This window comes from Ixodes scapularis, unplaced genomic scaffold (assembly GCF_016920785.2).
Source record: "Ixodes scapularis isolate PalLabHiFi unplaced genomic scaffold, ASM1692078v2 PGA_scaffold2__306_contigs__length_199485367, whole genome shotgun sequence".
NCBI lineage: Eukaryota > Metazoa > Arthropoda > Arachnida > Ixodida > Ixodidae > Ixodes > Ixodes scapularis.
In genome coordinates, this window is record NW_024609857.1 from 161221015 (window position 1) to 161293103 (window position 72089).

Genomic DNA, 72089 nt, shown 5'->3' on the forward strand with positions numbered 1-72089 from the left:
AAGACGGACACACACTGCTTTGCTACGTAATGCAAGTCGGAGCACCCGGACAACAAGGGCAGCCGGAGCACAAACTATCGTAAGCCGTTGCTGTTTCGTATGCCAAAGGAGTGTCGCGCAGACTACAGTGGGAACAAAATCTTAAACGAGAAGATAAACACCTCGCCGAGACATCAGCGGTGTGCGAGAGACATTTTGAACCGCGCCTTATCCTTCGGGACTATGTGCACATCGTCAATGGCGAAGAATTAAGGATTCTATGCCGCAATATATTATGGCTATTTTCAATTTGTTGTCTTTTTGCGTAGTATGTTGCTGGGTATCTGTCATGTACTTGGTGTGTATGTCGATGAAGTGTATTACCACTTTTGAAACTTCATAAACCAGTATGCTGAGAATAATTTTTTTTTTCATATTAGGTGTTGTTGAAGTTTGTGTTCACTGTGCATTTTAATGCTTCATATACTCCCAATCGAAGTATTTTTTTTTCATAGACTCCCTTCTACAAAATACTATTTGCTATATGTTCGCCAGTTGCAATAGCACCTTGGCTGTTCCCAAACGCGCTTGGCCCTCCACCTTCCACAACACTGGTCGCCTCATCAGCAACACGATGACAAAAAACAATACGCCGTTTAAAGTTCCGCTCACCACTGAAAAAGTGCGAGATTTATTGGGATTTATTAGTCTATTTTCCTTGCTATATTAGTATCGCGTGGTTTTTTTCGCAGCTCTTAAGCCTGCAGCCCAAGTGATAGCGTTGCTGAACGATGTGTCACTAATGGGGCGGGGGCGGGGTCAATATAATTAAATAATCTCCATGAAAACACGCGAATATTTCAAGTAGAGGATAGCACACGCTCTAGAGGCATTAATTAGTCCGAAGGCATAACTACAATGTTTCACATTCGGAATTGTTTCGCGCCGCGAAAAGCTCCAGTCGAACCACAGTAGTACGCGCCGAATAGCGCTGACGATGGGACTGATGGGAGCGCGCTCCTAGGGCACAGAACAGCAGCGCCACGGTGTCATCTACACGCAAAATCTTCACAAAGCGGCCGCCGCTCTTGCCACTATAACTCTCTAGAACACTGTAACCCAGCTCTGGGTAACGGTCTTTTTTATTCTTAATTACTAAGCACGGGATTTTGAGGATAAGTAGGCCACTTCACTATGCTTTGTTTCCTGGGTACATTCTTTTTGAAACACCGGAGACTACGTCCGGGTATTAAAAGTGACCTTATCCAGCCTTGTGTGAGTAACGTACTGTAAAACTCTTTATTTTCGCGGCCCCTATTTTTCGCGAATCGGTCACAGATGACATAATCGCGACCACTAAATTTCGCGAATTCCACACGCCTGCGTTGAAAATCTTTAGAACCGAAATTTTCGCGCGCCCTTAAATTTCGCGAATTCTTCAATTCGTGAAATTCGCGAAAATTGAGGGCTCGCGAACATTAAGGGTTTTACAGTATTTAAAAGCGTTCTTTTTCTTTTTTTTTTCTTTTTTCATGGGAGGGATTGGGTGTGTTGGGCGTCACTCACTCAGCTTTAAGCAAAAACGGTCAAGGCTTCCTTTCCTTTCTTTTTTTTTTCGGAACAATTGCGCGCGAGATTCCAAGAATTATGCTACCGTAATAAAAAAAAGTTGAATGAAAAGTAACGTGGGAAGTAATCGATTACTTTAGAGTAATTTTTCGATTACTTTTTTGAGGTTGTAATTGTAGTTGTAATCGGTTACTTTTTATAGTGAAGTAGTTGTAATTGTAATCGGTTACTTTTTTTGTCGTGACAGCAGCCATTGAGAAATCCATCAGCCCCAACGCTGATGATGACACACGATGGTTTAAGAATTTATTACATGTGAACGAAATGGTAATTGTAGTATAGTTCGGTAGTGCACCCCTTTTCTTGATGTGCTTTGTTGCCGATCGTCCTAAAGACATGCAAACACAGCTTGCTTCGTGTGATTTAAAGAAAAAAAACAACAACAACAACAAATGCGGCGGTCTTATATTAGGTGAAAAGTGTGACCATTGACGTAAAGAAATACCTATTTTCCTTTTCAAACCTACGAGAAATATGGAGAGTCTGCTCACCGGCAGTGCATTTTTTGGAAAACCAATCATCCCAATCCACCACATCAGTTGGGCGAATTAAGGAGCTAGTAATGTGCACAAACCTAAAGAAAAAGAAAGAAAGAACGTATGCCCTAGGGCACTGAGAATGACGTTTCGACGCACTCTGTCGAAGCGGAGACCGTTACTGGGTGTCTAAACATATTGTCGCAGAAGGAAACTGAAGGCGCTTGGTGACAGAAGTGGGATCGGAGTCAGAATGCCCCCCAAACGACAGAAAACCCAATCGAAGTCAGGTTGAGCCCCGAACAAAACAAAGCCGGGAAAACTTCGCCCACGCCTGTGGAAGCATCAGCTTCTAGTATTTCGCCCCGCACAAGTACCTTCCTGTGGGGATACCTCATTCGCTGCGTTTTTCTCGTCGCCGTCGTCGAAAAAGTGTCGCCTACTTCTACAGTTTTCGTCACACAATAGCAATGTCGGATGCGCTCAAGTAAAAGTGCCCTATGACTTAAACGCATGCGGTGAGGGATACGTTGTAACCATACCTGCAGAGTCTGCTTCATCGGAATGTCTGACGACAAATGACCATAAAGCTAACTGTGAAGCTCTTTACGATTCGTGGCTCTGTGATAAATCATGGAAAGAACTAGCTTCGCCTCGGACACTTGTTTTTTTGTACTAAAGCAGAATTTTATGCACTCGTTATCCACTTGGGTACTAACGACATAACTCTTAATCTGGGGAAGCGGGTTGGGATGCTCCAATCGTTGGCGAAAGACGAGACCTCGATATTTGCGAGTGTTTCTCTGGGTTCAGATAACAAGTGCCATTCTTACATTTCGAAGAATTCTTTACCATGGGAACAATTTCACTTTGGGCCGAACTTGTGTAGTGAACAAGAAACTGAAATCAAAAGGGTATTAATCTCACATCGACATTGCATTTTACTCAGCCCGGACAAACTTGGATGCAGAGGGTGAAAGACGCAGAGGGTGAAAACCTTGTGGGAGCAGAAGGTGAAAGACGAGGCAGAGGACACGTGACAGGCGGTCGGCGGAGAAATCACGAGCTGGCGCGAGACAGTGGCAAGCTGAGCGAGGCTGAAGCTGGACAGGAACGTCAGAGCCGAGCTGCCTGGCCTGGCCCATGGCGAACCCCGGAGCGGTCCACCAGCGAGGTTTGAAGTCCGGACCGGTGGAAACGGCGAGCCCTGGCCATATGACCTGGGCTATGACGATCCCGGGGTGGTTCCGCAGCGAGACTCGGGCAGTGATAGCCCGGGACAGCCAGCCTACGCAGCGCTGGCGTGGGAAAGGCGATCCGCAGGCCTGGACACGGACTCTGACTCTGAGCTCTGATCGACAGGTGACAACAAGGGTCGGCGTGCCTGGACTTCCGGTTCTTGACGACGGGCAACCGGGAGGTACAGTAAACCTATTCGTTGTCTTCTCGTTGCAGTGTGTAACTTCCTGGGTGACGGGCGGAGCGCATACCGATCGGGCGGCGATTATTAGTAGAGGGATCTCCGTAAAGAACCCCACAACCTTACCATCTCGCTAGCTGACTAATACATCAACCATTAGCCGCCTAGTCCCACCGAAGCGTGAAACCATCAAACGGCAAGTGACTGAGATGCTCGAGAACGGCGTGGTGAGACCATCAACGAACCCATGGTCGTCCCCAGTGGTGCTAGCACGAAGAAAAGACGGCACTGTGCGGTTTTGCGTAACTCAGTAGTGTAACAAAGCTTGATGCTTACCCTCTTCCAAGTCTTGATGACAGCCTTGACCGCCTCCAGAGAGCAGAATACTTCTCAACACTAGCTTTCATATCTGGATACTGTCAAGTGCCACTCGACAAAAAGGACGCTGAAAAGTCAGCCAGATGGTCTCTACCAATTTAACCATCTCCTCTTTGGCCATTGCAAGATTTCAGACTCATGAAAAAAGCGTTGGGCAATCTGAAATAGAAAATGACGCTAGTGTATAGAAGACATTGCTATCTACGCAAACACGTTTGAAGAACGTCTACGAAGGCTGGTACTTGTACTTGATGCCCTTAAAGATGCTAACCGTCGCGTGAAGCCCCAGAAGTGTTTTTTTCAGCTTCAAAGTGATCACATACCTGGGACATATCGTGAACAAGAACGGTATAAAGACTGATTCTTCGAAGCTTGAGTCGTTATTTGAATATCCAACGCCAACGACTATGAAAGACATAAGAAGTTTCTTAGGGTTTGCATAACATTTTCGCCACTTTATCCCCAATTTCGCTACAGTGCTGCCCAGTTGTATTGCCTCAGGAAGAACGTGCCATGGCGTTGGGGCAGCGGTAAACAGTCGTCGTTCTAATACGTAAGGACGGTCCTTCTAAATATTCCCGTGCTTGCTCACTTCGACCCATCTTTGTCGAAGACAGTTTTTCACACGGATGCCAGCGGACGACAGCTTGGCGCTGTGCTACTCCAAAAAGTTCCAGACGGTACTCAAAGAGTAATTTCGTATGCAAGCCGCCGGCCTACACAACAAGAATAGACATACCATTCATTCGAATTGGAATGTTTGGCCCTTGTCTGGTCGGCCCAGAAATGTCGCCCTTACCTTTATAATGGCCATTTCATTGTTGTGACAGATAGCAGGGTTGGGCAGAAATACTCAAAAATGTATTTTGAAATACAAATACTGGGATACATTAAAACAGTAGCTAAAATACTGATACTAAAATACACCTGTAAAAATATAGCGCGATACGTATCGGAAGTACATTTTTGAATAGGGGCAAAAAGTATTTGGAAATACAAATACAGGAATACATATTAGAGAGGGCAGAAATACAAATACAGAAGTACTGATACTGCAATAGATTTTTCAAATTTGTTTGAGATGCCAACTGAGATGAAGCTCGAAGTTTGAAGTGGAAGTTTTTGTTTTATCCCGAAATTGCTTTCCCGTAGGCTTGGCACTTAGCCTTGAAGGTAGTGGTTTCGGACGGCGAGGAATCTTCAATGGGCAAAAAACAAAAACAAAAAAAACAACGTTCCATCAAGGACTGACCGCGGTCCCTTCCCTGACATCCTGTCTGTCTGAAGAGGGATTCGAAAAGACTTCGACCACTAAATAAATTATATTTCATCCTAAATTCCATCAAAACGCCACCACGCCCCTGTCCAATAAGGACACCCCTGTCAACATTGATCACATGGCGTCGCGGTGGAATGAACTGGTATTCTTCATCTGTAGGTGTTGACATACCATACACTTCGTTTGCTTTAAACACGTCACAACAAGCGAGTACCGCGACGACCCCTTTTACGCTGGTGTATGGTAGAACTCCGGTTCTTCCACAGGAATCGACGTTATTCACCACGTGGACCCAGAGAAGGAAAGAAATAGGTGCCCATTGGGAGAACCGACTCGGCGAGGCCCGACGCCGTGCTCGCATCGCCATAACCAGACCCCAGCAGCGGATGCTAACCAAACACCAACAGGACGGTTGAATGTCTCCCATTGTACCGGGCGACCTTGTACTCGTACGCCGTCCGGTCAGAAGGAAAGGAAGAGCAACAAAGCTGCTTCCAATATACAAGGGACCCCGTGAAGTGCTTCGACAGACAGACCCCGTGAGCTACCAGCTACGAGACATCAACGCGTCTTGAGAAGTATCCCAGACTTTCCCGGCTCACCGTAGTCAACTAAAGTTTTACGTGTCGAGACACACACTCAATCAAGACTAGAACGTGATACAGACTACCGAGGACGGGCAGTCAGCCAGGAGGGGGAAAGTCTAACGGCAGGAAATGGAAGGCGCTATTAGCCTTCCATTTGAGCAGGTGTGGGACTAGAAGAAGAGGAAAAAGAACATAGATGAATGGCACGAGGTCGAAAAAACTGGAACAACGAAAAAACGATCTGTAACAATATGATCAGACTTGTCATTCGCCGAGCGCCCTCCGCAGATTGCAGCGATTGCCCCTCACAAGTGCTATGCGGGTGACCAGAGGCTCCAGACTTCTAGAGTGTATCCGCCAAGCGCGGGTGCGCACCACTATGTAGAAGTGTGAAGGGTTAGACTTTAGTCACTGACAGAACGAGAACGGCAGGGCTTGTCTTTCGAACGCTCAATGCCGTGCTTTTAATATTGAAATAAAAAATAATAAAGAAAGACGTTTACAAATTATAATGCAATTAAATATAAAGGTGCAAGCCAGCTGGACAAGAATGACGAAAATATTCCCTGGAGAAGGGATTATTGTTCCCCTTCTCCAGGGATTATTTTCGTCATTCTTGTCCAGCTCGCTTACACCGTTGCATTTAGTTGCATTATAATTATAACCTTAAATTTACAAGCTTCACCCTCGTTGGTGTTAAACGGGTGGCGGCTGACAAAACCCGTTTGCTCTACTGACGTCTAACCCCTGGTTAGCTTAGTTGGTAGAGCGCTCCACCTGTAATGGAGAGGTCCCGGGTTCCATACCCGGACCAGGCGGATTTTTTCGGTCGCTCACCAGTCACCACTAGCTGTGTTTGGAGATTTATGTTTCGTCCTTTGTGCCTCTTGTTCCCCTTCTCCAAGTATTATTTTCGTCATTCTTGTCCAGCTCGCTTGCACCTTTGCATTTGATTGCGTTATAATTATATCCGTAAATTTACAAGCTTCACCCTCATTGGCGTTAGACTGGTGGCGGCTGATAAAGCCCGTTTGCTCTACTGACGTCTAACCCCTGGTTAGCTCAGTTGGTAGAGCGCTCCACCTCTAATGGAGAGGTCCCGGGTTCGATACCCGGACCAGGCGGATTTTTTCGGTCGCTCAGCAGTCACCTAGCTGTGTTTGGAGATTTATGTTTGTCCATTGTCCCTCTTGTTCCCCTTCTCCAGGGATTATTTTCGACGTTTACAAACCTCTGTAATGCGAAATTAGAGCGCACCTCTTAAGGAGGAGGAGGCGAGGATACAGAGGGAAGGTTATGCCTCTCCTCATTCTCCGTGCCCTCTCCTCCTCCCCTCCGCCTCCTGTTATCCCCACCTCCTTTACTCCTCCTCCTGCTCCGTACCCTCCCCTCTTCCTCCTCGCTAAATTTAGTGGGAAAATTGACGTCTTGTAACCTCAACACCAATTCAGTTCCCCCGCTAAATTTAGCGGGGAGCGTGACGTCACATGACTTGGTGTCACGTCACCTATGAATAAATTCACTTTCTCCGGTAGATTTAGCGGGAAAATTGACGTCACGTGACCTCAACGCCAATTCAATTCCCCGCTAAACTTATCGGAGAATTGAATTGAGGTTGAGGTTCCATGACGTCCATTTTCCCGCTAAATCTAGCGGAGAAACTGAATTTGTCCACTAAATCTAGCAGAGAAACCAATTTCCCCGCTAAATTTAGCGAGGAATTGAATTTGTGCTGAGGTCACGTGACGTCGATTTTCCCGCTAAATCTAGCGGAGAAACTGAATTTGTCCACTAAATCTAGGAGAGAAACCAATTTCCCCGCGAAATTTAGCGGGGAATTGAATTTGTGTTGAGACCCCGTGACGTAAATTTTCCCACGAAATTTAGCGTGGTTACACCGACGCCGACGCCACGAAACCCGGAAACGGGCGCCTAAGAGTTTTCACTCTAAAAAAAAAAAAAAGATATCTTGCGTGGACTACACCATGGACTCGCTTCACCACTGTGCACTCCTGCTTCAGGGAAAGCGCTTTGGTGATAGAGCGAAACGGCTGGCGTACCGTGTCCTGAGTTGCCAGTTTAATCCGGGGAGGTCTGTGGCCGGGTGTCTCAACGCATCGCAGCTCGGAGCACGTGGAGCGAAAGGTCACGCTGCTGCAGAACCCAGAGATACCGGGTTCAATCCCCACCCCTGCCAGCTTAGATCTGGATGAGCGCCGTACCGGTGTCAGTTCGTGTACTACTACTCCATGGTGCACGTTAAAGATGCCAGCAGTGGTAGTGCACTGGCTAAATTTTTCATCTAAAGCGGAAACACCAGGTGCCCAGTGTTGCTGACTAGATTTCCGCTGTGTGCAAACGAACAAACAACACAGTCATAGTTCAATCCAATGCGTTGTTGTCGGGAAAACAGTATTGTATTAATGTGAAAATATCGTGTTTTCCGGGCGGTACCGCTGCTCTGATTCTCACATTTTGTCACCGAAACGTAATTTCTTTCCTATAGCATTATGTTCACTCGAAGTTTGTGGAGATCTTTCTAATATCTAATTATTTACGAATGTGGCCAAATATTTACCTTCCGGTACTGCTTACGGTGTGGGGCGCATACATATATATACATCTGCCATATTCTTCCCCTCTCGTGCTTCGTCACTACTCGATATCTTTGCTCAGTGTTTTATTAACAGTGCCAAGAGCCTCACACGTTGTTGGCGAATCTCCGCAGTGCTATTTGAAATGTAATTTGTTTAGTATTTGATTAGAAAACCATTAGTATAATTAAATGTACTACGTTGCTGCATTCCAAAGGAAATATAATTCGCCGGCTTAGCATCTGCAGTACTTGTCGCCCCGGTGGAACTCTTATTTTCTTACTACAGTGCATTATTTTGCTTGCATCCAACGGCGTTTTACGAGTTTTGAAGTAGAGTATCGATATCCGATTTATACCTAATAGAACGCGTTAACACTCTCTGAGTGATAGCCTAAGAAAATCGGGGCATGACAAGCCCAGATATTCTTATAATCGCTTCGCAACCATAAAACGAGAGTGGGAAATTGGAAAGGTTTAGTAACACGTTTATAAGAAGAAACGCAAGCGCTGCAGTAGCGTTGCTTGCTCCACGCTGCGCTTGCGCGTCATCGCCACAAGCCAATCCAAGATCGCAGTTCGGGCTCCGAGCACGCACGGTGTGAACCACGGAGTGCTAAAACATACGCACAGTGCCCTAGCCTCCTATATACTTACAAAGCCTTGCAGATCGCCATGAGAAGGGGCTGCCGAAATGGAAAAGGTGGAGCGACAGACAACGGATGAGAGGAGAGCCACGTGACTGGCGCCCCGCTGCGGCGAGACACCGAAACACACTTCTCCCGAGCGAACAAGTGTGTTTCGGGTCCTCACCACTGCAAAAGCTGTGTGCTGACGTCCAGGTTCCCCGAGAAATAGCTCTTTAATGCTCTGTGCTACCAGATCCTCGCGCTCCAGATCCGCGACCGGGCACTCTATGGCTCCGTCGTCGAACTGCCAGGCTTTGTGAGTATAAAGGAGGCTATGACAATGTTTGCGTTCGTTCGGATAGGCAATACTAAAACTCACCATTTAGCCACTAGAAACGCAGAAGAAACGAAACACGAAGCAAGAATATAAAAAATGCACCGCCCTGTATTTCTTGAGCTGTCCGTGACTGGAGAAAACAAGGCGGCAAGAGAGGAAGACTGAGTCGTCGCGCTGAATGCGTGCCAGAGTCGCTTTTATTTTCGAGACTGCGACAAAAATTGGTGAAACATTTACATGAAAGAAGCGCGGCACGCATCGCCTATGGTTTTCCTACAGGAAATGATCGATGACGTGGATGACTCCGTTGGACGCCACGTTATCGGGGTTGTTGACGTTTACACCGTTGACTGTGATGCATTCTGCGGATTCGAAGGGAAAGAAACAACAGACGACAATCAGTGGTGCTTAGACTTTGCTCTTGATGTTTTACGCAACGTTCCGTTCTCCTTCGTTATTTTTTTTTTTAAAGACGGGAATAAACATGCCGCCTTCTCGTTAAGGAAAACTCTTACTTTTTTACTGTTCACTAGAGTGATCTCGTGGTCGGTGCTTTACAAATGATTTATCCCAATATTTTAGAATCATACTGAAATATGACTAATATTTGTTTTAACTATCCGAGAATTATAAGCTGTAACTGTGACTGCCAGATTTTGTTTCTGGCATTAGATAATTATATGTATGTTGAAAAACATCGTAATGATATAAAAAATTTAATAGCTAATAATTAAATATTAAAGTGAGTTCCTTAAGTTGGCGACCTTATATGCTTAATAAATTAGTGACATTCAGCCGAGATCAATTAATATGACTTTAGGCAAAATAATAACCCGGAGTAGTGAAAGCGTGAGGAAAGTGAATCATAATTACCAGGGATGATTCTCATTGTGAGGTCCAGTCCTCCAACCGTCTTAAGAACTTGGTTTTCTTGAACACCGGCGCTGTACACGGTGCCGAGGACGATATGACGGAGCAGCAGGGCTGAAACAGTTGCATAATCGGTCAGTCTAAGTACTCACATTTAAGTCGGGCTTTTGAAAGTAATCTCGATAGAGATTCTCAAAACGCAGTTTGAACTGTCCGTTACTTTGTTTTCAGTATATTATCACCAGCATGTTTAGATATTGTTTAGGTGCATGACTGAAGTGGACGAAAGGCGGATGGCTGTCTCTATCCGACGAGGCTTTCCAAAAACCGGCAAATGTAGCTCATAGCTTTGCAAGTTTACCGTCAAAGATATAAAGCAACCTTTGTCGCTCCTTTCTTGTCTCAGTAGTTTTCGTTTTACCACCGTCCTGGTAAAAGTCGGCGTACCTTTTAGGGCTTCCCTGTCGCGAAGAACATTCTCCATTCCCACGGCGTTCTTGAAGGCCTTGTCACTGGGCGCGAAGAGGGTGTACGGACCGGCTCCTGCAAGTCACCAAAGCGGGGAAAATTGTTTACGTTTGCATTGCCACTAAACATCTACTCTACGTTCCTCACCGAGTGGTTATGTCAGACCAAAATACAAATACCAAATTGTATGAGTACCCAATTCGCGCGATTATTATCTCCCGTACTAGTTAGGGGTTGTACAATCCTAATTGACGCTAACAACGCACATCGAAGTCCTACGGGGAGTAGTTTTACTTGAAAAGGCCATTTCCATAAACTCCAGTACGACAGACCTTTGGGAAAGTGACATTTTCGAAGGAAACAACTGCCACTTACGGGCCTTTGTTTTTTAACGGGCTCAGATGAAAGATGGACTCTTACATTGGCCGTCAGTTTAATAGATTTAACGGTAGGAATTACGGCGCAGTACTCATTTGGCGTACCGGAGAGGTATTCCTCGAGTCCAGCGAACTTGATTGCCTCGTCCAACTTGGGCAGGAGGATGGACTGGTGGACGACGTCAAGGATGCTTCCTCCAGGGCGGTGAAGAACTCGGTCGACAGTGTAGAAGACAAAGTTGCCTTGTTGCTTCCTTGTGCCGATAACTCCACCGGAGGCAGTGACGACCTGCACAGTATTTTGGAAGATGTTAGTTCAGACATCGGTGTGTCTTACAGCAAACGTATAGGCGCCATTTGAAGAGCGTTATTAGTCATCATGTTATTATAGCGCAAACGTTCCTTCAGGTGGGAGTGTTATATGGGACGCTTTGTACATTTCTTTAGAGATTTGATTTGTGTTTTATTATCGTGGATACCAATATATGCAAATGGAAACACTTATGTACATCGCAACTGCTATTGCCTTGAAATGATACAAACTGTTGAAATGTGGTAACCTATGTGCCAAAAATAACTGCGATCTCAGGCCACGTAGAGCTAGGGTATCACAACAGCTTTCGAGCGCAGTCGTCGTGTTAGAAGATAATAGTAGATTACGTTACTCAGTCCGACAGGCCAGAAAAAGTATTTTATCCACACCGGTTCGTGTCTCCAGTAGCATATATTATGGTCATTTTTGCGGTCTGTTGAATCCGAAGCATTAAATAAACGCTCGCCTTTGAAGCGTTCATGACTTCAAGATAACACTTTGCAAACGTAGTTGCGCGTTGATGGGAAATATCCAAAACTACACTTTGACGTGAACGTAAATTGATGTCATGCCGCGTTTAGCATTGCCAATGTTTACATTAAAATAAATTCTGGGGCAGGTTGTCCACATATTTACCTTTCCATTGAAGTACTTATTGAAGCGCAATCCAGAGCCCTCGTCTAATGTTGGGTAGACACTGTCGTTGTCGATCGAGACGTCTCCGACCACGATGTGGTACAGAACCAGTTGCCTCAGCAACACGGTGTCTCTCTCGAGCTTAGAAAGGAGTTGGCCAGAAATCTGCCCGATGGCTTCGTCACTTGGCACAAAAATGGTGTAGAATCCTGTAACAAAAAAAGAGTAGCCGTACTTCCTCAAGATACTTGCGCATAATATTGAGCGATCACTAAACTGCAACACAAATTAACAAAATAAAATAGTCATGAAAAAGGATTAAGAAACCCAGAGAAGGTGGACCCAGAATTCACTTCCGTTGATAATAATCATTTCAAATAAAAACATGATAAGGAGAAAACTGCTCTATGGTCAAAGAGCTCCAGCAGAAACCTGCATCCTATTTTGACACTTCTCCTTTGTACTCTCTTTTAGAATCATTATGTTTGCAACCTTAAAGCCTCAACGTATTGTTTGAGGATAAACAGCAGAACAGTTGTCTTTTGTTACATATTATAACATATTGCATTTGGTACTTGGTTACCTTTCGCAGCTTTTTTGCCCTTAAGTACAAAGAATAATCTTAAATGAATCCGCATGTTCGTCGTTCCTTTTACTCAATTTACGAACATTTTTTTATCTACTATGTTTTAGTTCGCCTTGGTTTTTCTCTTTACTTGCGTTTATGAATTGTTTTTTCTTAATTTTCCCTGAGGGATTTAAAGATATCAAGCAAAACTAAAATCAAAACGTCCTCAATTTGTCCTTAAAAAATGTCCGCAGTTCCGCACTGGGTTTTAATAGGAATCAGTAAGCACTTGTCCAAAAGCTGGACAGGGGCTGTCAGAATCTTTAATAAAGATTTAAAAAAAAACTGCTTACACACGAAAGAGGGGAAGAGAAAAAGTGATAAAAAGAACGAGGCAGAGAAAGAGAGAGAGAGAAAGCTAGAATTGGTATGAGGTACTATTTCAATACATTAATAGAGACAAATAAACTGTCATGTGACTAACGTGGACAAAGCTTTAAAATATTTTGAGAATCTCAAATAGGCAAAAGGTCGAATAAATAATATTACTTAATAAAAACTACGAGCCTCAACCTTCAAATGTATAAACAATTTCGGCAGTTTAGAAACGTTCCAATGATGGGACGATGATCGGTATATGAAGGGTTATTTATATAAAAAACAAAAAACAACATGCGGGATGTTTCCTTTCGTGCTCGAAATAGAAAAAATAGCTTTTTTCATTAATTTTAGATCAACACGTTTAGGAGTTACGTTTCGCTGTTTATCAGCAAAAACTATTTTGCTCTGAACTCCACAATATTCAAAGAATAAACTCACCTCCATCGTTGATATACTGGAGTGCTCCTGACTTCTGAAGCCAGGAAAGGTACCTGGTCGCCTTTAGTTCTTTCAAGACAAGTGTGAAGTCAAGTGGTTTCCCTTGTGGCTGTCCAGGCGTTTTAGCCGGTGAAGTATACTGCACACCAGGTCCCGTAAGTCCGATCACAGTCGATGGAATTCCACCAGTCTTTATGGTCGCACCGCCAACAGTGTGGGTAACAAACTGCAGGGATGGCCCCAGAACAGTAGTCTTAGCAGGTCCAACGCTTGTGAATCCAAAGGTTCGCTGCACTCCAGGAACGACGCCTACAACCGTAGTGGTAGGAGGAACAAACACTCCCGTAGCCTTTCCGAAGGTAAATTGAGCTCCTGGTAGTGCCAGACCAGATTGCGGCCCTGCTGGTCTTGGGACGGGCAATACAACTCCTAGAGGCTTTCCGCCGAATGGAGCGCCCGGGGCGCGAGGCGCGCCTGGTCCGCCTGGTCCACCTGGTCCTCTAGGTCCGCCCGGTCCACTAGGTCCGAAAGGTCCACCTAAAACAATAATTTTTAGTTACTAAGTATTTCTGCAACCTGAATCATCCACTGGGGCAATCGGGACCTCCTGGCTTACCTGGTCCAGATGGTCCACTAGGTCCCTTAGGTCCGCCAGGGCCACCTGGTCCGAATGGTCCGCTTGGTCCCCTTGGTCCGCTTGGGCCGCCAGGACCACCTGGTCCGAATGGTCCGCTTGGTCCCCTTGGTCCGCTTGGGCCGCCAGGACCCCCTGGCCCAAACGGTCCGCTTGGTCCCCTTGGTCCGCTTGGGCCGCCAGGGCCACCTGGTCCGAATGGTCCGCTTGGTCCCCTTGGTCCGAATGGTCCGCTTGGTCCCCTTGGTCCGCTTGGGCCGCTAGGACCACCTGGTCCGCTTGGTCCCCTCGGTCCGCCTGGTCCACCAGGTCCAAATGGCCCACTTGGTCCTCTCGGTCCGCTTGGGCCACCTGGGCCGCTTGGTCCACTTGGGAAGGGTCCGCTTGGGCCACTTGGTCCGCTTGGGAAGGGACCACTTGGTCCACTTGGTCCACTTGGGTAGCGCGCTGGAGCTTGAATTAGATAGGAACAACATTCCAGTTGAACCGGATTTGCAATATAAAACTATTTGTGTAATAAAGCTAATAAAACAAGAGCCTACTAATCTACAATATCGAAATATTCTAGAAGAATATGGGTAGAACGCGACAGATTAGTACGCGTTAAGACAACAAACCACCAATGCACTGTCGAAACGACGCACGTTCAAATAGCTGGACTTGTGCTCAACGTTGACAAAACAGCCCTTACAAGGCAGCGCGCGTCAAAACAACATGCCACCAAGAAGAGTGTGCTTCAATCTTACAGCGACTGACAAGTGTTACATAAATGATGTGGCAAATTGATCACACTGCCCTAACGGATTAGTTTTATTCTGCAGGAAAGAAGTTCTCCAATCGTAAATATGCTTTAATTTTATTTTGCCAATAATGATGACTGATATAGTAGCAAGCAAAATAAGTGAACTGAGTATTCGACAAGTCATTATGTTTACGTATTTCACAACTTTGGCAATAAGTTTAGTTATGTAGCTGCTGGTCGCTTCTCTCGCCCTTGTTCGAAGTGTTGTCTTTTTTTCTCGCTATGTTTACTTAACTGGCCAGGCAGTTCATTTTGGTATATTGGCTGACTACTGTTTGATACCGAATATGGTTTATAGCGTTTAAAAACTAATTTATACTAAATTTACGCACGCGATTTTGCAAGACTTCAGCTCTCATGGTGAACATCATTCTGTTTGTTCTTGTTAAATTTGTTTGGTCCCATTCTTATGTCAGTTTCATATTGTGCAGACACAAAATCTTTTTGATTATTAATATATAAAAACATTTATGTATATATATTCCAGCACATATAAAAACCGTAGAGGCGCAGACAAAGTCACGCAAAGCATTTGCACAAAACAAATTTAAAAGATACATTTTGTAAGATGTTATATTTATGTAATTAAAAAAAGTCATTCGCTCACTAAGTTTACAAACGTTATAGCAAAAATGAGTATCATTTTAGAGTATTTTGTTACTCAAAATATGTTTTATTTTTAGTAAATTAACGAGGTTTTGTTAACTTACAAATGATTTTGCCTTAGGGCAACACGAATCTCAAAATTATATAAAAAAAGATGATTTTATTTTAACAGCTGCTTTCTTTAAACAAATTACGTGCCATAAGACTTCCGAGCATTTGCTTTACTTCCTTAATTAACACATTTTCTTTGTTATCTTAGTTTTGCTTGGAAATCACGCTTTTAAGGTGAAGTGATCATGACAATTGAACCAAAAAAAAATGACTAGGTAAATGATGGAGTAGTCGCAACATATCTATAGTAATGCGCAGTAAATATGCCACCACTTTCTGATTTTGAGCAAGTTAGGCCGACGTCAGTGGCTAATTAGTTCGTCATAAGTATGTAACAATATAAAATATTTTAGTTCATATAGACATATTAATAAAACAAGTGAGTATTGTTTTTTAAACATCCTTACATTGCATCTCCTCCTTAGTGGTTATAACACGTGATACAATGAGCAATGTATTTCAGCAGAAAGGTAGAAATCATATGAATTTACATAACGCAGCATAACTATGTCGCCACTGAAGCAGTACCCGTAAATACAAAAAAACATGACATTGTGAACTTTCGTTTCGAAATAACCAAAAATAACGCAGCATAACTATGTCGCCACTGAAGCAGTACCCGTAAATACAAAAAAACATGACATTGTGAACTTTCGTTTCGAAATAACCAAAAATGCACAAAGGCTGTGACTTTAGAAATATAAAAATGGTCTTCTCCAGCTTTGTGCAACTATTGCGAGATGCATCGCAGAGCCTCCTGTACAGTTATAGTAGGATAAAACTCGTATGACATAATTTGCGTGTTCCATTTAAGTTTAAGTTAATCACTTTATATAAAATGCATTTATTTGAATTACATGGAGCTCCCGGTCCTCTTGGTCCTCCTGGGCCACCAGGTCCTAATGGTCCGCCTGGTCCTCTCGGTCCTCCTGGGCCACCAAGGCCGAATGGTCCGGTAGGTCCCCTTGGTCCGCTTGGTCCAGCTGGCCCCCTTGGGCCACCAGGGCCGAAGGGACCACTTGGTCCGCTTGGTCCAGTTGGGAACGGTCCGCTTGGGCCACTTGGACCGCTAGGGTAGCGGGCTGGAGCTTAAATGGTAAAGAAACCAGACACACCAGAGTTAATGCGGCATTTATTAAGCCTTTAATACAAAATAATTTAATAAAAATAGCCCACAAGGCTGTGAAACTGATTGAAGTTGAACATAAATATTAAGTAGTTCAGCCGCGCGCACGATGCTTTTCCTTCAGGTGATCACGAAATGTTCGGTCATTTCTTATGATAATATAAAAATATTTCGATGCATAATTAACTAAACAACGTCGTAAATATAAGTCTAAGGCGCTATTCTGGCCTACCTGGGGCGCCCGGTCCTCTTGGTCCACTTGGTCCTCTTGGCCCACTTGGGCCTCCGGGGCCACCTGGTCCGAATGGTCCACTCGGTCCCCTAGGTCCGCTGGGACCACCTGGTCCGCTTGGTCCACCAGGCCCGAATGGCCCACTTGGTCCTCTCGGTCCACTTGGGCCACGGGGGCCACCTGGTCCACTTGGGAAAGGTCCGCTTGGGCCACTTGGTCCACTTGGGAAAGGACCGCTCGGGCCACTTGGGCCACTTGGATATCGTGCTGGAGCTAAATTAAGAAAGTAGAAAAAGTGCGAATAATTCTCTAAGCTCCCCCCTATTATGGGCCACGTTTTTCCAAATGCCTAATAAATATATTCTAAAGATAATAACTGAGTACTCTAGGAAATCTACAAAACATCAATTCTGATGATTACCCGGCGCGCCAGGTCCCCTAGGCCCACTTGGTCCTCTTGGTCCGCTCGGGCCTCCAGGGCCGAATGGGCCACCTGGACCTCTTGGTCCTCCCGGGCCTCCTGGTCCGAATGGCCCTCCTGGCCCTCTAGGTCCGCTAGGACCACCTAATCCACTTGGTCCACCAGGGCCGAATGGACCACTTGGTCCTCTTGGTCCACTTGGGCCACGAGGCCCGCCTGGTCCACTTGGGAAGGGTCCGCTTGGGCCACTCGGTCCACTTGGGCCGCTTGGAATTCGTGCTGGTGCTTAACATGTAAAACAGAAGCATGCGATAAATATTTTTGTCAGAATGTGAATCTTTCATTCTTAATCAATACCTTAATAAAGAATAATTATCATATCGAAAAAATTAGGAAATGTGTTCAAAACTTAATTCCACTAGATCACCTGGAGCGCCAGGTCCCCTTGGTCCCCCTGGTCCTCTTGGTCCACCTGGCCCTAATGGACCACTTGGTCCTCTTGGGCCGCTTGGGCCACCTGGGCCGCTTGGTCCACTTGGGAAGGGTCCGCTTGGGCCACTTGGTCCACTTGGGAAAGGTCCGCTTGGGCCACTGGGGCCGCTTGGGTAGCGTGAAGGAGCTTAAAGGAAAACGAAACGTGAAAAAAGTTGTTAGAAATATACCTTTTTATTTCCCAGTTACTATTACTGTTTTCTATAAACACAAAAGCAGATTTAAATCAATGTTTTCCTAAATGTGAACAAAGTCAATAGCAAAAAGTTCGTAAATCTATTGGTCTCCTTTGTAAGAATCGGGATGTCTTTCCAACAGGTGTTAAATTACTTTTATATTATTCTTTGATTTACACTCACTACGTGTATTGTCATTTAGTTTGGGGCCAAACAACGATACAAAATATAACAAAACTACTGCTAACCCAAAAGATGGTTCTTCGAATTATCGCAAATGTACCCTTCTTGCACCCTTCTCGGGAGCTTTTTCTTAAATATAACGTCATTCCTATTGACCACTTGTACCAATTTCGCCTGCTGGTGATATATAATATGGCATTAAAACATAATATTTCTTTCCTTTTCGCACTGTCGGGCTTAGCAAAACTAGACCATAAATATGTCACACGTCATGGCGGAATTTGGAGCGTTTCAATACCTCGTACGAATTACGGCTTTACATCATTAAAATAGTAATTACCATCTTTACTTAATAAACTCGAAGCCAATGGTATCAGCATCTATGGGACATCAAATCGGATGTTGGCAAAAATCATATTACAGACAGCATAATTTTTACCTTTTGTGCCTGGAGTTTTTGTATCTGTGGTGAAACTTTATTCAACTTTAAAAATATTTGTTTTGATGCATTCAAGGTGAGTGCAACAATGTGAATAGTCGTTATTGTGTTTTAGTGTCCATTTTTGTGTTTTCGTTGTGTTTCCAATGCTGCTTTCCCGCCAAAGTGTGTTAGGGCGCCAGGACCTCGTAAAGCTGCAACCGCAGCTTTTTGTTCTGACGTCCTCCCTTTTTGTACCAACCAGAATGGGAAATAAAATACATTATTATTATTATTATTATAATAGATCACCTGAAGCACCAGGACCCCTTGGGCCGCTTGGTCCTCTAGGTCCGCTTGGGCCTCTGGGGCCAAATGGACCGCCTGGGCCCCTTGGTCCGCCTGGGCCTCCTGGTCCGAATGGTCCGCTTGGTCCTCTTGGTCCGCTAGGACCACCCGGTCCGCTTGGCCCACCAGGCCCGAATGGCCCACTTGGTCCTCTTGGTCCACCTGGGCCACTTGGTCCACTTGGGAAGGGTCCGCTTGGGCCACTTGGTCCGCTTGGGAAAGGTCCACTTGGGCCACTGGGGCCACTTGGATAGCGTGCAGGAGCTTAAAAAACGAAGCACAAATATGTTATGTAAGAAATAGTGCTTTTTAATGTATAATTACTGTTACTGTAGTCAATAACAAATAGGTTTAAAAATATTCTCCAAATGTAAACAAATTCAATGCACTAGATCACCTGGAGCGCCAGGACCTCTTGGCCCGCTTGGTCCTCTAGGTCCGCTTGGGCCTCCGGGGCCGAATGGGCCACCTGGGCCTCTTGGTCCGCCTGGGCCTCCTGGCCCGAACGGTCCAGTTGGTCCTCTTGGTCCGCTTGGTCCACCAGGCCCGAATGGCCCAATTGGTCCACTTGGGCCACTTGGTCCACTTGGGAAGGGTCCGCTCGGGCCACTTGGCCCGCTTGGGAAAGGTCCGCTTGGGCCACTTGGACCGCTTGGGTATCGTGCTGGAGCTAAAAATGGAGAAAGCACATCAATTCATTTCTTCGTCCTAATATGATGCTTTTATTACGAGTTCTTATACTGATATCATATAAATAATGGGTTAATAAATATTAAAAAATGTACACAAAATAAAGGCCCTTTATTACCTGGGGCACCTGGTCCCCTTGGTCCACTTGGCCCTCTTGGTCCGCTTGGGCCACTTGGTCCTCCTGGGCCTCTTGGTCCTCCTGGGCCTCCTGGTCCGAATGGTCCACTAGGTCCTCTCGGTCCACTTGGGCCACTTGGTCCTCCTGGGCCTCTTGGTCCTCCTGGGCCTCCTGGTCCGAATGGTCCACTAGGTCCTCTCGGTCCACTTGGGCCACTTGGGAATGGTCCACTTGGACCACTTGGTCCGCTTGGGAACGGTCCGCTCGGGCCACTTGGTCCACTTGGGTATCGTGCTGGAGCTAAACGCGAGAACAAAGTGGAAGAATAATTTTGTTGGTCTGGATATAGCACTTATATTACCAATTAATATGCTGGAAATAAACGCAAACGAAAAGAAAGGAAATATTTTAGGAAACCTACACAAGATAAATGCATTTTCTTTACCTGGGGCGCCTGGTCCCCTTGGTCCACTTGGTCCTCTTGGTCCGCTTGGGCCACCCGGGCCGAATGGACCACCTGGGCCTCTTGGTCCTCCTGGGCCTCCTGGTCCGAATGGTCCACTAGGTCCTCTTGGTCCGCTTGGGCCACTTGGTCCACTTGGGAATGGTCCACTTGGACCACTTGGTCCGCTTGGGAACGGTCCGCTCGGGCCACTTGGTCCGCTTGGGTATCGTGCTGGAGCTAAACGCGAGAACAAAGTGGAAGAATAATTTTGTTGGTCTATATATAGCAGTTTTATTACCATTTAATATACTGGAAATAAATGAAAACGAAAAGAAAGTAAATATCTTAGGAAATGTACACAAGATAACTGCATATTCTTTACCTGGGGCACCTGGTCCCCTTGGTCCACTTGGTCCGCTTGGGCCACCTGGGCCGAATGGACCACCTGGGCCTCTTGGTCCTCCTGGTCCGAATGGTCCACTAGGTCCTCTTGGTCCGCTTGGGCCACTTGGTCCTCTTGGTCCGCTTGGGCCACCGGGGCCGAATGGACCACTTGGGCCTCTTGGTCCTCCTGGGCCTCCTGGTCCGAATGGTCCACTAGGTCCTCTTGGTCCGCTTGGGCCACTTGGTCCACTTGGGAATGGTCCGCTTGGGCCACTTGGTCCGCTTGGGAAGGGACCGCTTGGGCCACTTGGTCCACTTGGGTATCGTGCTGGAGCTAAACGCGAGAACAAAGTGGAAGAATAATTTTGTTAGTCTGGATATAGCACTTTTATTAGCAATTAATATACTGGCAATAAATGAAAACGAAAAGAAATGAAATATATTAGGAAATCTACACAAGATTAATGCATTTTCATTACCTGGGGCACCTGGTCCCCTTGGTCCACTTGGTCCTCTTGGTCCGCTTGGGCCACTGGGGCCGAATGGACCACCTGGGCCTCTTGGTCCTCCTGGGCCTCCTGGTCCGAATGGTCCACTAGGTCCTCTTGGTCCGCTTGGGCCACTTGGTCCACTTGGGAATGGTCCGCTTGGGCCACTTGGTCCGCTTGGGAAGGGACCGCTTGGGCCACTTGGTCCACTTGGGTATCGTGCTGGAGCTAAACGCGAGAACAGTGGAAGAATAATTTTGTTAGTCTGGATATAGCACTTTTATTAGCAATTAATACACTGGAAAGAAATGAAAACGAAAAGAAAGGAAATATTTTAGGAAATCTACACGAGATTAATGCAGTTTCATTACCTGGGGCACCTGGTCCCCTTGGTCCACTTGGTCCTCTTGGTCCGCTTGGGCCACCGGGGCCGAATGGACCACCTGGGCCTCTTGGTCCTCCTGGGCCTCCTGGTCCAAATGGTCCACTAGGTCCTCTTGGTCCGCTTGGGCCACTTGGTCCACTTGGGAATGGTCCGCTTGGGCCACTTGGTCCGCTTGGGAAGGGGCCACTTGGGCCACTTGGTCCACTTGGGTATCGTGCTGGAGCGAAAAGCGAGAATAAAGTGGAAGAATAGTTTTGTTGGTCTGGATATAGCACTTTTATTACCAATTAACATACTGGAAATAAGTGAAAATGAAAAGTAAGGAAATATTTTAGGAAATGTACACAAGATTAATGCATTTTCATTACCTGGGGCACCTGGTCCCCTGGGTCCACTTGGTCCTCTTGGTCCGCTTGGGCCACCGGGGCCGAATGGTCCCCCTGGGCCTCTTGGCCCTCCTGGGCCTCCTGGTCCAAATGGTCCACTAGGTCCTCTTGGTCCACTTAGGCCACTTGGTCCACTTGGGAATGGTCCGCTTGGGCCACTTGGTCCGCTTGGGAAGGGGCCACTTGGGCCACTTGGTCCACTTGGGTATCGCGCTGGAGCTAAACGCGAAAACAAAGTGGAAGAATAATTTTGTTGGTCTGGATGTCTGTCACTTTTGTTGGTCTGGGTCTGTCACTTTTATTACCAGTTAATATACTGAAAATAAATGAAAATGAAAAGTAAGTAGATATTTTAGGAAATGTACACAAGATTAATGCATTTTATTTACCTGGGGCACCTGGTCCCCTTGGTCCACTTGGTCCTCTTGGTCCGCTTGGGCCACCGGGGCCGAATGGACCACCTGGACCTCTTGGTCCTCCTGGGCCTCCTGGTCCTGATGGACCGCCTGGGCCTCTTGGTCCTCCTGGGCCTCCGGGTCCGAATGGTCCACTAGGTCCTCTAGGTCCGCTTGGGCCACTTGGTCCACTTGGGAATGGTCCGCTTGGGCCACTTGGTCCACTTGGGAAGGGACCACTTGGCCCACTTGGTCCACTTGGGTATCGCGCTGGAGCTAAACGCGAGAACAAAGTGGAAGAATAATTGTGTTAGTCTGGATATAGCACTTTTATTACCAATTAATATACTGGAAATAAATGAAAATGAAAAGTAAGAAAATATTTTAGGAAATGTACACAAGATTAATGCATTTTCATTACCTGGGGCACCTGGTCCCCTTAGTCCACTTGGTCCGCTTGGGCCACCGGGACCGAATGGACCGCCTGGGCCTCTTGGTCCTCCTGGGCCTCCTGGTCCTAATGGACCACCTGGGCCTCTTGGTCCTGCTGGGCCTCCTGGTCCGAAAGGCCCACTAGGTCCTCTTGGTCCGCTTGGGCCAGTTGGTCCACTTGGGAAGGGTCCGCTTGGGCCGCTAGGGCCGCTTGGGTATCGTGATGGAGCTAGAATGAGAACAAAGCGCGCGAATAATCTTGTTGGTCGGAACAGACTACATTCATTACCAGTTAACATGCTTGAAATAAATGAAAACGATAGATCAATTAACATTAGCGATTGTACACAAGGTGAACGCCATAAACTTACTTGGGGCGCCTGGTCCCCTTGGTCCACTTGGTCCTCTTGGTCCGCTTGGGCCACCGGGGCCGAATGGACCACCTGGGCCTCTTGGTCCTCCTGTTCCGAACGGACCACCTGGGCCTCTTGGTCCTCCTAGGCCTCCCGGTCCACTTGGTCCTCTTGGTCCGCCTGGTCCGCTTGGTCCACTTGGGAAGGGTCCGCTTGGGCCACTTGGTCCGCTTGGGAAGGGTCCGCTTGGGCCACTAGGACCGCTTGGGTATCGTGCTGGAGCTAAAAGGAAGAACAAAGCTGAAATAAGTTTGTTGGTCCGAATAGGGCCCTTTTATTACTAATTAAATATGCAAAATGAACGAAAACGATAAGAAATAAATATCACATGATACTTTGTTGGTATCGTGTCACATAAATTGTACGAGTGCAATGACTGCGTTACAAACAAACGCTACACGGTTGATAAACTCGTTCAATTCTAGCTTTATGAAAGTAAACACACATAAAACAAAACTTGTGTGTTTCTGTAGTCTCCTTAAACACAAGGCTCTTGATACTCCTTTTCTTCTGCACTCATCGAGCTGTCTTGATTGTAGATGTGTACTCATAAACCATGTTAGTACAACCAAGTATTTCGGAATACTCTTTGATAGTGATCTCTCCGGGAATTCCCATCTTTGTCATATTGCTAAAAAACTATGTAGTGATTCATGTTTGTTTTATTCAACAAAAATATTTTTGCCTTTCACAGCCCGAAAAATGATAGCAAATGCTCTGGCTTATGGTGTGCTGCGCTACGGTATTACTCTGCATGCTAACTGTTCCTTGGGTTGGCAAAACAAAATTGACAGTATTCTAAAAGGAATTTTGAAATCTGTAGCATACGGTACCAACATCCCATCTGACAATCTCTTCCTTTTTTTACATCTCCCTCGTTTTGCAGCACTCTTCGAGAGATGTGTCAGAGAAAAGCATTACTGAAATAGTCCTTTCAAAATTTCACGTACAACTCAGCGTTCACTAAGGGACAGGGAACATTTTGCGATCCCCAGAGTATACACTAAATATGGAAAAAGAGAGCGGTCATTTTATGTTGCTGATATATTTAACAAATTGACAGCACTACTTCGTAATATAAACTCAAAACGAGAGTTAAAAAATTTCTGAGTACAAAGTGTTAGTCATCGTTACTGTGCTACCTCATTTTATTGTATTGGCTCTTTTCTGCTGCGTTGTCAGTATTAGAAATGTTTACATTTTGTTTTCGTGCATTCGATGTGTGTTGTAGTTTCTTTTGTCGTTGTTGTGATGTATGTTTACATTCCGATTTCCTGTGTTGTTTTTCTTTTACGCCGTTGCCGGGTCACGTCCCACAATCTATTAAGGCCTGGACGGACCTGTTACCACTGATTTGTATTTCAAGACTATCAATAAAAATTAATATTATTATTATTATTGTTATTATTATTATTATTATTATTATTATTACATAAAATCTACACAAGATGAATGCCACTAGATTACCTGGGGCACCTGGTCCTCTTGGTCCACTTGGGCCACCAGGACCGAATAAACCACCTGGGCCCCTTGGTCCTCCTGGGCCTCCTGCTCCTAATGGTCCACTTGGTCCTCTTGGTCCGCTTGGACCACTTGGTCCGCTTGGGTAAGGTCCGCTTGGGCCGCTTGGTCCGCTAGGGAAGGGTCCGCTTGGCCCACTAGGACCACTTGGGTATCGTGCAGGAGCTAAAAGAAAACACCAAGCGCTCAAAAAATTATTGGTCACAATCTGATACTTTTATCGGGCAATTTGAATAAAATTGATGTAAGCCATATATAAATCAAAATTCTAGGAAACGTAAACGAAATGAACGTCAATAGGTCACCTGGAGCGCCAGGTCCCCTAGGTCCGCTTGGTCCTCCTGGTCCGCTTGGGCCACCGGGGCCGAATGGACCACTTGGGCCTCTTGGTCCCCCTGGGCCTCCTGGTCCGAATGCACCACCTGGGCCTCTTGGTCCTCCTGGTCCAAATGGCCCGCTTGGTCCTCTTGGTCCACTGGGGCCACCTGGGCCGCTTGGTCCACTGGGGCCACCTGGGCCGCTTGGTCCACTTGGGAAGGGTCCGCTTGGGCCGCTCGGTCCGCTTGGGAAGGGACCACTTGGGCCACTTGGTCCACTTGGGTAGCGTGCTGGAGCTTTAAGAGAGAGTCAAAACGCAGCTGTATAAGACGTGATTGGAGAGAATCTAGAGTTGTTTTTTTCTCATCCAAAATATAGTAACAAAATGTGGCGCATGGGCACGGCATCTTCGCATCTTCAAGTATGTAGTATCATATTTCTAAGGTCAATGTTGTAAAACCAAACGACAGCTCGATTTTAAGAAGCTGAAAATGTTTTTGTAGTCGGAAAAAGAGTGAAAGTTTGTGGGTCCCTTAACTCCATGTGTGTAAAATCAGTCTGAAGTGCACCGTAATCCCGGTCATTGCTGCGTGCCTAGCGAAGGGAGCAGGAGAGTTAAAAAATAAAAGTGGCGGAAATGACGTCATCGGAGGAATAAGATGACTCTTGCTTCCCACGCTGGCTCAGAAGTGCCTACAATGTCGTCTCGACCTCTAGGGCAGATAGCAGGCAGCATCAAGCCTCGCCAAGAGGCCTTGCGGCTTGCGGCGAGCCTCGCCCTATAAAAATAAACGCAGTTTACATTTACATTTGCCAAATATATCTGCTGTAATCAAATTCATGAGACAAAAAACACTACAAAAGGTTGCTGGCGACTCACTTTTTTCTAAAATTGCTTCAGGTTCTCGTTAACTGTTCCATTTCATTGAACCACCTCACTAGCATTGTGAATGTCTAGCAGTCGATCTGTTGGTGTACGTTTTTTTAGACACAGTGGCAACCAATGGGTTATTCTTATTGTAAACTTATTTTTGCGCGAAGCAAACGCGTTCAACCTCAATCCCCACAAACACAAGTTTGGTTGCCATTTTCCTTAAGCGCAAGTCATTTTGCGATGTGATTCGCACTCCTCACCCCTGGAACACTCCACACTTATTTCATCGCGGAATAAAAACAAAAAAAAAAAACATACTATTACGGTGCTGATGATATTTTAATTGACGAAATGGCCATTTTACATTTGATTCTAAACTCATAAGTAAAAAATCGCTTCGCAGGTATGGAGTCTCAAACATAGCCTTAGAAATATGCAGAATGGTCGAAAATAATCCCCAGAGAATAGGAACAAGAAGGACAAAGGACAAACACAAATCTCCGAACACAGCTAGATGACTGGTGCGCGACCGAAAAAATCCGCCTAGTCCGGTTTCGGTCGCGCACCAGTCACCTGCCTGTCTTTGGAGATTTGTGTTTGTCCTTTGTCCCTCTTGCTCTCCTTCTCTAGGGATTATTTACGTCATTCTTGTTCAGCTCGCTTGCACCTCTGCATATAATTGCATTATAATAATCCAGAAGTTTGTTCTCTTTACATAGCCGCTATAAAATTCGCTATTTGCGGCAGTCTTCCTTGTGACTGAAATTCAGGAAAGAGAGTTCCGATACCAAAAACGGGAGAAGGAACAAAAATATAAAACAATCGTCCAGTCTCACTCAGAAGTACCAGTTGTACGTAAAATTTTTGACCACGTCATCTCGAAACACAGTATAACATTTTTTGAGGAAAATAATCTTATAGGAAATAATCAGTATGATTTTAGGCGAGGTCGCCCAACAGTTACACAACTAATTGATGAATTCTACGACCTAAGTTCATGGGTCAACAAGAGCGAAAGAATAAATGTTATGCTCTCGGATTTTGCCAAGGCATTTTATCGCTTTTATCTCCCAAAGCTACTTCATAAACTCAAATATATTCTTAACAGTCATAAAATTATGACCTGGCTTGGAGCTTATCTGGTTGGTAGAGAGCAGTTCGAGCAATTGAATAGTGTCAGGCAACTTATTTGTGATATCAGGAGTGCCTTGGGGTCTGTTCCTGGACCGCTTATATTAATCCTATATATCAGTAATATGAACCGAGAATTTCAAGATGGTGTAAAAATTGAACATCTGCCGATAATACAATTACTGTATATATTTTGAAATACAAACATCTAAATAAAAAGAAATTAAGTGAGCATTTATAGAAATTGCCAAGCTGGAAGAAAGAAGGGAAAATGCAAATAAATAAAAACGAAAGCATATACTTGAACACAGCTCGAAACAAAGTAGCAGCACAGTTCAGGTATGGCGTTGGAGCCATGCCTTTGAAATGTGTACAGGAGTACAAATATCTGTGCTCTTTTGAAATCGAGTCTGAACTGGAATACACATAAAACTGCTTCCAATAAAGCGCTAAAAATTAGGAGGCTTAGTCGGAACTTTGAATTTGGCTGTCCAGTGCTTTCAATAACGTCATTTAAGTCACTGATATTACCAAAAATTGAATATGCTAGCCCAATTTGGAAACCATACACGCAGCCAAAAGTAGAAAAAAAATAGAATTAAGACGAAGTAAAGTTGTCAGATTTATTTCCAATCGCTATCGATCCACAGACCGTCTCTCTACTGAAGTCCGATGCGAACCTTCTGCCCATAAGTACCAGTCCGATGTTGACTTGAATGAAATTAATTTTGAAATTGTTACATGGTCATTACATTATTGATATTCCGAACAAATGTTACATATGCGAACTTTGATAACGCAACTAGAACGAAACATAACAAATTTATCATGGCTATTTAAGACAAACTCTTTGGGAAACTTTTTTTAATGTATCGACGAATGCCTATTCACGAACACCGTTAATAATGATAACGTGCGTTTTTTATAACATTATAATACTTCAGTGTGCTTCTACTTTAAAATGCCAACCAACCTGCTTTGGCCTCATGACTGGCAGTATGTTAAGATAATAAAATTGAAAATAACTTGTTTTGTAGATACGAAACACTTCAAGCACCATTCTGTAAACGAAATTGACAAACTTAGTTTACCTGGAGCTCTTGGCCCACTTGGGCCTCTTGGTCCGCTTGGGCCACCAGGTCCACTTGGTCCACCAGGTCCGAATGGTCCGCTCGGTCCTCGTGGGCCACTAGGTCCTCCTGGTCCGCTTGGACCACGTGGTCCACCTGGGCCGCCAGGACCGAATGGTCCGCTCGGGCCACCCGGCCCACTAGGTCCGAATGTTCCGCTTGGTCCCCTTGGCCCGCCTGGACCACCAGGTCCGAATGGTCCGCTTGGTCCTCTTGGTCCACTTGGGAAGGGTCCGCTTGGTCCGCTTGGTCCGCTTGGATACTTTGCGGGTGCTTGAGAAATAGAAGGATTACGCTCATTAGGGTCGTTGGTGACCTTCGTATGTGCACAGAAAGCGTTTTTATAACCTTAAAGAAGGGAATAACATACTTAGGTCACAACAGCGGGTGTTATAATACGCACAGATTTACGATGTTTCGCAAAACTCAAGCTTATCCAAATTTTTCATTTGTTTTTCGCCTTTACAAAAATTTACACGCGAAAACCTAAGCAATGCTAGAATGGAACGCATGAAAGAATCCTTTCATGCGCGGGCGTATCTAATATAAAGGGAACTACAATTGCATGCATACTAATGACAAATATCTACATTCTTCCTCAAAACAATTTTTAAACAGTTGTTTTTTTGCCGAATCATTCCATGGAGCCAGCAACGTGGAAAGCATTTAAAAACTTTGGGCGCTCGCCGCCTATTATCAACGTAGGATAACAAAGAAGGCGAACAAATGCGCTGTGAGAACATAACTAATAGTATTATCAATAAATAAACACGATCTAATTGATATCTACAATTAACACTTCAGCATGTTACATTTACTCGAAAAGCGAAAATAAGCTGTAAGGTGGGGTGGGGTGCGGAATCTGAAATAAAAAAAAAGACATGTCTTATAATGAAATTAATAATATAGTGAGCACTAAGTATTATCCCTACTTTCTACTTGTAAAAGTTCTGAGCCGAAAAAAAAATGTGTTTGAACTGGCTTCTAAACGCTGGACGTCATGAAGTGAATATGCGGTGAAGAAGCGACGAACTTCATGGGGCGGCACGCTCGCATTGGGCGCGGAGCAACATACACTGTTTGATGGTACCCGCGGAGCGAACGCCGTGGGACGAAATTCGTCGCTTGTTCTCAGCGTACTCTCTCTGTGGAATCCAGCCTTTGTGAGGGGTAATGTGAATCATAATTGTTCACTACAAGAGAGTTTTCTTTCGTTTCAGAGTACCTTTCATGCTTATTATTAGGTATGAGCATGCAAGTCATAATACAGTGTTGAGTAAAGCAGGGCGAATAACTGTTTATCCGTGAATGACGAAACTTTCCTCACAATCGTATTAACTTGGCATGAAAAATGCAATACTTGTGATTCGTTTCACCGAGTTGCAACAAAAAAGGTAAAAATTTAAACTAAAACTTGAGCTGGTTGGTGGAACCTGATCCCTTTCCTTCTTCCTCATTTCTCTGATAGAAGAAAGAGCCATGAATCTTCAATTGTTTTTTTGGTTCTAGTTTCGAAAGCAGGCGACTGAAACACGAAAATTGATGGATGACATTTCTAAAACTTTGTAAATTTATGTGCTTTCTAATCCTAAACTTGTCAATACCCAATTTTCGTCAATTTTCGTTACTTTAAGTAGTGACTCAAATTCCGTTAATTTAAATAGTTAACTAATTTTAGTTAATCAGTCAACTTACCATACCGGTTATTTTCTCATCTAGTTCCCACTGAGCCTGCTCAATTAATTGTGAATGCGGCACCCGTGTAACGTTTATAATTGTTTTTAATCTCTTGAAAATCAATTCAAATAACTTGTATGGATTGTGTATTAGTTTTAACTTGATACTACAGGTTTACTGCGCTCCAAATTACACCATAATGAACAGAATGAAGCAACTCGAAGCGACTTCATTAGGTGCCGCATTCTTGCACCTTTCACTTGGTACGCATAGGCTAAGGCTTCACTTCGAATTTTATATTTTCCTCTCAAGACGTCGTTTGGATACCAGTTTTAGTTCTCTTAAATGAACAGCCGCATTGATCAGTGCTTTATATAAGACTAGATATAAAAATCGTCATAAGAAGTTCCCATTTTAATATATATATATATATATATATATATATATATATATATATATATATTGAACCGAGAAGAAAAAACCCTTGGTGAAAACAGCAACGGACGATTTATAGATGAATAAATCGTCCGTTGTTGCTGTTTTCACCAAGCGATTTTTCTTCTCAGTTATATACCCACGCCTTCGGCCTCCCGCCACCATGCGCGTTATATATATATATATATATATATATATATATATATATATATATATATATATTATCAGTATAAGGGTAAGCTAAACATATTTCCATCAATCTAAGGTTATGCTTAATATTATAATAGATTACCTGGGGCACCTGGCCCACGTGGACCACTGGGGCCGCCGGGTCCACCTGGTCCTCTTGGTCCGCCGAGACCACTTGGTCCAAAAGGTCCCCCTAACAAGTTTAGAGTTCACCAACATTTAAAAATAATGCAAAAAGGAACAAAAACAGCTCAATTGGTAGGCGTCAAAGAAGAAAGGTTGTAATCAAATCAGAAAGGAATGATTGCCTGAAATGCAACGTCGTCTATTGGTTTTATTTAAAAAAGAAAATTAATTGTAGTGTATTGATGTTGTCAATTATCATCACGCTGTAACAATTAGTCTCTTCAACCATTCCAATTTGTCGTTTCCTTGTAGCAGAATAAACAAGAACTGCCGTCCACAAAAAACGCAAGTAAAAATGTAGGAGTGTAAAAGTACCTGGTCCTTTTGTTCCACTTGGAAGACTTGGTAGGCGTGGTGCTGTGGGGAGCTTCAACCCTGGCGCTAGTGGCCCACCGAGCTGAGAAACTCCGAACTGCAGTGTGACGGGGCTGACGCTTGTGATTCCACTAGGAGGAATGAGGAAAGTCGATGGGCCGCCAAAGCCACGGACGCCGGAGACGACTGGAAGACGTGGACCCCCTAGCGAAATGGTCAGTCCAGGGCCACCTGGTCCACTCGGGAGTCGAGGGAATCCAAGAGTGGCTGGTCCTCTTGGAGCGCCGGGACCACTAGGGAAACGTGGCACGCCCAGAGCACTTGGTCCACCTGGGCCGACTGGAAGACGTGGGGCTCCGGTAACTCCTGAAGCTCCAGGCAGTGTAGGCACGCGTGTTACAGTTGGGAAGGCAGGAACTCCTGGCACCGCGCCAGGAAGAGGAAGGTAGCTGGGTGGTTTTCTAGCAGGCTTCGGGCCGCTTGGGCCTCGTGGGCCACCTGGCCCACTTGGTCCGCTTGGGCCACCAGGTCCGAATGGTCCCCCTGGACCACCTGGGCCACTTGGGCCTCCTGGTCCTCTCGGTGCGCTTGGTCCTCGTGGACCGCTTGGCCCACTTGGCCCACTTGGGAATGGTCCGCTTGGCCCACTTGGTCCACTGGGGAACGGTCCGCTTGGACCGCTTGGTCCACTTGGGTAACGTGATGGAGCTTGGAAGAAATGGCGAACGTAATTTGTAATAAACATAAGTGTATAACCCCATTTAATTCTGTCTTAAGGTTTTTCAGCAAGTCGAATATCACAATATATTAGTTTTCTATTCAGAAAGAGTTTTAATAGTGAAAATAATAATATTTTTAGTTGTAAACAAGAAAGGTACAGAATCAGGCCTGCCAAAGCCACATCGGGCTTCTCTGGCAGAGCCTGGCAGTTAGTGAGACAAAACCGCACAGATATAGTCAGCAAATATAAGACACACAAACAAAAACATAACATGGATTAAAAAAAAATTATAAACCAATACTTCTCTAGGCTTCTTTAAGCTTTTACTTTGTTTTATATTATGAACTGCAAAAGGAAGTTTGTTGAAGATTACTGGCACATAATACTTGCGAATTCGTTTTCCAAAGTTTTTTTAACATCGAGGTGTACAATCAGGGTCTTTGGGTCTAAGATAACCAGTCTTGGGCAGTAACGCGTTGCTAGTAACGCGTTACAGTAACTTCGTTACTTTTTTGGTAACTTGTAACTGTAACGAGTTACTTTAAAAAATGTAACTTGTAACTGTAGTTCTATTACTTTTTCTCAGGTAAGGATGAAAGTAACGACGTTTCTTTTGTCGTTACTTCCCAGTTTTTTACGAATAATATATTATTGAACGAGTACAATGTAGCTAAACCCCTTGAACTTTCCAAATCGCCTGTTCCGACATTATGAGTATCAAGTTGACCTTGCAAAAACTTGTAAGTACGTTCTTTCTCGCGAGTCACGACCTGAGTATAGTCACGTGTAGATGTGATGAGATCTTCACGCACGCGCTTATACCTTGTGAGTGAACACTTACATTTTAGTATCTGAAGCACTTTCTATGTTGAGGTTGTTCTTTTTTCTGCGCAAACGCACTTTAATCGGGTGGATCGACCGTGAAGCAACAATACACACGGACGCCACTGCGAATATTTCGTATTTTGATTTCCGCCACTACTCCGGCGTGGTGTCAACAGTCGAGGCAAAATTTTCTGTTGTTTGCGCGGGGTTTGCTTGTTGCCCTGGTTGCGCGGGTTCTGTTCAACAAAAGCAGGGACGTGTTCGCCATCAAACGAGGGAAACTTTCAGACTCTAATTTGGAGAAGCAACTGCTGCTAAGTTACAATATGAAGTAAAAAATCATACTTTTTAATTTTATGCTATAAAACTTGTTGAGAGGCGTTTTCTAAAGTTTCCTATATTTTTTGTGCTATAGAAATGTAACTGAAAAAAGACGTTGTTACTTTTTAAAAGTAACTTTAACTGTAACGAGTTACTCTTTTGTCGCAGTAACAGTAACGGTAACTTCGCTACTTTTATGTGAAAGTAACTAACTGAAACGAATTACTTTTTGAAAGTAGCTTACCCAAGACTGTAGATATCGCACGGAATATACGCGGTTTAAAAATTGCCTAGCCCAATAGTGCCTGTGGACAATACTTCACAGGCACTATTGGCATAGGCACTATTTCTTCGACCTTAACCTCACATGGAACGTTAAATTGTCACAATTCAATAATATTGCAGTTGAAACAGTCAAAACTGATCAAAATGCATGTAAATGAAGTACCTGGGGCACCTGGTCCCCTGGGACCGCTTGGGCCTCCTGGCCCAAACGGTCCGCTCGGTCCTCTTGGTCCGCCTGGTCCGCTTGGTCCACCAGGTCCGCTTGGACCACCAGGTCCGAATGGTCCGCTTGGTCCTCGCGGACCACTTGGGCCAGCAGGCCCGAATGGTCCACTCGGTCCTCTCGGCCCGCCAAGACCACTTGGCCCGCTTGGGAATGGTCCGCTTGGGCCACTTGGTCCACTTGGGAATGGTCCACTTGGTCCCCGTGGACCGCTCGGGCCTCGTGGCCCACCTGGACCACTAGGTCCCCTCGGCCCGCCCGGTCCACCAGGCCCGCTTGGTCCCCGTGGGCCACTTGGGCCGCCGGGTCCGAATGGTCCGCCTGGTCCCCTTGGCCCGCCAGGACCACTTGGTCCACTTGGGAATGGTCCGCTTGGGCCACTTGGTCCACTTGGGAATGGTCCGCTTGGTCCCCGTGGGCCGCTGGGGCCTCCTGGCCCACCTGGACCACTAGGTCCCCTTGGTCCACCTGGTCCACCAGGTCCGAATGGTCCGCTTGGGCCTCTCGGTCCACCTGGTCCACCAGGTCCGCTTGGTCCCCGTGGGCCACTTGGGCCGCCGGGTCCGAATGGTCCGCTTGGACCACTTGGTCCACTAGGTCCGAATGGTCCGCTTGGTCCGCGTGGACCACTTGGGCCACCAGGTCCGAATGGCCCACTTGGTCCTCTTGGTCCGCCAGGTCCACTTGGTCCGCTTGGGAATGGTCCACTTGGACCACTTGGTCCACTTGGGAATGGTCCACTTGGACCGCTTGGTCCGCTTGGGTAACGAGCGGGAGCTTGAAGGGGAACATGACAATTGGGATATGTAATTATCAAAATTGTATAATGTAATTTAATCCTGTTGTGCAATTCAGATATTATGACAATAATGTTTTTCATCGAGGAACAGTTCACTTATCTTCACCTTCATAATAAAGATTTACCTGTCTTATTTTCGGAATTGCGTGGTTAATACAATCAAAGCGCTGGCAAAATCAAAAAATACCTGGAGCACCTGGTCCCCGAGGTCCGCTTGGGCCGCCTGGTCCGAATGGTCCGCTTGGTCCTCTTGGTCCGCCCAGTCCACTAGGTCCGAGAGGTCCACTTGGTCCCCGCGGGCCACTTGGACCGCCGGGTCCGAAGGGTCCGCTGGGCCCCCGTGGGCCACTGGGACCACCAGGTCCGAGTGGTCCTCCAGGTCCTCTTGGTCCGCCGGGAGCACTTGGTCCACTTGGACCGCGTGGTCCACTTGGGTAACTTGCGAGAGCTTGGAGGGAATGAATGGCATGACAATAGTGCTATGCAATTGTCAGAATTGCAAGACCTGATATTACTGTCATGTGTAATTCTAGTAAGTTAGATATTAGTACAATACTAGATTGACATCAAGAAAGTTCGATTTTAACTTACTCTTGATATTTGTCCCACTTTTGAAAAATTTCAGTCAGTACAAATAATATTGTCTACGAAATTCATATGAAGAGTGTACCTGCAGCACCTGGTCCTCTTGGTCCGCCTGGTCCTCCAGGCCCGAATGGTCCGCTTGGTCCTCTTGGCCCGCTTGGTCCACTAGGTCCGAATGGTCCGCTGGGTCCCCGTGGACCGCTAGGACCACTTGGGCCACTAGGTCCTCTTGGTCCGCCTGGTCCACCAGGCCCGAATGGTCCGCTAGGTCCTCTTGGTCCGCCAGGTCCACTTGGCCCACTTGGGAATGGTCCGCCAGGACCTCTTGGTCCACTCGGGAATGGTCCGCTTGGGCCGCTTGGGCCGCTTGGTCCACTTGGGTAACGTGCAGCAGCTTGGAGGGAACACATTATAATTGTGATACGTAACATTCAGAGTTAATTTCCCTAAGTTAATCTTGTCTGGTTTAATAAGAGTGACTCAAATATTACAATATTTCGATTCCATCGAGAAATAGTCAAGTTTTACATGATCTTTACATTGCTGCTTTCTCTGTTCTATTTCTGAAAATTATCAGTTGGCATAATCAAGACTGGGGTTAAGATTCTTGTAAATAAAGTACCTGGAGCACCTAGTCCTCTAGGTCCGCTTGGTCCCCGTGGACCACTTGGGCCTCCGGGGCCAAATGGTCCACTTGGACCTCGTGGTCCACCTGGACCACCAGGTCCAAATGGTCCGCTTGGTCCCCGTGGACCGCTTGGACCGCCTGGTCCGCTTGGTCCTCTTGGTCCACCTGGTCCACTTGGGCCTCCGGGGCCGAATGGACCGCTTGGACCACGTGGTCCACTTGGGCCACCTGGCGCACTTGGTCCTCTTGGTCCACCTGGACCGCTAGGTCCGAAAGGTCCGCTTGGTCCTCTTGGTCCACCTGGACCACTGGGTCCAAATGGTCCCCTTGGTCCACTTGGGTAAAGTGCTGGAGCTTGAAGAAAAGAAAAAAATCTGTACTTATTCAGTGTTGTGTCAGCATTGTAACAGGTTTACTAAAGTTAATTGTGCATTTTCATACCAACACGATGAGTCAAACCTTGCCACAAGAATGATGTTTCTCTGGAGAGATACACTACTTAGCACTTAAAGTAAATGTTTTACACACTCCAGGTTTTATATGCCAAAACCACATCAACAAGGTATACATATTAAGTACCTGGTGCGCCTGGTCCTCTGGGCCCACTTGGGCCACCTGGTCCACCTGGGCCGCCCGGACCAAACGGTCCACTTGGTCCTCTTGGCCCACCAGGTCCGCTTGGTCCTCTTGGTCCACCAGGTCCACTTGGGCCACCTGGTCCGAAGGGTCCGCTTGGTCCTCTTTGTCCACCAGGTCCACTTGGGCCACCTGGTCCAAATGGTCCGCTGGGTCCTCTTGGTCCACCAGGTCCACTTGGGCCTCCTGGTCCACTTGGTCCACCCGGTCCGAGTGGTCCGCTGGGTCCTCTTGGTCCACCAGGTCCACTTGGGCCCCCTGGTCCAAATGGTCCACTTGGTCCTCTTGGTCCACCTGGTCCGAATGGTCCGCTTGGTCCGCTTGGTCCCCTTAGTCCACCAGGTCCACTTGGGCCACCTGGTCCACTTGGTCTACTTGGTCCGAATGGTCCGCTTGGTCCTCTTGGTCCACCAGGTCCAAATGGTCCACTTGGGCCAGCAGGACCACTTAGGAAGCCTGAAAAGCAGAAAAGATTGTTACTGTTGGCCAGTCTAAAGCACCAACCATAAAGTAATATAAAATATACGTGTGTATTACCTAACCTAACACGATCAACTGATCTGTGTTCAATAAAAATATAATATTGTTTGCGATATTAATATTTGAACATTATCTGTAAGAGCTGTGCTTGATGTGATCATCTCCTGTACTGACTTGAATAATATATAAACAAACTTGACACACAATAGCAAAGCTGTTTGTTAGAATTGAGTGTTCAATTAACGGAGCTCCTGAAGGGTTCATGCGCTTCATAAGGATGTGTGTACATTATGACATCTATGATACACTGTGCATTAGGATATACACTCTTAAGGGGAAACGTATGTGTACTATTTTAGAATATTTTGAGGCTCAGTAAAGGATTTCAATATTAAATATAAAAGTGATTTCCTTATTGGTCGTTTTTATCAATTATGTTTATAAAATATTCCACAATATCTAGACATTGACTTGTCTGAAATGCGAAGATGTAAAAGTGTTATAACATTCACGTGATGCTTTGTGATTTTTTATACTCTGAGTAGAAATAGACGTTTTGTTTGATAAGCTTTATAATATCACATTTCGCATTTTACTTTCATTAAAGCACTTTTTAGGGTATATTCAGGTGGAACGATGTTTTTAGAATATTAACCATGATACAGGATGAAAGAGCCATGAAAAGAGATTTTAAAAGCAGCATTTAGAATTCACGTATCTAACTCAACCTTTAGCTTCACTTGGAATAGAAAGTGAATGAAATGAAGTATTAAGTAATCTCTCAAGCACAAATTGGTGTCTGACCTCTAGTTTTTCTACATAACATGTTACCATCGCTTTCCAAGAATTGTGATTACAACCTCCTCAGAATTAGCCTTAACCTTGGCAGAAAGACCATGTCGTAAACGATTGATTAGATTTCATTGCAATGTTATGGCTTAAGATTATTTCTCCGCTATTCCTATCTGCACGCTTTTTGTTTCATGTAACTGTTCTCAAATTAAGACTTCAATGAGCTTATTTACACCAATGTTTGTAATTTGTTTATTTCCAAACATTTGAATGATTCATTTTTCTTTCATTACCCTAAAAAAATCACTAACTTGATTGTTTAATTAAAAAAAATGGCTTGTTTCGGTGCTGTTATATCTTGAAAATTTTACCTCTGGTATATGATGGGCATTTTGTCTTAATCAATTTCAAAATATAAGATAAAGGTATATTTATACTTCAATTTCTGGCTGTTTCTTAAACGAGGGAAGGATAGGCCATATGGCAACTTTGCACCATTCATGGTTTGTTTCTTTGTGTACCGTGTATTCGAAGGTTGTGTACTATATAACAATTAAAAGAATTCTGTAAACCAGGAACGCTTGGTAAAGGAGCATGTTCCAAGGATCGAAATAATGTGCAGTAGAAACGTGAAATCCCTTGTGGACGAAAAAGCAGATGTTCAAAAGCGATGCCCAAGAGTTCTTTCCATATCCTTGATGCTTGTCTTTTCCCATGGGAATGACGCCAGTGTAGGAAGGGATGCATACGTATTCCACTTGGCATCCGCTCTTAAGGACCGGAAGCAATAAGATGTTTTGCCTTCATGGACAATCGTTGCATATGGCCGGTGTTTCTTATGAAGATGGAACGATGATAGTTATGGAAACGGGGTGTGCCTTCGTACACGTAGGCGAGTTTGTCAATGGACGTGGTGTGCACAGAGCCCAGATGAACACAACTGATCTTCACCTACGCAGTCTTCGTACAATTTGGCATAAAATAATACTGGAAAGCAATCATTCAACATCCCTGTTTTGTTGCGTACCAGGTTGCGTTCTTGGTCCAAGGACGTTTTGACCGGGAAGATGCGGAGCAAGGCCAGGGCTTGGTGATTGATAAGTTGGTTTTCGCAAACCAAACGGCTGTCCTTGAGTCTTCAGCGAAATGGGTGCAACACCACCAGTTCGTCCGGGAACCAGGAGGCTTACGGGGAGCGTGGGACCACCAATCGGCGTCGAAAGCACTGTCTGCCCCTTGGCCGACGGTTGCCTTCCGGTAGTTTGGGGTGTCTCAGCAAGACGAAGAGGGTGCGTAGGAGGAAGGGCTTGGCGAATCAAGTGATAGAAGGGGTACTCGTCGCAAGGAGGACCCTCGCCAATTTGACTGCCAGGGGGTCTCTTGGGCTTCAGAAGATCATCGGGGAAAAGTTTGGCGGGTGTCGGCCCCGCAGGAGAGACTCCCTTCGATGCTTTCGGAGCAACGTCTTCTTCGGGGGAAGCACCTTCGAGCGTAAAAGACGTCCCAAAAAGTAAAGTCTGCTTCGGTTTTTTGAGGCTACCGGCTTCCAGATAAGGAAGTTTTAAGACGTGAAGAGGAGGAAACACCGTATGGTCGACTTTGGGTATGACTCCCAGACGTTCCCCCGCTGATGCAGAGGACGGGGAAGCGGCACCTGTAAGCGACGGCAATACTTTTCTCTCTTGCTATCTAATGTTAGTAGTACCTATATATTTAACGCGGTCAAACGTGAAAGGAGCAACACCAAACAATAAAATCGAGTTTTTAGCTCGTATAAATGTTTTGTCTATATGAAGAAAAGGGGTTCCCTCCCCACGACGTACTCGCAGTCACTTCCTGGAAGCTAGCCTATCTAGGTGTTCAGGGTTTCCGTTTTTTTTTTTTTTTTTTTTTTTTTGAGCTCGGTTCTAGATTGACGTTATATTGACTAAACCGTAAATGAAACCGCGCTGGAGAAGGGATTTGCATCATAGCGAAACTCAACGAGCGAGGCAGGCGGAATGCTGCATAGGTAACGTTATCAATAGAGTGTAACAGTTGCAAACCTTGAGGTGCTGTCGGGGGCGATGGCTTCCTTCCTCCGAACGCTGGCAATCCTGGTTTTCCGGAAACTAGTGGTGTTGCTCCGAGGAATCCTGGCGCTCCTGGCAATGGTACTTTGCCGGTCGAAAAGATGCCGAAGGGTTGCTGAAGGGAGACTACTCCGCCAGGAGAGATGACGCGAGTGGTGAGGCCAGACACCGTGGAAACTGTCCCCGGGAGCAGAACATGTTGCTGTGTAATGCCAGGCAGCTGCTGGCCGACGAGCGTGGGCCCTTGGATGGTTAGCTTTTGACCGATGAGCGAGACGTCGTCCTTTGAGGCAAAGCAGCCACAGTCTTCAATGACGCTCTTGGGCATAAGTACCCTGTTGACGAGGTGAATGACTCCGTTGGTGGCACCTTCGTCGTAGTTAACAAACGGGACACCGTCAATGAAGATTTGACCTGTAACGAGACAAGCGATTTATAAGTGCATGTGGAGACTACATGCAGTGAGCGCTTAATCACAGCGTTTGTTTTCTTGTTTCCACGAGTCATTGTGGGCATTGCACACCATTCCAGGATAACTTGGCAAGCGGCAGCGTCCACGGACCGAGTGAGCTAATCTGAGTGGCGAAGTGAGGCACGTTACAACCTACTGTCGGAGTGCACTCCTCTTGATGAGAGGTATCACGTAGCATTCCGCCTTTGCCAAATTGTACTGAAACCGAGTGCAGTAATATGTAGTTCATTTTCGCTAATATTTTGATGCTATTATTAACTTATTGGAAAGGAGGGGCGGGCGAGCGTAACATAAAAGTATAAGAGACAACTTTTGCGGATAACCTTGTTTGGTGGTATTTCTTTTATATTCCAGGCAGAAGTTTTTCTGCTTTTGAATGTTTGTTTTATGTCTGATCAGATCTTTGATAGTGTGTCTTTTATAAAAGCGAATACTTTTGCGATACTTGTTCAAGCTACCGTTTTTATATTTTATTTTTACCGCATTTACACTGCTGACTTGTTATGGTGGCGAGGCCCGTTAAGCAGTGGACGACACTGCTTTTTTCCTCGCCACCCTCAGTTTGTGTTTCAAGCTGAAATAAACGCTGATTGATTGTTTAGCCATTCGCGGAAGGCCATTCGCGCGCAGTTTACAAGAACAATTGCATCACAAATACAGCGTGTTACAGATTCCTTCGTTAGTGCTAACGAACAGATTTGATTTTCTTTTGCCCCAGGAACAATTTTGTGAACTTTGCTGTTATCAGCCTTGACTGTTGCGTGTTTGCAAAATAGTTAAGCGAACTTTGTTGAAAACGTACCGGCTTGGGTTGTGACACGCATGACTTCGCCGTCGAGCGGCGTGAGTGTGGCTCCATCCTTGAAGACGCCGCTGAATTGGAGTCCAGGAACAATGTGGTGGGAGAGAACTCCTGAGAGACAAAGAGAACAATGAAGTCAACAAGGTTTATGATTGTATGATTGACTATTTGGTTGCTTACACGTTGGGATTCTAAGGAACGACCTAGTTAGTTCATTTTAAGGTAAATAACATCTATGACATATCTGACTAATTTACAGAACGCATAACTAGAACTCTCCAAATACCTAGGTGTGATTATGAGATCGACACCTGAAGAACTGTCGGAGTCGCTTAGAGCGTTTTATTATCGCTTCAAAACTAACGAGATAACAATATAGCAAATAAAAACCGGAAGTAAAAATCACAAAACAAAAAGCGTGAAAATAGTTAGCAGCACTTAGCGCTTCCTCAGCTCGAAGTGACTGTAATAGTGTACGTAGTACAGGCCTCTTTGATAGGCCATTTCTGATGCCTTCCATTGCATTTGCGGGCAGACCGCCTTTGGAGACACAATTAGTTATAATCTTCGTTTATCTGTGTCCTTCCGTATGCTAAAAGCTGTTTGTGGGAGCAGAAACACTTATTACCTAACAATAACAGAAACAAGAATTATCTCTCTTCCCGGAGCCGAATTTGACTATCGGCAATTGCCGGGTTCCTTTCGTGTCGTTTTGGTTAATCCCAGGATGATGGGTTTCCATTCACTTTACGTCGTCTAGAAGGTGAGCACTGCCTGGGAAACGCTCAAGGGCCATCTTACGTTTGAGAAGGGTACTGTCCGAAAGAATGGCCTTGGACGTGTCGGCTGGGAGGCTGTTGATCGCATCTTGAGTCGGTATGAAGACAGTGTACAGGTCACCTTAAAAAGAAAAAAGAAATACCAACAATGATCGGGTGTTAATAAAAGAATGCACGAATGGTTGACGCATGGGCTAAGCTCTGAAAAATGGCGGCTGCCTTGATTTACTTTCTATTTAAGGGGGCATAGAAATAATGATATTGTGATTGAGCTCTCTTTTTTGTCGTAAGGTATACTAAAAGGATATGTCTGGAGTATGTACAGTCTACCACAATACGGGACTCATTCGCTGATGGAGTTTATGCGGCAGTGCTAGGTACACTTTGGCCTAAGGTACTTCATTTTTAAAATAAAAATACATAAAAAACGTTCATTTATTTTCTCGTGTCAAGCAACCTGGGCGAATCCCAGCGAATCCAGCGGATTTTCTCAAGACTGTCACTGGGTCGTCGAATGAGTATTTCCGCATTGTTGAAAACTGTTTATATACTTTTCTGGCATCCTCTAAAAGTGCCGTCAGCACAATGTTTTTTTTTTTGTTTGTTTGTTTTTCGCGCTAAGAAGGCCCGTTTGCATGACAAACTGTTAACGGGGTTAACGATACCGGAATTCGACGAACTCACTGTTCAAGACCTGGACGAGACCGGCCGACTGCAGGAGCTTGTAGAAGTAGCCGTATTTCGATTGAATAGTCTGAGGCAGCACGCTTTCGGCGAACGGGTAGAGTACTCGGTCCACGATGTGGAGGACGACGTTCTCGAAGTTCGTGTCTCCTTGGATGATGTTCCCACCAGCAATGGAGATCGTCTGAAGTGGGAACACATGAAGATACGTATGGCCAATTCGTCTGGGCCCGCATCGCACCGGTGCAGTGCGGTTCGTGGTACACGGAAGGCTAGAGGGGAGAGGGGAGCTTCCTTCTCTCCCCGCCAGCCTTTTGTGTACTAAATTGGAAAGAGTTTACTGCACTGGACGGGTGCGGTGTGCCCCAGACGAATAGGCCATTAGAGCGTTGTTGCAATGTAAATGGTGACGCGGCTTTTTTTTTTTTTTTTAAACGTCCGTGTGTGTTTTTAGCCACTGAGAGGTTAAGGGACGCAACGTGTGGCAAGATCGAAAAATATTATCATCGTTCTGCAGGCAGCGATATTGCGACACCAGTCAATGAAAATGCTGCAAATCGAAAACATTAAGCGTAAATATAGAAAGCCACGGCCTGTTTGTCCTGAATAATTATATTATACTTTGGCGTTCTATAGACACTGATGGTTTAAGTTGCCCTTGACGTCTTAAGCTTTTAGTGACAATAAATAAAAGGTGATTTTGAAGGACCAGGAGGTAAGAATTAGTAAACGAGCGTTCAGTTTCAGCATACTATACACAGACTATTACACACTAATATATGCCGGACCTAGCTATAAAAACAAGAGCAGTCTCGCTCGGTTTGCATTTGCTTTTATAAATTTATAATAAGTAAAGAACCAGGAGGTAACAACGCGGCAATATCCACTCCCTGCTTAAATTCGGTTAGCGTGTCCAGCATAAAACTAGCTGTGTGCTATTGCTTCGCATGAAACTGAAAAAAAGTATCTGGCTCTTTACTTCAGTTCTTGTACTAAGACTCTTTGAGACAACTTCTTAGAATAGTTTGACGGATAACAATGAATGCGAAATAGCGACTTACCCTGCCGTTGTCATAGACCTTGACAAGGAGGTTGTCTCCACTTAGGGTGGTGATCTCGAGTTCGCCCTTCAGTGATCTGCTGGATACAGCATCGCCGGCGATATGGTGCAGCACAAACGTTCTGAGGAACCGCTTGTCGCTCTCAATCTTCTTGAGAAGACTAGCGGGTAGTGCTGCAAAGGCCATATCGTTGGGGGCGAAGATCGTGAAGGCCTCTGCAAAAAAAGAAGAAAAGAAGGGCATGTTAATTTCATATTTAATACTCTTGCTCGTTTCTGTTAAAACTGTTTGTTTTCATTTGTAGAAAAGAAAGGATCCGTGAACGAGTGTGTTAGCGCAGCCCAATTCGGAGCAGGTGGAGCGAAAGCTCGCGCTGCAGTACCCAGGGATCCAGGGTTCAATCCCCTGCCCGTTTCGATCTGAATGAGCATCGTGCTGGCGTGCGGTCGTGCTGTACTGCTGTGGGGCGAACATTAAAAACCGCAGGCTAGCTGTGGTACTGCACTGGCTAAATGTCTGATATTTAGTGTAGACACTGTGCAGACACCCATTAGCTCTGGCGAAGTTCCCACAGTCACAAAATCCTACTATTATTTGTGGAAATGTTTCGATGATGATTTTGTTTTGCGCTTGCCTAGTTTGGACATTTGGGCGACCTGCCCGCCTGGGTCTCTAAGCTAAGACATGTGTGTCAGACAAGAATAAGTACTAGGGAACTAAACATTGCAATTTAAAACAAGAATAGCGAATTTCTTGATTTATGGGAAACTACACGCGTATCGAATCACACCACTTCTGGGATAGCCCCGAGTCCATTTTTGCCCATTCCAGAAGCTAGCCTCCTGCCAAAAAGCTAGTCTGAACTGTCCAAAATTATCAACTTGACCATTGGTCAAGTTGAGCTTGTGAAACACGAAAGGATTTTTATAGGCCGTATGTTATTTTTGCTGTGGAAAAACATTGTTAAGTTAGTTTTAGTAAAGCACCTAACAGACACAAACTCTTAATATTTAATTTATGCAAGCATTTTAATGATTATTCGTATTATAAATAAAAGCGAATATAACTAGAAATAAAATAAAACAGTAAAGGTTGTTATTAGATTGTTAAAATTAATGACCATTAACAATAATTGAAGTTATAACATTTGGGTGTTTCATTCAAAAGATGGGATAGGGAACGAGGAGTGCTAAATGAACATGGTGTCACGCTCACTGAATTGTGCTTGTGACGTTACGTAAACAAAATTAAAGCTTGTGAATTACCCAAGAATTTATTTTCCAAAAATATTTCTTCGAACGACGCGCGTTTTAGGAATTATCTTCTGCCTCGCATACGAACATTTTGCGGCAGCCTCATCGAGTGGAGTTATTTCAGTTGAAAGCTTTTCTCCCCATTCCTCAGCCGCACATACCATGAACTAGTCGCTTCTCTAAAAGTTTGTTCAATCTAAATATGTATGTATAAGACGTTTGGAGAACCCTGGCCTTTGTTTGAAGAAAGCAGTCATCGTTTGTTATAAATATAAAAGTTGAGGAAACAAGAGAACCTATTTCTAATAAAGAAGGTTATAAAACAATAGGCCAGATAATGTATTTGAGACTGACATAGCGCAAACAATTTACCTCCAAAAAATATGCTAAGAATAGTAAGCTGATGTTTTTTTTATACAACCCAAGTTGAAAACCTAATAGCGTAGTTTTTTTTTTTCTGTTGCTTGCTCGTTCTATTTGATTCAATATTCGATTCATTTATCGCTCGCAGAAAACCATATGCAGGGACAGGCCTGTCGAAACCACATGGGGCCAAATGGAAGCTCTTATCATAGATTAATAATTTGATATTTTTGTCGATCGACTTTTTTGCACGCTTTACTGTAGGCCACTCTCCCAAAAGTGTATACTCACGAAGGGACACGAGAACATCCTCGACCTCTGCGCGACGGAGGTACTTGCAGAACACCGTGGCATCGCGTTGCTGGAGAAAATCGTAGAGCCCTTTGAAGTGGCTCACAGCTCTGCTCTCACGGACGAGGACGTCGGCTTCATGCTCTGCAAAAAAACAAAAACAACGGGAACAAAGAAAAACGTAAGCGTCTCATTTCTAAAGAAAGCAGCCGCATCAGTTCCGCACTCAGATACACTCAATAAGTTATCAACTTCGGTATTTATTTATTTTACCCTCGGGCAAAAGTCGGCGAGTAAAACAAATGAATGAGAACCAATCGTACACAATAATACATAAAGATGTTTCCGAAGGAAGAGTCGCCATCTTACTTTTTTAATGTAACCCGCCTTTAATCTTCCCACGCTCAAATTTAAAAAGAAGAAGAAAAAAAAGCGCGATCGTTGTTACACATATAGATCAACTCAACTCACTGACGTCACGCGACTGCGGTGGCGCTGTTGTCGGTACTGCGCATGCGCAAACGCTTCACTCCTCCCGAAATCGGTTTCTGCGCACGCGTAGTGCCCACACCTGGAGTGGGCAAAACGGAGTATAGGAGTTTATTGGCACAGCAGCAACGAGGGCCATAATATGTGGGCAACACGGACTTCTTTCTAAACACTGTGTTCGTGTATAGAACATTCCATCGCTTATCGCCAGGGTGAAAAATGCAGAGTCACTGAGCTGTGGACGCAAGCGTAGCGTCTGATATACAGCACGACAGAGCTACAGCGCATGCTCTGGAGGCGTTCGACAGCCCAGCAGACAAAGATGTCAGCGCGCAGATGGCGATTTTTGCGAAGGTCTATGGTACTCCGTTTTTCCTTTACGTCTGATCGCAGCCGAGGTCACGATCGCATGGAGGGAGCCGTTAAAGCAGAGTCAAAAGTGCATAGTCACGACGATTGTTTTCCTGGATATCAAGGATTTGTATTATTCACTCCAACCAGCCATTTTGCTTTGTAAGGTCCGCTCGTTTCTAGAGGAGAATTTAGTTCGGTTTCAGTCTCAGTCTGGTATAGAGATCGATGATTTTCTAAGGATACTTGAGCTGTATCTAAAGTTGACAGTGGTAAACTATGATGAGCGGAAATACATTCAACGTCAAGGCATTGGTTCGGCTGTCGCCCCGGCCCTTTCAGAAATATACATCCGGTGCTTAGACCTAAATTGAATGAGATGATCAGACATTATCACCCGAGCTCAGTACTTTTTAGAAGATATGTGGATGACATATTGGTATGTGTCAGTGACTCAGCCCTTGCTGGTTACATCGAGAATGCCGTGTACAGGGAAGCACCGGAGTTTCAGTTTTCTATAGAAAAGCCAGCCAACAATGTACTTCAGTATTTAGACCTCCAGCTCAGATTGGTTCCCGGCTTATGTTGGTCGTATGGCAAAGAAAAGGCTAAACCAGTACTTCCCTTTGATAGTTTCCATTCAAAGCATGTCAAGGCAGGATTGGTTCGAAACATGATTAACAACGCGGTTCAAAAGTCATGTTGGCACTCCATTATGACGTTGATTCAAGTTGTGTTTCCCCGGCTAAATGTTGCAAAGTATCCTCAAAAATTTATTCCCAAGCAGCTTTCGTACATTGTTGCAAAATACAAACAAATTAGGAAAATGCCCGAGCAGAAAAAGTTTGTAGTCGTACCGTTTTTCCATAAGATTTCACACAATTTAAAATCAGTCGGTAATAAGTTTGGTTTACGCATAGCGTTTAGCACAGATAGCAGTTTGAAACGGTTAACTCCGTTCGCTTCCGCCCAGAAAGATTGTTTAAAAAAACACAGGGAAAAGTGTGCTACATGTATTTCAGGTATAGTCTGCAAGATCCCTTTTGATTGTGGTTTGTGCTATATAGGTCAAACGAAGCGTTGTCTCAATGATAGACTAGCCGAACATAAACGATTAGTATAAAACAAGGATCAATATTCCGAGGTATCCAAGCATATTCAGGAGTGTAGGAATTGCGTGCCTTTATGGAACTCGACAACCACAATTGTAACAAAAAAAAAAAAAAAAAACGACCAGAAGCGCCTGCTGAAAGAGTCAATCGCAATAACGAAGCATTTCTGCGCATGTTTGTGTATAGTTGTGTACATTTGTGTATTGGTACCTTTTTATTTTCAGGAAAAATGCCTCCTGAATGCTGCAGGCTAGACTAAATAAATATGCTTTAATACGCTGTTGTGGCATTTGAAGATGTTCTGCGTGAGTTCGTTGTTTAACAAGCGTGCTGATTGCTGAAACAAACTGATTTGATATGATATGCTTCATTGCATTTTTTAGGGTTTGTATTATTCGTCTTATTGCAAAGACAGGTTCACGTACCTAATCCTAAACACGACTTCGCTAGAAACCGCTTCGAATAGAGAATACGCGGTTGGGGGTTTCGTTTGTTTTTGTTTTTCTACATGTTATTCCTTCCTTCTCGGTATCTGCACTTGTCCCAGTGCAAAGACGTGGTGTTCAAAGGAAGAAACGAAAATGTCGTATTTATAACACTCCATTTCGGTAAACCACCAGAGGTTACAAGCGTCGACTCTGAACATTATTATTTGCTGCATTTTCCACACAAAATAAAGACTCGAATGTTTTGAACGAGGCAAGAAAACTAAATGCGGGCACGGCATCAAAATGCGGCCTTACTCCGACTTCTGCAGCACGCTCGAGAATTCGCACGAAACCCCAGCGCCGCCGCTTAGCATAACGGTTTATAACCAAAATGTATCCTTGAGCCTAATATGTTCCAAAATGTAAAGCTGAGCGTCTCACTTTTTAATGCGACGCCACCGTTTGTTTTATTCTTGTTTCAAATATATGTCTTTTTCTCGTTCCGCCAGTCGGACATTAGAAGACGAGAATAAGGTAAATTAAAATAAAAAAGACCAAGGAAAGGATTAAGCGGGCCGTTATCTGACCTTTTGGCCGCTGTCGCGCTAAGGGATGAGCTGAGAAATACAGACCCCATCCACATACACACCTCAATGTCGCGACTGGCCACTGAATGAGTGGGGGAAGAAAAAAAGACGGTAGACCTTGCGGCGGAAAGCGGTCGAACCAGTCACTGAAAAGTAACGGTCCCCACGCGATCGTCTCCAGCGGCACGTTCGGTGGACCAGATGGCTTGCGCAAGCAATGTCCCCAACCGGACTGCCAATGAAGCCGGACGTGGTCTTATCTGGAGCACGTCCCGGTAAGAGGAGAGCACCGGCGGTCGTCTTCGAACCAAGGACAAGTTTCAAGCGCCCGGCAGACTGTAAATCGTCCAGCGGCCCGCAGTATCCTCATCGACCAGTACGCGGATGTTCCTGTGCCTTTTGGCGTACCTAGCCAACGTCATCCAAGGTGCACTGCAGAGTGGTGTGTCGCGCCTGGGGCTGCTGAGACGCCCCGAAGGAAAGTCTGCGTGGCGTAGGGTCAAGCATTGACGACCCCTGTACGGCGGCATATCGAGGCTTTAATGGTCTTTTTCTTATGATCCGCTGTACGCTTCAGGGATTACGGAGTCGGGCTCAAGCAGTGTACGTGAATAATCTGGATCTGGTTTTTGGATCAATCGAATCGTGATATGCAATTTGATCGTGGTTTATATAGTTTCGCTCCCTACTGCCGTTTATTACGCTTAACTATTAATATTTGCGTGTGGTTCTGGTTTATTTCCAAGTCAGTTACAGATCTGGGTCAGTTTTCTCATGGCAACCGGCGAACCGGCGGAAACCGGATCACTCTTCATGGCTGTTAGTCCAAACGCGCTAGCCGTGAATATGCTTTGAAGGCAAACGCAAATGAAACCGCCTTCGTTATACTTCGTTTCACCTCAACTGTAGGCGCAGTCGACGCTGCGAGCTGACCGAACCAAACAGAGAGCCCCAAATGCACATCATCATGGTGTGGTCGTGTAATCGTACGTGTTTCATCATCGCTGAACCTCTCATAAACAGAAAAGGCCTAGGGACTTGAGCTCTTGACGTTGATCGATTAGTCACATTATCTCGTAGCTTCGGCTGCGTCTGGACTTAAACTGAAACTAAGAACGTACACTCGTAGGAAATTCAACACTTCAACTTTACCGTAAGACACCCTGGGAGAAACAATCTCTACAATATACATATGAAACTGGGCGAATGGCAAGGCTAAATATAAGTTCAGATCTAAATGAAGAGTTTGCGCTGTGGCACTGAGCATGATGCGAGCAGGTGAAATGTCAGGCTCAGTATCAAAGCACAGACTGTTCGTTTAAGTCGAGACATATTTTTGTCCTCGTCGTTTGTCGAGCTCCCTCTGAAGATTGAAGCGTTTGACTCTCCGGAGCTTTTTGGCGGGAAAGTGAACGCGGTGGATTGTTTAGAATGTAGGCTTACGTATTTGCATCAAGCTACCCTTAATAACGAAAAGGTGGGGCACGATAAACGACCCTTCTTTCTGTCGAACCCGGAAACGTTGTTTCACACATTTCAATGGATCAGTTGACAAACCATTAAGCTTCCCCACAGGTCACTGTAAAAGAGTTTTTAAAATGTATGACCGTTTTCAGAGATTTCTGTCAGAAATACATAGGGAGCCTGCATTTTGGGATAGGTGTATATGACAAACGAAGGGAGTAACCAAATAGCTGGAGAATAATAGTTTTTTAGTTACGTATTATCTGCTGTTTCTGTAATCTAAGTGTAGTCTTCCCAATGCTGTAGGCGTCACCAAAAAGAAGGTGACGAAATATTTTAATCGTTTCATGCAAATAAGAGGAACGCCTTACCGACCTACATTACCTCAAAATAAAAAGAACGCGTTAACGTTACGGTTACCGATAAAAAGTAACACCCGTTACTGTTATGTTACTTTTCATCTAAAAAGTGACGGTAACAGCGTTTTTATTAATTGCGACTACGTTTTTCGACAATGGGATACAGGGCGTAGGCGTTAGGGTTTTTCTAAAGTTGGACTTTTTGCGTGTGGAAAAAGACGGGCAAAATCTTTAAAATATATGGAATGAGTGCAATAATTAATGACTTGGCGCCTGTATTTCGCCTCAGCTGAAGTCCGGACGGAGCCGACGCAACGAGTTAATTGGGCAAACGAGGCAACGTCAAAAGCGGAAGTCACGAGGTATTTTTTTTTTGTTTATGATTGGTTCAGCGATGATAGAAAACGCACAGAAACATGACAAACACCATGATGGTGCACTTTTGACGCTGACTGATTGATCCCATCAACTCGCAGCGTCGGCTGCTTTAGACGTATGCTGAATTGGAGTATCGAAACACGAACTAAATCTAAGTGTACTTTTTTTTCAGGGATTAGGAACAAGAGGTAACGAGCGAACTACCTTACCCTTTACTCAAAATAAGTGATTTAAATACGTTACGCGTTACTGTTTTGAAAAAGTAAAAAAATACGTTACTACGTTACCCAAAAAAGTTACTCGTTACGGGTAACGCCGTTACTGCCAACGCTGAGTCTTTGTGATTACAATCAAGTGCATTTTGCCACTCCAATAGTCTGGAGTCGCTAAATCTGGGGAAAATGTACGAATTACTTTTTTTAGCGTATAGTAACTACATGTGTTACCTTAACTTGGTTTCTATATGTACAGTCTGCAGCAATGTGAAATAACCACTCGGAGGGCATGGCACAGAGGGCGGATTGACAAAGGAGGGGGGGGGGGGGGGGGGGGGGGGAGGTGCTATTTGCGCTTTGGTCAATTCTATGTCGCCTCGAGGGAAGTTAATGCGCTTCCTCAGTGCGGACTGTGTATCGATTCCGTTCGTCAGCGTCATCGAGTTCCGCTAACCTCGGAGCGATAAAGAACTGTCCTGAACTCCCCCCCCCCCTCCCCACACCATTCGGCCACGCCCTCCGAGTGGGTCTTTCACATTGGTGAGTACTGTACTCAATTATTTCAAGGATCACCAACTATCATCCGTAAGAATCTCAGTTTGTGAGACGTAACCACTCGATTAATGCAAGTGACTAGCTCGATAACCGCCTCCCAGTTTTGCATGAAGGCGATTACGACTTATCGTAACTTTTCGTTTATTTGTGCCGTAGCTACAGTTTGCCAACTTTAATAATGTAGACTAGAGTTTATCTCTATACCAAAGCACTAAGAAAACCAATCACTATAAGCAACGAAAAGGGCTTGGAGAATAACAAGGTTGGAATAGGTTTAGACAGACGAAATCAAGCCTGTGATGAAACACAGAGCATGAGTTAATCATATGCTCACGGCTTGCTCACATCCATAGTCGGAGCGCCAGGCTCTTTTTTTTTTTTTTTCACGCTTTTTGCTTTGTGATCTGATTTTTAACGTGTATTTGGTAAAGTCGCATTGTGAGCTTTTCTCTTGCACTGGTATCATCCTATTCGTGTTCTGCGAAAAAAAAAAAAGTTAACTAACAGATTTTGTGTTTTCTTGAGTGCATCTCTAAACAAATATTCGGTCACACCATTCGCCGAGCTCACTTCGTTCATCGCCGTGACTGGCTCTCAATGTTCTCCACGAGAAGATACACTCTAAAAAATGTCTGTAAGTCTACTTTCACGCACAACACTCGGAGAGCCAATCACTTCAACTTACGGAGGCAGCTCAGCGAATGACGATGCCGAAACATATGTTTAGACCAAAAAACGTAGTCTGAGTTGTGACATTAAGCAATGCAAAACGTCACGCTTGCATTGCTTAATGTCACAACTCAGACTGCGTTTTTTTTTTTGGTCTAAACATATGTTTCGGCATCGTCATTCGCTGAGCTGCCTCCGTAAGTTGCGGTGATCGGCTCTCCGAGTGGTGTGCGTGAAAGCAGACGCACAGACCTTTTCTTAGAGTGTAGACGCTCGGTTATTATAACAAAGAGTAATATATAATTCGAGGAAGAGAGACACGGAAGAAGCACGACCCAAGCGACACCCTACACCAGACAATACCCGCGAACACCTGCGCGAGGTGATGTCACACCCCGTCTTTCGCACACCTCTGTAAGGGCCTGTCTCGCTCGTGCCGATGCTTTTGAAGGACGTCTAAAGGCGGCATTTTCCTGCGTCTTGTGGCTGGCGACATCCACGCGTCTTTCAACCGCGCTTCGTTAGCGGATTAACGAGTGAGCTCAAGTTTTCTGCGCTTGTCTCCTTGCAAATGTTTCCCAATCGCGAAGTTTTACGAAGTAGGTGTCAGAACGGCAGGCTGTTTCTAAAATTAACGTTCTAACCGCCTGCATAAAACTAAAATTAAGACTGACTTCCTTCTTTCTTTTTCTGCAAAGTCGGAATTACGAAAAAACAAAAACAAAACCACCCTGCATATCATTTGCTCGCGTCGTGTTCGCGAATAAACTGTATAGACGCTTTGCAGCAGTTTTGCATGTGCGCCGCCATAACCGACCTTCAGTTTTTGTTTCCACTTATTCCGTTCAATTCACTTGATCAGTTACCACAACTGGCCTGTTTTTTGCATCTTAGATTCTATGGTGTCCTTCTTTCCAGCATTGACCTTTGTGGAGGCTCGTCAACACACGCCTCAGTGGCTCGGTATCTCGGTAAGACAAGAGAAGGTCAGCAATGGCGGCGGTTATCTGGCGCGTGTGTAAAGCGTCTATAGATCTTCTTATGAGCAAGGTACACTTATCTGTTTCTCCCCAGAACAAGAGCGTAGCCAATCATTGCTCTGCAAATGCCAAGATTCGAAAAGCGTATGTTCCTAAAAAGGCGCTAGGACAAAGCAAACGCCATGCCCAGTGTCTAAGGGCGAAAATATTTTTACGCGAAAAGTGCATTTTCTTTTGCATCGTCACGCACAACCCGTAGATTTCAAGGTCTGCATACTCGTGCCCTCACCAGGAAAGCAGACGGAGCGCGAATTATGAGAGAAATCTCGACAAGCCAGATCTTGATAACAATTTTTTTTTTTTGCTAACTACACACGATTTGGTTATTCGAACTGCATATGTTATGCGAGCCTAAAGTCAAAGTGGGTTGCTCGAAGGTAACCCACATTACTGACCCGTTGACCAGCATCACTTTTTATAATTTACAAATTGCGACAGTCCACCTTAAAGTTAGGAGTCATTGCAGGACATAATCGTGCCTTTAAACCCTTACAAAATTCGTTTTGTCGTGCGCCTCAAACGTTTTAGAACAAACGAAACCCGTTCTCGCTTCGATAACCGGACTTACTGGAGGAATTGCTCCAGACATCTCGTGCAGGAACCAGAGCCGATTAACACACTAACCCATTCGTCCACCCTCGGTGAAATGGACATCGGGTTTCCATAAACTTTGCTCGCGGTCAGCAGGCGTCGTCAACCGCGCCATCGAAGCAAAATTTATACGAATTTCAGCGAAGCGAGCAGTCGGAGGAATCGAAACACGACCGCTTGCGTTAAAGAGTTACGGAAAAAAAAAAAAAAATGGGGGGAGCTCCTCCATTCAAGTCAACGCGCCGCGAAGAATGACCCCGAACATGCAAATGGCGGACGTTCTTATTTACGGGACGCGGTCTACGTGAGCAGAAATTTACACTCCATCTCCGGCGCACCTTTCACCCGTTTTGACCCGGCACGGCTGTCCGGCCGGTGAAGGGAAGACCCCTAAAGCCGCCGAAGCCTGGTTTGCGGGTTGTGGGCGAAAACGAAGCTGCTATGCTCCGTTGCACACTGAGATGGACCGCGGCGGATTCTACGAGCCATTCCCAGCCGATCCAGTATCGCGAACACCGTCACGTGACTACGCGCTCCGCCGAGCGTCGCTGCGCACTCTCCCGGAAGTCACGTGACACTCACTGGATTTCGGATTGGCTCCACTGGCTCGTACGGTCCGCCGCTGTCCGTCCATTGTAAGGGCAAACGGAGCGTAGGGGACGGAAAGTATACGCGTAGCTCCTGGACCGATTGTTGGCCTCGTCGCTGTACGTTCGTTTATGCTTCTTTTGTTATGCGCTATCGTAGACGATTATCAAAAATGCCGCTCGAAAGCCAGCATCCCCGAGAACGAATAAAGATATTCAGAGCCGGTTTTATGCGCGCAGACCCGGTTGCCTCAACAGACTCTCTTCATTCGCCAGAAAAACGAACAATAAAACTCGTGAATGTTTAGCACCTTTTGTTGTTTGCGTATGATTCGCTCGCTAATCGCCCGTTTATTACGGATTATGCAAAATAAAGAGGCATCCGGTAGGCGGATTTTTACATCTCTGTGTCTGAAGCTAAGTGTTTTGCCTATTATCGTACCCCGAAAATAGTGCAGCGCCTCATCACCGGATATTTTATGGCAAATATTGTCTAATATTCTTTCGAGAGTATAAGCAGGATTCTACTTGCACTGTTGACGATACTATTACGTTCTACAATATATCACTTTAAATTCCATGGGAAAGTCATCAACATGTAGCAAGTAACTCATTGTCACTCATTAAAAATTACTTGGTTCAAAGTAATGTACATCAGCCGAAGGAATGCATGACGATAGCTTGTCGACTGCTACGACTGCGAGCGTGATGACACACCACAGGCACCTTCTTCTCATGACAAACCTGGAAACGTTCAAGGGATACTGACGTGCATCGCCATGGAAATATAAACGGCGCTGTATCAAAAGACCAATGGAACAATTTAATGTTGTGCGAATTTTTCGTACTTGTCCACACAACTCTGAATTCAACATGTTTTAATGAAAGATCAATGTGTCATTCGGATGGTTTTACCGTAAATGCTAGGTACCAAACTACCGGAATTTAAAGTCTGTGGAGCCGTAAAGGCAAGACGTATTGAGCTCTCGCGCGAATACTAGCAGGAAAAAATTGCACATCCTTATTTGTTTAGTTAAGGACCATTAGAAGCCGCGTGGGTAGCGTGGAAATAGGAACCCTCGTGAATACCGGCGCTATCTCGAAGTGCAGGGGTACTGGGAGTTTTCGTGCGTCTACAAACAAAGGCAGTAATAAAAACAAGATGGCTTTACACGCGTTATATGCCTATTTTGTTTTGCTTGACGTTTTCTTGACTCTTATCAGTCTCTGAGGAAAGTCGGTGCATTCTGGCATTTAAGGCGACATTCAACTTGGGCATAGATCTTGAATCAATTTTATAAAGTTGTACACCATTGTTTCAAACAAAATTAACACATTTTTTAAGAGGCATGAACGTAAAATGTCTCTTACAACCTATTTCAAAATTGGGAGGCGTGTCCAGACGTACTGCTTTATTTACGGAAACATTCGCCCAGATTGTATGATTTATAGGCATAAAAGAAGAAAACGAGACGATAAAAAAAAACGCCACTTGAAGGAGCACAACTTGACATTGCTCATTGGCAATCCAACGAATACGCGTTACGAACAGACTAGCGTCGTTGCACTTGTTCCCAAAACGTTATCCTCTATATAGTCAGGAAACATAGCGCGTGGCTATGGCAAACAACAAATCACCGACTATAAAATTCAGTCATTCATGCCCCCCGTCCCCCTAAGAAAATACGCTTTTAGATACGTCAAGTTCTGGTGCTCTCACCGCGTGGATATGCTCTATCGCATAGCATCGAGGCGTCAGAAGAAAAATGTAAAAATTAATAACGGGGCATGCGCTACGAACAATGATCAACAAAATGGCGTCTTGTGAATACACTCGTCTTGAACCCTAACACCCAGGTGGACGCTAAATACCCTGACGTCACGAGGGGTGTGGACGTGATCTAGGGTTCACTGAACACTACAATGCCTTGGCCTTCGCCGTTTTAAACGCTGCGTCTCTGTAGCACTCAAGGAAACCTGAGTCATTTTTTCGCTCTCCCGCGTACAGACATAATGGTGTGAGAAGAGTTGGGGAGGAGCACTCTAAAAGAAACATTACGTTCTTGTTTTATATGATTTAATGCAGTCAGTTATGCGCTACGAACTGGATCTTAATCCAATGTGTAACGTAAAAAAAAAAAAAAAAAAAAAAACATTGAGGGTGCTTGTTTAACAGGCAAATCTAAGACTATAGATTTGGGATAGGGGACAAACCAACAAAAATCGCCATCTTTCTGGAAATTGAAGTTGTGTTATCCTTCCCGGCTTTTGTTTCGGCGTTATAAAGTCGGTTCTTTTTGCGTACATTTAAAGGTGTGAGTACATAGCCCCGGAGTGGAAAACCAGACTCGTAGTTCTTGTCTACATCTATTAAGAGGTATGTGCTTTAAACACTTTTACAGAAAACTTTTAATCCACCTTTATGTTTAATTTACTCGTTACCTTCATAGGTGAGCTTACTTTGTGTGTTTTTTTCCCCACAAACAAATAAAGCGACGCTGAAAAAAAAAAAAAGCATTTGTGTGCTTTGCTTAATTTACCGAATCTTCGAGTCTATTCTACGGATTTGATTTTTCTTCTCACAGTGTTTGTTGTGCTGGACGCTCGGCGGCATGTCGACGACGTGCCGGCGAGTTGGACGGAAACGAGCAGTCAAGATTTCTGCCAACAGAACAGGCCTGTCTATTTACTTTTTAAGCGAGTGTTTCGGCATGGAACTATACGTGCTAAGATTGGTGATGCGCATCTTTTTTCTCGTATGTTTTCTTTTGGGCATCCTATTTTTATTGATCGCTCGGCATTAAAGACTTTGGAAGGACTCGACGACCTCGAACACAGGAAGCCGATCGGCGCTAGTTGAAGTTTCGCCGTACGCATATCGGTTGTCTATTCATTTCTCCCGTTAAATGTCAGTGTAGTTGCAACGGGCTTATGCTTATTGCTGATGGAGTGAAGATTACGCGCTTCCTGCGACAACTCACTGAGGTTATACTAGAGTGTTGCAATTAGGTGATCAGTTTTCAGCATCGAAGAGCAAAGGTCGACTGACTTTAGAACGCTCGAACGAGTTTGAAGGCTGAGGGTTTTCCGAAAAAGCACATCACTTTCATTATTTTTCTTTTCTTTTTGCGGTTTGGGTGCCTGTGTGTTTTTCTAGCTGATTTGATTTGCAATTTGCAATACCGACAATTGCGTATTAAATTTTTTTTATATGATTTTTTCTTGGTGGAATTTACTTCTTTTACGAATGCTCATCGTCACACTGTTGGCTCCAGTCAGAAAAGGTTATACAGGAAGGGATTAAAGCAGTGTGTTGGAGATGAGCACTCGAATTCTCGGAATGATGCCAAGATTCCAACTTTTAGATCATGGAAGCCCTACGTTCATACATTTTAAATCGAAAAAAAAAAATCTGTGTTCTTTTTTTTTTTTTGGTTGAAAGTTCTTGAAAAGGAGCGGTACTTGGCTACTTATTTCCGGATTTGAGATATGGTTTTGGCGCAGTGCTGCAGTAAGATGGGAAACTTTCTTTCGGATATTTAATGGTCGTAGTCCAGTGGTATGGATTCGAAACGGTACCGGTAGAAAGCGCTGCGGTTCGCTACACTAACAATGACTTCGAAAGAAATAAAAAAAGTGTTCCGAGGCTGCCGTTTTAGTTTATGGCCTTTTTACTAAGACAAACTAAAAAAATCTCTATCTGCGTACAATGCCAACGGTAGATATCAGTGTGCATTTAAGATTTGAAATCTCAATGCTTTTTGCGCTCTCGTACTCTATCGGCACACCTTGCCAGTGTCGCGTAAATATATATATATGACTACTCATACCACATCTCTGACGGAAAAGAATCGTTCGCAAAGGAACGCACGAACCGTAAATTATATCTGACGTGCGTAAACGGTGTATGCTCAGTACAACTATCACGGGTTCATTTGTTTTATCGTAAAAGGATTTTAGTGGTACCTGTAATATTCCAATACAAATTTCATTTGTTCCGTTCCCTTCATTCAGTAAGCGCGCGAAATGTTACCGGATTTTATGTAGTTATCCGGGGTGCGCAAAGCGGACCTTTTTTTATCCTCCAATCTATAAATGATAGGAATTGGCAGCTTAAGAAACGCAGGGCGTGGCTTATTATGTTCCTTCGTGATTGGTTCTTCGACGTTCTTGACTGCTAATTCTGCAATCCTATTGGCTGCGCAGCTGCTGACCCCTCTCCGTCGCCACCAGCGATTGGGGCGAACGCTCTGCGACGTCCTATGCGGGTAGAAATTGGAACGCCGACTGGGTAGACGCAAAGAAAGCTGTCTACGTCTCTAGTCAATCTTCGAACGCGTTCGAACGCTAAACGCCGGCGTCCGGCGTTCGGTGCTTGAACGCGTTCGAACAGCGAGTGAAAACAAATGCAGCTAGCTTTCATTCCAACCCACTGATCATTCCAACCAGAGCTCGGTGCTTCAACGTCCCCGCACTCTCCCCCCTCTCCTTCTCTCCACTTTTCTTTCTAATTTCTGGCTTTCGGAAGAGCGCATCTATTCAATTTGTGAGCGTCTATACACGTTTCACCTCATCTCCGCACACCCGTCAGCGACCGAAGGTTGGATGGGGTCGGTTCAAAGTCGTGCGGCGGATTGTTTGTGGCCGCTGAGCTGCCTGCTCGTGTCGAGAGGTCAATTGCACTGCATCCGTACACCCTTTGTGTGGCTTAGTTGGCGGGAAGAGGCGAGCCTTTGCGCTGCTAAACCTCGATAAAAATTCTGTTAGATAAACGATCACGTGTAAGATTAATCATCCCGCCACGTGAAGGACGCCCTACGGTACTCGACGTTAATACTCGGTTTTTCTAGACGGTCTCGCGGAAAGGGGGGAGGGGGGGGGGGTTGTTCTCTTAATCTATTTCTTAGCGATGGCTAGCTCTGTGCGTTTCTCTCACGCGCACGCGCAGCCAGCCGATACGACCTGGCAGATCGCTCTCCTTCCCCGCGCAGGTCCAAAGGACATCAGACGAGCAAAACTGCTAGTGACTACCGAGATAAATGGGATATGCTAATCCAATCAATAAACAATCGTACCTCGTTCATCTGGTCTTACTCGTGGTGGTTCCTTAAGGCTGCCAGAGAGTAGACTAAGATCAGGTGGGTACACATTTGCACCGGATGTTGTAGTCCCTGACATTTTAAGAAAATCAGGGCGGAGCGAGTGCCGATAGTCTCTTTCATCGCTCTAAAGCCAATGAGAGGGCAGCTTTAAGTAGCCAACAACAAGGCCGAATAAGGAATTATGAAACAAGAAGCCTGGACGCAATAGCCGCACCCTCCTTGTCTTAAGCTCTCACTCACTGGCGTGAAGTGTTAACGGGGCTCGATTATAAAACATTAAAATAGGCTCCACGGTCATGGGCAGCCGAAAAAATGTCGGTCAGACATCGAATGCAAATCATCTAGAGTCGACTGTGCAGCAGGGTGCCATATCGTTCCAGATGAATACGCCGTGAGCCCATATGATAAAATGTTATCCTCCGCAGAACTGGCAGAGTGAATAACCGTATAAGGAAATATATGTGCACCCTTTGGAAGTTTCCTAATTTTATCACGTTCACTCTCGAGGCGTTGCCGACTGTATCCGAGATGGAGCGCGCGTGTGGGACGAGAAGTAATATAAGGGAAGGCACAGGATGGAGTAGGACCAACACCACCTAGAAGAATCAAAGCCTGCGAACAGCCTCGTATAACTCCACGTGACACTCGGATGGCAGCAGCTCAGTGACTGGAGACCCGGACCCCATACGCCGAGCGTTTACTTCGACTCACTGTCTTGACACGAGGTCCAGCCGAACGCCGAGGCAGCACTCGTGTCCAGACTGCGTCTGCTTTCGATCTCACGTCGATGTTGCCGAGGCTTTGATTATTCTAGGTGGTTTAGGTACGATCCCGTGGAAGGAGGCGCGGGACGCTCAACTCTGGGGAGTCCAAATCCGAGCTTGCCGGTCGTCGGTCGGACGGTTCACACCAGCGGCGACGCCGTAGGGCCCGCACTCCGCTAAGGCGACGGCGGCGGCGGCGGCAGCAACCACGTGTTCTCACCTTCGGCGGCGGCTGCGGCGATGTGCGCGCACCCGAGCACGAGCAATAGTCCGACCCGAAGGCAGGGCCTGAGGCCGGCGGTCACCATGGCTGGTGCGCCGTGCAGGCCGTTCCCGGATCGAGAGCTCCTGGTCACGAAGATTTGTGCACGAGACCTCCTCGATGAGTCTCGATGCTCGCACCTCGTCCCCTCTCAAAGAGTTTTTTGCACCGGCGGGTGAGCAGGGAGCGTCGGGGGCAAGCCTTATATAGGCGCCGGTGCAGGAGAGACCTGCTGCCCGCCTCGACCGGCCTGGCCAACGGCGGGGGCCGGAGGAAGGGCTGCCCTCTCCTGCCGGCGGAGCCGCGACCTTGGCCCACGGAACATCTCCTCTCGCGCTCCGGGACGCGGGGAAGCAGCCTCCGACGCGGCGGCACGGAGGGGACGGCGATCCATCGAGACCGACCATCGTCGATTATGTCACCGCGGCGGCCATCGGGGTTGGGGGCGGTGCGAGGGCGGGAGGAAGGGCGCCTCTGACCGCAGGTTCCGCTGTCGGGCCGAGCTTGCCGGGAGACGCCGGCCCGGGGAACAGGTGTCTCGAATGTAGAAAACTATCTCACGCGTTAGTTTGTGTCGCCACTTTGTCTCATGGTCCACGCACGTCGGTTCCAGGCTCGTGTCTGCATTTTGTATTGATATGGGATTGAACAGCACGACATTCTGAAGCTGATATATTTTTTTTTATTTTTTTTTTTGTTTGTTTTGCTTTTGCAGCACATAAACAAGGCAGCAAAGCGAGCGAACCCCCAAAGTAAAGATTCTGTGCCTTTTTATATTTAAACTTTTTATAGGCGAATATAAGAATTAAAAGAACCGGCTCGATAACAGAACTCTTGAAGATGTAGAATGCAACGAGATGAGTTGTTGAGGCGAATTAAAGAACCTTTCCTCGCGCCAGATTAATAAAATAGTCAACCATCTTGCCCTATTTTCAGCCATGTTTACGCACAGCAGAAATGATATGTTCGAGGCAAGGCCAAGATTCCGAGACATTCGGGCTAGTTTCAAAACTTCCCACCACGCGGCGCTCAAAGACCAACCTGCAGAATATTTTTCAACCAGAAAAAAAGTTCCCCTCGCCACACTTCCCATTTCCTCCTCTCCCATAGTTAACTTGACGGCGGGGAGACTCCTTTTGTTGCTGCATCTCGGGGCCAGATAAGCCAAGCTAAGCGCATAATGGGCGATTTGCGGCGGGAGGCACAGCGATCCCTTTCCTTCGGCGATACCAGAGAAGCGCCCGAAACCGAGCTCTCCTTTCTGCAGCATTTCAGAGCCTAGCCTCTCGGTTTTGTCTCTGAATTTTTGTTTTCTTTTGCGATAAGCATGCTTGGCTACTCCGAGCATTTGACTGCTTCTGCCGTCCATGTAAAGTGACCCAAGGCCATGTGAGGATAGGCATAGGCCAAGAGCCATCGTCCAAAAACCCTAGAGTTCGAAGGAACTACCGCATTTTCCGGACTATAGCCCGCACCCGGTGCATAGTCCGCAGGGAAATAATTTGCGTCAAAAATAAAAGTGTTTTCTTAGATAGTCCGCACCCGGTACACAATCGGCACCCAGTGCAAAGCCCGCACTTAGCACCTAGTCCGAACGTAAAAAGTATCATACTCAGCAGATCTTGACAAACGCCTACTGTATTAGGTCATGATGAAGCTTTATCGTACGTAAATCAACATCAGTATAGTCCGTTACTCATAAAATCCTTCACGATTGTCATAGTGAAGGATCTAGAAAAATTAAATCATTGTATTGTCCGCACCTGTAGATATTCTGCATCGGGTGAATTTTCAACTTTTAAACTTGTATAGTCCGTAAAATACGGTACTACAGAGTGTAATGGGACCCTGGGTACTTGAAGAGGAAGCGACGAGCCTTACAAAAAGTGTTTACGGGACGGGAACTCATGCCAGCGTGCGTACTCTAACATGTCCGGTGCTTTTAGCCCAACCCACCTGGTGTTGCCTAAATGGGACACACGTTGAAATAAACAGTGCTGGGGGCTGTTAAACCGTTGTTTTTGTTCTGAAATTTGACCAAAACTCCAAATATTGAGATCTTCAAAAATCCACAACACGAAACAGCCTTTTCTTTTTTTTTTTTCCGGTTCCTTGCATTTTTATATTGCGTTTTGAGATCCTACTAGTGACCAGTGCCGCGTTTAGACGTCATATTGCACGTGGCCACACCGGTGACTAGAACTCACCCTTCCGTAAGCAAAAGTTTAACGTACAAGTTCACCCGTCAAATTTTGGAAGTGCAATTACAATATTGCGTTAATTTTTCTCAACTCAATATCTCTTCTCGAAATGGTTAATCACTTTAGTACAGTCGCCCTCTTGAGATTTCTAGGCGAGAGATGGCAAAAGCATTTTCCAAAACTAACTGTTTTACATTACCGATTCCTTTCTTAAAAATCACTAAAATTTAATTATATCACATTACAAATTACTGATTACTAAAACTATGGGCATTCTCTTCGTATTACACTTAATTTTTGCAGGTAGAGTTTGCTTGTCGATAATGAAATATCAGTCTGCTGTTGCAAACAGTGCAATGTAGGCGCAATATAATATATTACTGTCATGCCGCGAGCTTGTTCAGGAAGCCGCCGATGACAACGAGGTTTTACGATGCGCTAATAACTCCAAAGTATCTGAATCAGTGGTGTCGCCATGCTGTACTACAGCGCAACATATGAGATGAGACCATAACCGTGCTTTCGCAAGCTCGTTTTTAATAAAAAAAGAAGATAATATTTTTTTTCTTTAATTCTCTACTTGTGCTTGTAAGTTGCAACACAGCAAGAGCTACTCAAGTCTATTGTAATGTATCACTGATATCCCATAAGCTGAGGTGGCGTAACCTGTGCAGCATAAAATGCTTTGACGGAATCGTTTGTTCTTAGGATCACGCGTGAGGTGCTAGCTAACCTAACCTATACTTACAGCCAAGAATAAAGGCGCCGAGCATTAATTGGAATGCGACGGAAGCACTTCGACTTTCCGGACTGCCGTGACTATATCTGGAATGACTTCTCTAACCAAGGTGAACACACGCACACATATACCGGAGGCCCTGTTGAAGTTTCAGGGGCTCGGGTTTGCGTAGAGATTATCATTTGCGCCGATACCCGGTTTTCGCTTTGCTAAAATATTTCAACAACTGCCAGTCTTGAACGGGTCAACGAAAGAACTGATCGTTTTCACGTAGTTGGGCTAAAACTATGTGGTTAGGCTACTGTATGGGTGCACTTCTAAAACCAATTATAATGACATCTAAAGCGACAATCACTCTCATGTGTACTTTATCTCGTAAATAACACTTTTGCGATTGACAAGTACTTTTGCGCGCGTGCACCGTCGGCAAAAGTCGCACCATTAAATGATCTCCCTTCTTTTTCTTTTCTTTTTTTTTTTGAGCGAGAAAAAAGGGGGAGGGGGAGAGAAGGTTGTTGAGGGTAAAAAATGTTGGAGATATGTGCTCTGATTGTCATGATTGTGCATTTTTGATCACCTAACCTTTACAGCTCCCACATGAACGCGACGTCCCATGATGTCAACCGCAGAAACAGTTTGATCACTACTCGTACATCAGCCTCTGCGTTCGGCTTTCTGGTTATTGTGTACCTTCGTGCGTGTGTGCGTTCGTGTAACTTAGATATTTGTATCTGATATTTGCGAGTGCATATCTCGTAGTATTTTCTAGATATAGCGTTTAATTTTTTTTGTATATTCTTTCCGGAACGGTAAATCATCTAAAAATATTTTTTTACTCGAGTTTATAATTGAAAATATTTACAACGCTTCAAACGTGCTTCAATGTGAAAAGTTCCCCAACTTCAGCGTGCAATTAAAAGAATTCTTTTTTTCTCGAGGAAAATATTTTACACTATATCGCGTGGTGTTCCATTAACATGTTGCATTATTTTGTCTCCATCCAAAATGCAGCGCTTCGAAATTCACGAACTAGGCCGCTTTGAAATTTTTACCTATTTGTGAGTTGTTATCTGGCAATGTCTTCAAGATATAGCGTTGAACTATTTCTAATATGTTCTTCCCAAGAGGGCCTATCACCTACATGAAAATCATTGCACTAACTAATAACTGGACAAATTTACAGTGCGGCAAACAGCTCCCAGGGCCGAACTCGGTCCCAAGCAATCACAGAAGTTGCAAGTACAAAAAGAAAAACGGTACTGACATTTTCAGTGGCTTTTATTTCTACGCCACATAGTTTTACTGTGTCCAGAGTTTGCGAGCTCAGGCTGAACTCAAGCAGGATTTACCAATGAACCACTCTAAGCGATCCATTATTCGCAAACACAAAGCAGCGTAGTCTGTTACGATCCGTTCTACCTTAAAATGGACCGCAGCGGACGCTACAAGTCATCGGAGCTAAATCAGTTCTGAGTGTGTGACACGTGACATGCGCTGAGTGTGGAAACACGCGGAGCACGAGACCAAATGAAGCGCTCGCAGCGCTGCATTGGCTGGAACGACTTGCAGCGTCCGGTGTGGTCCATCCCTGGGTATACAGAACATAATCTTGTACCAAAGCAGTATGTCTGACTTCCCGGATCACCCCGAAGACATCTCCAAGCAGCTCACAAAAGTGTCATTGTATATTGTCAGAATGTCGAACCGGACAAAACCATTATCACGGAGTACCTTCCGCACAGGACAAGGCGAGGCGTTAAGTGCTCGTTCAAGCGTTGTGAGAGCCAGTCCTTTGAAGACAGGATATAAAACTACGACCCTCGTGAGCCAATCGGGGCATCGGAGCAAAGCACTTGACGATGTACCATTGAAACACGATCCTCCCACGGAGAGCTGTCTCGTGCGTCGCTCCTTTGCTCTGATTGGCCAACGGGGATCGTAGCTTTCGCCGTTTATCAAGTGTATGGTGAAACGGAGATACACTCAGTCCGTGTAGCTTTTCTATCTGATCGTTTTTTCTGTTCCACCTTTTGGTTCCCGGACATTTCATCGAACGCCGTTTCGTCGAACGCCGTTTCATCGAAAAAATGGACGTTTCATCGAACGCCGTTTCATCGAACGCCGTTTCATCGAATCGCTGACGGCCGTTTCATCGAATGTCTTTTAAATAAAAAGCGTGAAAGATGCTCTTTTATGCATGGATCGAGTGCATTTTCGTGTCATTCCCCCATTTCATCGTCAGGTTTTTTAATGTCCAAACTTGTAGTTGCTACAATTTATTTTGATGCAAGTAACCCATGACAGTGATGTGATTGGCCTAAGCCATTTTGGAGCACCTTTCGGAGCAGCCAAAAGAGTGTTTTGGAGCAGCAAATGTGGCATTTGGAGCAACCAAAACAGTGTTTTGGAGCACCAAAAGTGGCTTTTGGAGCAGGCAAGACAATGTTTCGGAGTAGCATAAGTGGCTTTTGGAGCAGATATTCTTAGAAAAATAAAAATTTTCGTTTTAAGTGCTGTACAAATGAAGGGCACTTCGTGCTGTGTTGTGCTCTGATGTGACTCGTTGTGGCGGAACTTGCTGCTTGCGGTTTTACTGCTGAGACATCCCAGAAGTGTGCAGCGCATTACTGTAGGCACTGCCGAGCAATTCCGAAAAACCGCTTGCCACCGTCATACTAGTTCCCGACGTGCCAGATTTTCGTCAAAAGTAAGCAAACATGAAACAATGAATTGCAAGCGCCAGGCTGGTGCCTCTGTCGTGCAACGATGTTTGCATGCACGTGAGGGCAATTTCAGCAGGCTTGCAGTTGCGCGTACTTTGCCGCGCGAGCGGAGACAACAGCTCTTTGATCGAAACCGAAACCGTGCCATTCCGCTCCATCGCCAAAAGATTCCCAAAATTGTATGCAAAAATGTAAGTGTCGAGCATACGACAAAAACGTCCAGCGGCGCGTGCTTGCCAGGCCAGCAAAACCAAGTACAAAAAAAGAACCTGAGCGCATTGATGCAGACATCACGAGCCAGGGTCAAAAAGTTCTTGGGGCGCTTTGTGCAACGACTGGGCTCGAGATAAACAAGCGCGCTGTGCGGGTTACGGTCAACAAAAAAGGCAATGCATATACATTGCCTTCTTTGCTTTTTTTTAGCTCACTTCTCTTCACCAACTTTCTTTCGCGGCAGATTTTCCAAGTACCTAGCGCGAAAGAAAGCCCACCGAGCGAAACCTAGGTAATCAATACTTGGATACTGCAGTCTTTGAATTAAAGAAGGATTTTTATAGCAACGTACGATTTAAACAAGAACAGGAATGTTGAGGAACTTGCGGCGGCGCTGAGTTTCATCTTAAAAAGCGCCATATCTACAGCGACACGGGGACGGCAAAACCCGACGACATTGCTCGACCACGGTGACTGGAAGGAAGGGAACAAATATCGTTTTCCCACGGCCGTTGCTTTCAGGAGCAAGTGATATAAGGTCACTAAGAAACTCCCCCCGCGCAAAAACGTGGTTTCGTTTCCCAGCATGACTGCATGACTGGTGCCCGGCACACTAGCGTCGGAGCGTCCAGACACACCCGCGTCTATCGTTGAAAACATTTTTAAAAAGACGCGAGACATGAACCACAAGACGATGCAAGCGCAAAACGTAAAACGGCAAAAAAAAACCAAAAAAAAAAACATGCAAGAACATAACACACACATGCTCAATTACGGTACTCAGTTTAGTTTCGGTTTTGAAAGACAACCGAAATCGGTGTTTTGGCGCAGGCTTGGCGCAGATCACCCATATTTTGGCGAAATGTAGCAGGATGTAGCAGGGTTAGCCACTTGGCGCAGTTTGGCGCAATTGGCGCAGCAATCACATCACTGCCATGAGGATATTTGTACCGATCTTTATGTTTGTTTCGCACATTCTGCTTATCTGTTCAGCCCCTCTGTATTACCCGATGGGCCTTGAGGGTATTTTAATAAATAAATAAAAAGTCGCACTCCCGGTAAGAGCGCTCTCCAACTCATGGAGGCCAGAAGGCGACTTAGGTTTTGCGCAGGCGCAACAACTTTAGCCATGTGAGCCTCCTAGCCTCTCATGTCTTTCTACTGATACTTTTTTACTGCCCGAAGCTTGCAGTAGCTAAAGCTGAGGTGCTATTTAAGAAACTACAACGAAACATTTTTTTTTAAGACTCAATGAAGTCAAAAGTAAGTACGTCACTTCAAATTTTATTTGAAAACTTCCGGGGGTTCATGTGTTCGTGCGACAGCCATTCACCGTTTCAAATGATGAGCAATTGTTCTCAAAAAGTTCCCCACAGCGGGATACGGTCTATTCGTCACATACACACTCGTCACAGGACGCTTGGTCACAGGACGATTCGTCACACAGGAACATTCGTCATAGGACGACTCGTCACACGGCCAACCGGTCCCACAATAGTTAGTCCCCCCAAAAATGTATTGTTCAATTTGGTTCAGGCGGACAAAGTGGCTCACCTCATATGTTAGTATGTGTTTGGCTTCTGAAAGGCGAAGAATTTGTAACAAATGTTTTAGCGTCTGGTTCGGTCCCGAACATTGAATGTTGGTTCGGCCTCACAAGGTGGGTCACCTCTTATCTTAGCATGTCTTTCGCTTCTCAAGGTCAAAGAATTTGTAACAGACGTTTTAGCTTCTGGGTCCGTCCCGAACGGTGAATGCGGAGGCCATATAAGAGCGACTATTTTTTAAATCGGACTACATTAAAAATAATGGAGGGGATCGCAACAGAGAGAGGTATAGAGCCATGTTACTGCACGAGGGGAACTCGTGCACATTCAGCAGAAAGAATTCCGATACTTACTGATTTTGTTGAATAGGTGTATGCAAGGCAAAAGTAAAAGGTGATTTGGCTGCCAGTCGGATTATTGCTCGTTCAAGCCAGCAACTGAGATCAACCTGCTGAAGACTCGTAATATAATGAAAATAAAAGCGGAAGAGTATTGTACGATCAGTTTTTTTTTAACCATTGGTTAATGTGACTGTGGGAAGTCGTGAAGCTCCTCATCACGGAATGTGGGCAGTTGTTGAAATTTGCGATTTACTATCGTCCCCTGCCCGATTGATGTGACCAGTTGCCCGCATCACGAGTCATCCTGTGACGAATGTTCCTATGTGACAAATCGTCCTGTGACCAATGGTCCTGGGACGAGTGCGCATGTGACGAATCGTCCTCATCCCCCCCACAGCCATGGTCCGTCGGTTCTCATAAAAAAGGCGGACCTTCTCATGCTATGGCCTTCTTCTGGCGAGGAGGCTCTTGGGAACTCAGCATCGCCTCCAGCTTGTCTTCCGTCAGTTGATGATCTGTGGCGATGCAAGTCAAAAACTTCCAGAACCCGGGATGGGCACCTCCGACCAGCTTCAGGAAGCGGGAATGCCACCCTGGCGTTCGATAAGACGGCGTTCGATAAAACGGCGTTCGACGAAACGGCTTCGATGAAACGGTGTTCGATGAAACGGCGTTCGATGAAACGGCATTCGATGAAACGGCTTCGATGAAACGGCGTTCGACAAAACGGCGTTCGATGAAATGTCCGGTCCCAGTATTTTTAAAGTCTAATGTAACGGTTTGAGCGGAGAACGTAACGTGGCTTTTCGAAGCTACTGGAGAATCCAGTGCATGTCTGTTATCTGTTTCAGCGGTCGTTTACTTACAAAAGCAAGCCGGGTCTTCCCGACAGAATAAAGTGCTCCTCGCCGACATTTACGATTCTGCCCCATTCCATGATCAGTTTAAGAAATAATCCAAATCCGAAAGCCCCGTTTCCATACCCCTGCCGCAAACCCCCGCGTTCTGTCACACATCTTCAAGATCCCCGGCTTTTAAAAACCAACGCCCGCTTAACAATTCTCCAAGCTTCTCCCCTTATATTGCTGTCAACGCGTTTCTTCCTACGCATTGTATACATGATTAAGCAAGGGATAGAGTTGACAACGCGACCACAATTACTACTTTTGTGTACTTGTTTATCGAATGCGCTCTCGTGGCCCGAAGTCGTTATAGAGCGGAAGGTAAATACACTGCCAAAAATAGTCTGTACATCTGTAACAAATAATTACTAATAATAAACAGAAACAAAGAAGCAGGTCACGGGCCACCGCAAAAACGTCACTGATGGCATTTCTAATCAAGTTAGGTCATTGATATTAGCAACCAACCAGATGAGGTGGTTTTATCCGTGGACTGAGCAAGGTAGGAAAGATGAACTCGTATTTCAAATTAATGATGGTGATTGGGTCCGGACACTTCATCGAAGGCCGTCTCATCGAAGCCATTTCATCGAACGTTATTGAATCAAACGCCATTTCATCAAAGCCGTTTAATTGAATGCTTTAAGATAGTATTTGGAGATCGTTTTTCGTTTTCGGAAATAGTTCCTTTTGCATCGAAGGATAACTATATTCTATGCTATATTTTCAATTAAATGTCAGGACCAAGAAAAGAACTGCTTTTCTCCGGCAATATAATGGTAGTCGCATGAGGACAAGCACGTGTACACTATGCAGTGCTGACTACCCCGCGACAACCAGAAAGTTTCTGGCTCAGTGACTTGGTGTGCGCCGCCTATTTGTGTCACACTTGTGCTACTAAGCTTGTCTAAAGTAGAGAACATCCAAGCTCACAATTGTTTTAAAGATGTCATTTACGCACGAGAAAACCAGAAAGTTTTAGGTGAGGCGATGAAAGGGATAAAAAAAGGGTAGAAATATTTTCGGGCATTTCATTATGCACGTTGTTCGTAGCTCAGGCTCAAATCAATCACGATTTGCACAAGAAGCTGTCTGGTTTTCGAAACTTTCTCCCAAGCCTCCCCGTTTATACAGACTTGGGCTTGAAACATTGAACCCAAACACAAGAAAGAACGTAGTGAAACCGCCTCCTCCCCCCCCCCCCCCCCCCCCCCCCCGAGCGCCTCGATACCATGAGACATCGGAGGTGACTCAGTGCTGGGAAAAGTGACACGTGGCATTCGGATTTGGTGCAGCGATGCGCGCCAAAAAGCGAGAAGTCATATGAAACTTAGGGAGCCTTCATGTGCGCTTTGCTAATGAAACCCTCACAGCAGTGCATCGGCTGGAATAGCGTCCGGATGTCCCACTTCCATCAAGCCCCACCTCAGTGACCCGAAGGAATTCCCCAAGCAGGCTCTAAAGCGACCCCCCCCCCCCCCCCCCCTTTGTGCGTTTCGAAAACCTTGAACGGGGCAATAACGTTATCACAGAGTTCCTGGTATACTGAACAAAGAAGAATGATAAGTGCACCCCCCCCCCCCCCCCCGTCCTCGCTTTCAGCATGAATCACACACACCCCGTTCCAGTATTGCTTCTTTTTTTTTTTTTAATTCAATATTTCCAAGCGTAGTGCGAGAGCGCCCTGTTTCAACGACCGCTCTTGTGAAAGTTTGCATAAGTTTTGTTTTTATATATTATTATGAAGCCGCCAGTCGCTGCAGTTATGGCTTAAATCTCTGATGAACCCGGATACTTGGCGTTTTACAAATTTAGAAAAATACAAGGAGAGTCAAATGGCTCTGTCTTTATTCGCAAGGTTGTTGAATTCTTCAGACTGGGGATCCGAACAATTCAGTGTAGGAGGTTTCGGTGTAGGTCGTTTCGGTGCCGACATTTCGGAGCACGGACTTTTCGGTGCAAGCACTTTTTGCTGCATGGAGATTTTTGTGTAAATAGACGTTTGGAAGTTCAAATAGCTGAGCTTTCCAGCAGGCATTGCGGACATTTGAATGTTCAAATATTGTGGCGGCAGTGGCGCATAAAATATAATGGATGTAATTATCAAGATGTCTTATTTGACTATGTTTTTCCCCCTAATGAAAATATACGATACGTGTAATTAAGCAATTATTTGCCTGTGTGATCCAATGAGGACATGTTCATAAAAGACGTAAGGTACACGGATATTTCGGTGTAAACGGCCCGTCATTTCTGGCAATAGCATGCTTTAATATTCTAAAGGTTAGAATATACGTCTAGGACATCGGTTCCCGGACATTTCATCGAACGCCGTTTCGTCGAACGCCGTTTCATCGAAAAAATGGACGTTTCATCGAACGCCGTTTCATCGAACGTCATTTTATCGAATCGCTGACGGCCGTTTCATCGAATGTCTTTTATATAAAAAGTGTGAAAGATGCTCTTTTATGCACGGATCGAGTGCATTTTCGTGTCATTCACCCATTTCATCGTCAGGTTTTTTAATGTACAAACTTGTAGCTGTTACAATTTATTTTGATGCAAGTAACCCATGAGGATATTTGTTCCGATTTTTACGTTTGTTTCGCATATTGTGCTTATCTATTCACCCCCTCTGTATTACCCGATGGGCCTTGAGGGTATTGTAACAATTAAATAAAAAGTCGCACTGCCGGTAAGGGACTCCAACTCGCGGAGGCCAGAAGGCGACTTAGGTTTTGCGCAGCCGCAACAACTTTAGCCCTGTGAGCTAAGACCCTTACTGTGAGCCTTCTAGCCTGTCATGTCTTTCTATTGATACTTTTTTACTGCCCGAAGCTTGCGTTAGCTAAAACTGAAGTGCTATTTATGAAACTACAACGAAACATTGTTTTTCTTTTTTTTTTTTAGTTCTAAGCAGACTTGTACGTAATCCGTTACAAGTAACGGAATTACTTGTAATCCCTTACATTTATCAGTAATTTAGCAACGGAATAATTACATATTTTCTAGAGTAATTTTAAAGTAATTCACTTACATTTTTCACGTAACGGATTCCTTGTAATCCGTTACATTATTTTTTTGTCAAACCAACCCCCCCCCCCCCCCCATTCTAAAAAAAAAGCTATATTTTTTTTTTTTTTTTGTAAATCGAGCGCAGTGACACTGTCACGGGAATTGGCCACCGCAAGGGAGGCTTGGCACTCTTCAGTTCCTTCCGCAAAGCCTTTTTTTGCAACACCAAGCCCCTGAGTCTATCTTTTATTTTTTTAGACCCTAACATCAATGTAAAAAAAAAATCCAAATAAACAATTCCACAAAAAAAAGGGGGGGGAAGTTATTTCCGCGTTTTTTTTTTTTAGTACCTTTGTTTTATTCTTTGCGATCGAAGACGGGTAGAGAAGGACACCAAGTGATTGTGCGCCTCTTCGAGAAGCTCGAGGCGGTAAGTGCACCGAAAAGAATTAACAATGTCCTTCTCGGATATAGTGACTACGACCATTTTCATGTGTCACAACGTGTCACCACGTCACAACACAACACAATGTCACAACACGAGACAACGCTCCCTCTACCCTA

General features: G+C 45.2%; 1 protein-coding gene and 1 non-coding gene across 2 annotated transcripts; one reads left to right on the forward strand and one right to left on the reverse strand.

The window, feature by feature from the left end:
- The first annotated feature begins 6799 nt into the window (after positions 1-6799).
- On the forward strand, positions 6800-6872 carry Trnar-ucu. Its single transcript has one exon. It is a non-coding gene; the product is annotated as a tRNA-Arg (tRNA).
- A 2614-nt stretch (positions 6873-9486) lies between these two features.
- LOC115323521 (collagen alpha-1(I) chain) lies at positions 9487-45255 on the reverse strand. The gene is made up of 26 exons (XM_040498436.2): positions 45165-45255; positions 44892-45035; positions 42985-43199; positions 41924-42107; positions 41262-41360; positions 40461-40571; positions 39303-39600; positions 38167-38200; positions 36674-36693; positions 35957-36207; positions 35846-35920; positions 35243-35359; positions 33642-33857; positions 28114-28227; positions 20552-20623; positions 19725-19859; positions 18941-19069; positions 17444-17476; positions 16897-17049; positions 13975-14343; positions 13359-13895; positions 11972-12180; positions 11128-11311; positions 10625-10720; positions 10181-10291; positions 9487-9669 (listed from the first exon to the last, which is right to left on the reverse strand). Exons 1-26 carry the CDS (start codon positions 45253-45255, stop codon positions 9581-9583), a joined length of 4086 nt encoding a protein of 1361 aa, XP_040354370.1. The 3' UTR covers positions 9487-9580.
- Between the last annotated feature and the right edge of the window lie 26834 nt (positions 45256-72089).

What these genes read in the sequence shown, in the direction of transcription:
- LOC115323521 (XM_040498436.2), bottom strand. Translation starts at nt 45,255, where the DNA reads ATGGCGACTCTTCCTTCGGAAACATCTTTATGTATTATTGTGTACGAT. An exon ending in GGACAGTACCCTTCTCAAAC is followed by an intron (nt 40,572 to 41,261) that starts GTAAGATGGCCC and finishes TTTGTCTCTCAG; the next exon opens with GAGTTCTCTCCCACCACATT. An exon ending in AAGTGGGCCAAGAGGACCAA is followed by an intron (nt 14,344 to 16,896) that starts GTGGACCAAGAG and finishes CAAGCGGCCCAG; the next exon opens with GTGGCCCAAGCGGACCGAGA.